We start from the raw sequence: 71,909 nt of genomic DNA, 5'->3' as shown, positions 1-71,909 counted from the left end.
TGCTTTATATCTATCTATATTCCCTTGAGAGTCAAGTTTTGTTTTGTAGACCCATTTACAGCCTACTATTTTGGCTCCTTTAGGAATTATCTCTAAATCCCAAACTTTATTGTCATTCATAGATTTCATTTCATCTTCCATGGCCTCAAGCCACTTTGATGAATGATTACTTCTCATGGCTTCTTCAAATGAGGCGGGATCATCCTCCATTTAAAATTTTTCAGTGTTGTACACTTCATAATCAGCAAGAATAACTAATTTTCTAACTCTTTGAGACCTTCTAGGGGCCTCCACATTTGGCACATCTTCTATTTGAGGCTGTTGTTGCTCCCCCTCATTTATGGCAATAGGTTCTATAGGATCCTGAAGAACAGGTTCCTCATCATCATTCATTGTTGCCACAGGCGGATTAACAATAGGTGCTGGCACCACAGTATCTTGCACTGTCGGTGCAGCGACAGCAGGTAGTGAGAAAAATGGCTTATGAATCATCGAAGTGGGCGCATACACCCGCTTCTCTTCAAGGTCAATTTCTCGAGCTACCATGCTCCCCCTCATCATTTCATCCTCTAGAAAGACAGTGTGTCTCATTTCTACAAACTTTGTATGTCTGTCTGGACGGTAGAAACGAAAACCTTTTGACTTTTCTGGGTAACCAATGAAATGGCAACTCACTATTTTGGGATCTAGCTTCCCAATGTTTGGGTTAAATACTTTAGCCTCAGCACGACTTCCCCACACATGTAAGTGGTTTAGTGAGGGTACTCTTCCTGTTCACAACTCATATTGTGTTTTGGGCACCGACTTACTTGGTACTCTATTGAGAATATGAATGACGGTTTTTAACGCCTCCATACACAGGCTCATTGGTAGGGTGGAGTAACTTATCATACTGCGCACCATATCCATTAGGGTACGATTGCGCCTTTCAGCTACTCCATTCTGCTGAGGTTTGCCCGGTGTAGAATACTAGGCTACTATGCTATTCTCCTATAAGAACCTTGCAAAAGGTCTAGGAACTTGGCCATATAGGGTATGCCGACCGTAGTACTCCCCCCACGGTCAGACCTGACTATCTTAATCTTTAAATTGTGTTGGTTTTCAACTTCTGCCTTAAATATCTTAAAAATATCCAATGCTTCTGTTCTTTCTTTGATTGGATAAATGTAGCCATAACGGGAGTAACCATCTGTGAATGTTATAAATGAATCATAACTATCCACACTCTTTATAGGAAACAGACCATAGATGTCTGTGTGAATAATCTATAGAATTCCTGTGCTTCATTTGACATCTTTCTTAATTTTCTTTACATACTTTCCTTTAATGCATTCTCTGCATTGTTCTAAATCTGAGAGCTCTAATGGAGGAAGAATATCATTCTTAACTAGTCTTTCTATTCTCCCCCTCGAAATATGGCCTAAACGACAGTGCCATAATTTTGACAATGCATCATGAGCTCTCTTTCATTTTTCTGTTTACATCCGTAGATGAGGATACATTCACATTGTCGCACGCAACATTCCCATCATTGCATACAACATTCACATCATCACATAGTGATAGCAAATAAAGCTCATTTTGTAAGATAGCAAGACCAACACATGCATTATTAAATGTTATCTTACATTTGCCATTTCCAAAATGGCAATCATATCCATCATTATCCAAATATGAAACACTAATCAAGTTCCTCTGTAACGAGGGAACATAAAGAACATCTCTAAGTATAAGTTTGAAACCATCAGCAAGCTCTAGAGAAAGATTGCCAACGGCTTCAACTTCTGCTCGGACGCCATTTGCAACTTTAATGTGTCTTTTGCTTCTTTGCGTAGTCCTCGTCGAACGGAATCCCTATAAAGAATTAGCAACATGAATAGTTGCACCTGAGTCAATCCACCAAGTAGATTTCAAATACTATACATACAGGGATTCATTTATGAACATAATAATGTTCTCACCTTTCTTTGCCATGATCATCTTTAAGTAATCGGGACAATCTTTCTTATAATGTCCCATCTTCTTGCAATAGAGACATTGATCTTTCTCTATTGTGAACTTATTTTGCTGAGGCTGATGCAGCATGGGACCCTTTCCCTTTGACTTTGAGGAGAAGTTAGCATTAGTATTCTTTTTCTTGTTATCTTTCAGATAATTGATAGAGCCACCATTGGCAGCTTTCATTCTCTCCTCCTCTTGCACACACATAGCCATGAGCCTCTTCATGTCCCATTTCTCGGGCTGTATGTTGTAGTTGACAACAAAAGTGTCAAACTCTTTTGGCAAGGAAGTAAAAATTAGATGGATAAGGAACTCTTCCTTGAGAGCCAAATCTATTGGTTTTAGCTTGGATGCCAAATTGTTCATCCTTAGTATGTGCTCTCTTATGCCACCATTACCTGAGTACCTCTCTATCACCAGCTACTTTATCAGTTGGGTAACATATGTCTTTGAAAAGCCAGTGAATTGACTCTTTATTCCTTCGAGGTACTCAGTGACGGTGTCACACTCTGGGATTGAGTCCACAATTGCAGGCTCAATCGTGTTCTTTATCACAGCCAAATATTTCTTATTGATAGTGACCCACTTCCTATGCTCAAGGTCATAGGACATTCTTTGGGATGCAAAATCCCTCTCTTTTGTTGCCCAAGTGGCATCAGTCTCGTTTGTCTCCCTCACTAGTGCCATAGGCTCTGTGGGACACGGTGAGGTGACTACCCAGTCCACCTCAGCTAAGATGAAGGCTAGGTCAATCTTTTTCTTCCACTCCGTGTAGTTATCACCTTTGAGAGTGGGGATCTCTTTGATACAACCCATCAAGTTGTATCCGCCTGAAAACACAATTCATAGTGTGAGAACATAAATAATGACAACAATTGTATGCCTTGATTCCAACGTTGGTCAAAATTAAAACATACAACTGTTTATACATTAAATCTACATCACCGTTGGACAGAAATAGAATTAATGCATGACAAAGAACTCATCATAATATTGCCATTAATCAACGTTGGTCAGAATAATAACAATACTATAATCAATTAAAACATATCTATTTTCAAAATTAAATTCTCCCGTTGGTTCAAATTTAATAATGAAAATTACATCTTTAAATACGCAGCGGAAAAATAATTCAATTTAATGAACTTTGCCCACAGGACAAATCTTTTTTCTATTTTCTTTAAGCCATTTATTCATTTTCCAGGAGATAAGACTTTTACTGGAAAAGGAAAAAATAAAAAGAAAATGACTCAAGTTCGTACTGTTCCTTCGGCCCGGCCGGCAAAATGGCCCGACCCACTGCCATCCATGTGCTCTCCCACGCGCTCCCCCATGCTCAGGCCGCAACCTAGGCCTAGGCCGGGAATTCGGCCTTGCACCCTTGCCCGCCTGGGCCGAAAGCCGGCCCGGCCGTTCACAGCCGCTCGATCAAGATAGATGGCTCAGCATCATTTTCGCGTGAACAAAACCCAGGCGACGGCGTCGACACCCCGAACCCTAGGTCATTCGCTACCTCCCTTCCTCTCTCTTTGCCTCTTTTCTCTACGCAGCATCAGCGGCAACCGAGCGAGTCGAGTGGACGAAAAGGCGACGAGAGCGAGCCCCGGTGCCGTTGCCGGCCCCCTCGCCGGCGTGCACGCTCACGGCGTGCACGCTCCCCAATGGGTGAGCGTGCCACCATCGAGCGGCCTAGCCGTGGCACCTCTTTGGCCAGAGCCCGGCGAGCAGCACCCTCGGCTCGGCATTCTTTTCCCCGTGCGCCGGCAAAGCAGTAGTGCTACGCAGCGGCGAGGTAGGCCACCCCTTCCCCTTCTTCCCCTTCGGATTTGCTTCTATGTCAGTGCTTGGATTCAACCGATTTGGGATGGGGATCGAAGTTAGGGTTAGGGTTTCACTGTTTATCTTCCCTGTGAAAGCTTTTATGGGTTTAGGGTTCGGCTCTTATGTTCTTAAAGCCGAAACCCTCTTCTTTTTCTCCTTTCCTTAACCCAGTTAGGGTTAGGGTTCAACCGAACCCTCTATTCTTGTTAGACCCACATTGGATCTAACCTTCTACTTCCTTTTCTAATCGTTTACCCGTTCTAGATCTAAAAACACTAGAAACCGATGGCTCTGGTACCATTGTTAGCGTTGTAGAATCACTAGGATCATAGATCTAGCCGGTAGAGTGATTCTATACAGGATAAAGGACACAGTTCATCCTAATAGATGTAGAACAAGAGAGACAGAGAGGGAAGGGAGAAGGTGTTGAACCTGACACCGCAGAGGGGGTGGGTTCAGTGGACGCCATCACGTTCGTTGATGTAGTTTGCGCACGGGCAGTGACGGTCGATGAAGAGGGCGATGAAGACGTCGACATCGTTGGAGTGGGTGGTGCGGCTGGTGGCTTCCCATCACTGGCTACACCCCTCTCTGATCTGATTAGGGTTTTGGTGTTAGTGGGGAGCTCGGCTTAGGTCAACCTCGTAATAAGAGCCACCGGCCCTCACCTCTTTTTATAGCGCAATGTGACAGGGGCCCTCCAGCCATGGTGGGCTGAGCTCCCCCGATTAGGGCATGAATCAAAGGCCCAACTGGGCCATTGGGTCTAGTTAGGATTAGAGATCAATCTAACAGTTTGTGCTTTGTGTGATTAGGATAGTGTGACACGTGACCACTTGGCGGCGGGCTGTGTTTACAGTCGTGAGGTTTGGTACAGGTTATTGTCACGACTCACCGGCACCTGACACTATACTAGTGGATTGGGGCCTATCTAGATGAATTCACATTCCAAGTGATTTTCAGAAGGGCTTTGACTCGCTTGTGCTTCTGGTACTTTGTTTCTGTGGAAGCAACGGTCACAACTACCACGTTTTTTGATAATGTCTGGTACTTTGGTTGATGCAAGCTACCTTAGTCTCTTGTTGGTCGAGGAAGGGAATCCCTGGATTGAGGCAGGTTTCGTGGACCTGGCTGTCTTGCTCGCGCTAGTTGCTTGAAAGCATGTAGTGTCGTCTTATAATCTGCTATGTAGTAGAACTTGTTGAGCTACTGGGTTAGCTACTTGCTTGGCGTGCCTCTCGCGCGCCTTGCTATCTAGCTGACCTCTCTTGTACTGAACAATTTCCCTCATAATGAAACACATGCTAAGCATGTTCAAGAAAAAAATCTGATAGGATAGCTTGCTGGTAAAAAAATCCTATGTATCCCTCTTTTCCTGGTTTTTTGTATTTTTATTAAGTTCTAACCAAAATGGTCATCGAGGTTAAGATACCCTGGGTATCTCAAGGCACAGAAAAGTCAGCCTCTTGGTCTCGGGTGGCCCAGCTGGCCAAGGCCCAGCAACTATGGCCCATCTAGGTCGTGCAGGCCCTGGGCTCGGTCCATCACGACCTCTCCCTTCTCCTTCCGCTGCACGCAATGCAGTCTCGCTCGACCTCTCCTCCGTCTTGACCCCTAGGAAAGGACAGGGACAGGCCAGACACCATCAAGTATACCTGCCCTAACAGAGACAGGCACGCTCCGCTCGCTCCTCCAGGACAGAGAGGACAGACATCTCTCGAGGGATGGGGTCTTGGGACAGACACCATCCCAGCGCACCCCTACGCAGACATGACAACACCAGGGAGCTATGACGACTAGTACGACACTGCACTGTCCAAAGCTAGGCCAACAAGATGGGCATATGGCCTCACCCGCTACGGGATGGGTCGCACGACCCTAGCCTTGACTCCACAAGACTGACCACTATCGCCATGATGCCACCGAGAGAACAGGAGACGATGACGAAGGCCACGGTAGGACCACGCTGCATAGGAATATTGGTGAACCACCACCATGCCCACAGTGCCATCACGACCGGCACTATAGCATTATGCCATGCCACGTCGCGGCGTGGGAAGCAAGCCAACGACGACCACGATGATGACCATGCCTGGACATACGATGACACCAAGACAAGATAGGATGGATTGCTGGCCAAGTTTACTCGCTTCTCCCTCCCCTAGGCTCTCGACCACTCGGGCCGGGAGAACCCATCTCTCTGCATGTAACCTAGCCCCAGACTCTATATAAGGGCGGCCATCGCTCCCTTCCAGTGGGGTGAATTCTCAAAACTCCATGCGAGCTTTCATTCACCTGACTCCTCCTACCTCGAATCTCTAAGCTTACACACCCCCATTGTAAGTCTTCAGAGCACTTGAACCAAGGAACATGAACTCGCCACCATCTCTGAGACTAGACGTAGGGCTCTAGCCTAAACCAGTATAATTCCTTATGTCTTTGAGTGCTACCATCGTCTTCCTAGAGCAGCGCGACACACATAAATTCACTCCTTGGTTTACAAAATATCAACATCATCCTTGTAATGTTTTTTGTGCTATGCAATTTGTTGTTCTACGGTTCCATTCCTATCAAATTATTATGTTTTGCCACTGTTAATCTTTTTTTTCATTCCAGCATACAGAGGGGCATATTATTTTTATTCATTTTGTCACAATGGCATATCCTGTTTTGGATTGTTAATCTTTTTTGTCATGTAAAACTAGCTACCACCTTAGTCCTAAATTGTATGGTAGTGAAGTTTACCATATTTAACTATAGACAAAAGTTCCTCCTTTTCCAAATTGATTTCAACAAATATTCGACGGCCACAATGACACCTCAGTCAAATAAATTATGTTCAGCTAGAATGTTGTTGGGGGTAGGGATGGTTGTGCCTACCACCTTCCATGTAAAAAGGTCCAAGGCCCAAGAGGTCCAATGACTTCCATGTAATTTATAGACCAAAGAGAATAGGAAGGAAGATTTCCTCCTCCCACCTCCCATATAAATAGATCCCAAGGGGTTCTCCCTCATTCTCCAAACCCTAACTCTAGCGTTTTCTTTCATTTACTCTTCACCCCGGTGAAGATACAAGCGAAGGTCTATAACTCAACAAGTGTGCTGGCATGTAAAATAGAAAATTATTTAAATCATCATAACAATATCTTAGGTGTCCTTTTTTACAATGTCAAGCAACTTTTGTACAGGATGGAGGAATATCATATTGCTAATTTAGCGTTGTATTGTAATCGATTTGCATCTCCATATTGGTTGAACCTATGATGATGACACAAGTTGGCATGGTTTCAACACCCTTTTTGCGCTTATGTTTGCTCAGTGTTAGTTTAGAACTTTGGATCAAACTCTACTATTTTCCTAGACATGATGTAGTTATATGTGTTAAGTAAAGTTATGTATGAAATTGTGCTTCTAACAAAACCAAGCAAGGATATTATGTAATACTCGGTGTTATTTGTATATTCTGAGAAACAACATTAGTTTTGAACAAATAGGACCATGACTGGTGTGTACAAATATGTGATACATACTAGAGACCTTTTCATTGCACGCAATGCTGAAGAAGAGATTATTCCAACGCATAGGAGAACTTAACAAATACAGAATCATTCTTTTGTTATTGCAATCTATAGTCTTATAATTGCAATTTGAGTTTGTATATAATAATTGTCCAATGTGATTGTGTGGTAGTTAATGAAATAGTAAGTAATGTTTTTTTTGCTCTCTAGGCAAAGCCAGCAACCAATTGACTCTACTCCTAGAGCAAGGTTTGTCTTGCCCAACCTTATCAAGCAACGCGCTACAGGACAAGGTTGAGCTAGGAAATCCCTATGAAGCATTTTTCTCTAACAATGACATTATTTTAGCCAACTCAAATTGACAAGCAAAAGGCGGTCACTGCTTTCATCACTTGTTCAATGTGTTGTAGGGATTTAGTATACAAATTGGCTCCTTTATTAACGTATATACTATAAACACTCTTGGTAAAAAAATTTCCAGATATAAAACAAACAAGACACCATCAACTGTCTAGCCATATAAAAGAAAATCAACCACAATTACGTCAGGTGTCTACATCCGTCAAGCCCCATCATGAAGCTTTGAACCCTTGGTTTCAAGGGACAAGCCTAGTTAGATTCTGACTACCACACCAAAGAAAAGGACCACAAATAGTTGTAGCAACTAAAAGAGAGCAAAGCAAAAGATAGTATCATCCTGTGCTAAAACCTCCACATGAGTGACCAAAACTAGCTAGGTTTTTTCAACCATAAAAGAAAAAAAAAACTTAAATAGCATTAGAGAGAATGAGGTATTTACAAGTAGAGGTGATGATCACTACTAAGCTTACCTAAGATTCTTGCGAACAATGGCATGAATGGTCATGTTGTGCCAAACACTGAAACTAACAATGAATAGATCAAGCCGAGTGCACACCATTACATCATACATTCCTGAGATGAAAGTGAGACACCAGAACTTAGTAGAACATCATCAAATAACACTAAATGAACAGTATCTTTAATAATCGAGCAAAGAGCAATGTTCATTCCACCAGCCCATTGACAAGTTCTACTTGTGTTAGAGACAACACTTGCATGTGGTCAAGAGGTGCAGTGACATATGGTGAGTTGAAAACCCTAGTTTGATTTTGAATAATTGATGAAATCTAGGTACTAACCTTTGTCATGAGTATTGTATTGAGCAAGGTTGGTACATGCCAAGTGATGGAGCAATGAGAGGTCCATGGAGATGGAGATGGACATGTGATGATGGTGATCAAGCTCCAACTTGGAAAAGAAGAAAGAGAAAAACAAAAACCAAGAAGATCAAGGCAAAGGTATCAAATAGATTTTTGTTTTGGCACTCAAGACACCATAGAGGGTGTGAGTGTGTTTAGGATCAATAGCCGTACAATAAAGAGGGGAAATCTTTGGCTAAGCGGTTATTGAGTGCCACTACGTGACATGATTCTTGCATATGCATTAGGGACCTAGTGTGCTAACAGTTGACCCTTGTAAAATGCTTTGAAAAATGCTAACACACGTGCACACAAATTCTATATTTTGTGGTTAGCAACTTGGAAGCAAGGGTGAAACGGTTGAGAAGTTAGAAAAAGAAAAGGAGGTGAAGGTCAATGACCGGACTCTAGCTCTGCCAGGACCGGACTCTGACAGGTTGTGTCCGATCAGTGATCTAGCTATTGGCTGAGAGGGCTAGGCTATGATCGGACACAGGGGCGGTGTCAGGTCACGGCACACAGAGAAGGGGAGGCTCGGCCTTAAGATCGGACGCTGGCGGCGTAGCATGACCGGACACACGGTGAACACTATTCACCACATTCGGTCTTGGCATTGATGCACGCACAGAGAGAGGAGGAGAACGACCGAACGTCGAGCGTGTCAGGTCATCACTGATTGGATGCGTCCGGTCACTCGATGAACCTCTCGGTGTGAAAAATGACCCCGACCAGACTCTGGCTCTGGTGCGTCCAGTCAGTTTTAGCAGCGTGTCCGGTCATGACTTAATCGCACGAGTGAACGTTATTTGACCATTGGAATCTGACGTGCAAGATTTGAAAGAGGGACACGTGGACAGCATCGGCCGACCAGACATAGGGCAGCGTCCAGTCAGTGTGTCCGATCACACCTATGTAGCTCAACGGCTCTTTGAGCCAAGGGGGCTCGATAAATAGGTGTTGGCCGGCTTGGGGCTCACTCACTTGGCACTTTGAAATTCTTAACATCCTTGTGACCCTAAACAAACACCTCCCACTCATCTACATCATTGATTCATCATCATAGTGAGATTAGGAGTGATTCCTAATGCATTTGCTTGAGTGATTGTGTAACACCCTTGATGTTACACCCTAAATCAATTAGTAAAACATGTCATGAGCATCATGTTTATATGTTAATGTATGTGATAGAATGTATAGATAAATTTCTTGTGACTTAAAATGATCAATAAAAATGTTGAACAAAAGTTGATTCGATAGGTCATGTATATCAAGTAGGGTTGAAAACCAATTTTTATTAAGCAAAAATACTATAGAACATGTGTGTGATACTTAAATAAAGTTTGAAGTACAAACTTTGTAGATGATAGTGAAATATTTGCTGTCAAAAAATGATATTACTAGTTATATTTCTACTAGCCTAGAAATTACAAATTGAAATCAAGTTCAGCTCAAAACTTAGAAATTTTCCAAGTTTATCAACAGCTAGACATTGCTATGTTTAGCAAATTATTTTGAGAGATTGGGTTAATGGGTGGTGTAGTGTTATAGCTCGATTTGGTAGTCTCATATGTCGTCTTGAGTATAGTGAAGACGGTTTGGTTCCTGAAGCAAGCGTTTAGTTGTTTTCGGCGCTTTAAAATTCATGCACGACACGGTTTCGGGCTGGTTGGCCACGTGAGCGTGATCACCACGCTCGGGTGTTTGGCATCGCCATGTTGTCTATCCTACGTGCACGCACGCTGCCGCGTGTGGCCAGCCACGGCTGCTCTAGCCTAGCTATGGCCTAGCTACCGCTAGCTCCTGGCGTGTGTAGCCGCTACTGCTGCCCGGGCGGTGCTGCCATCAGTCCGCCGAGCTGCCGCACTACCGCCCCATGCCGCGACGCAGCCGCTGTCGGTGCCATCGCCTCACCATCACGTTCGTGCCTCTCTCTCCATCTCTGCGCCACTATCGACCCAATGCATTGCCGCCTCTACCGCACGCACATGGTCGGGCTCACCGTCGCCTTGACATTAATGGCACTACGGCGTGAGGGCCATGCCGGTCATGAATGCGCGCGCCTATTTTTGTAGCGCCTACATGTGGGCCTCCACGATCACGTCGACCGCATCCCACCAAGGCATGGATGAGCTAAGCCCACCTATCGTGCCCTGTCTCTCTCTTTCTCCCTCTGCTGCCGCCATGAGCCGCGCCATCAAATTACCCTGCGAACGATCACCGCCATTCAATTCCTCGCATACATGACTTCACCATTATGTCCTCTCGCTGCCCGACCCCACCCAGCCTTGATGCACGCATGGCAAAGCTCCAATTTTGGAGTTTCCCCATCGCCGTGCCGATAAGGCCGCATCCGACCATGGATGTGGGCAGCCATCCTACCGTCTCTCCCGCCAATTCACTTGCACCACTAGCTTCGCCTTGACTCCCTCTTCACCCTATGCACCTTAGCCAAACTACTACCGCCTCCCCTTCATCGCTGACGTGATCGTGCCACCGCGGTGCGTCACCGCATGGCTCGACCGCACGTGGCCAACCTTCCTCTATCATCCTTCATCCCAACCGTCACCTCGGACTAGTCCATGGTAGCCTCCTGATGCTCACACGCTAACTAATTAGGTCTGTAGCTACCCTAGCTCACTAGAACAGTGACATCGCCATCGCAGATGGCCACACGCCACTGCAGCTTTCCCTAGTGAGTTTTGACACCCCTCGTCGCCGCTTTGTGTAGCCACCAAGATCAGAGATATTGATCGACCCATTATGTGGGCCTACGCAGGTCCTAGGTGGACCGCGTAGGCGCTCAGTGCCGCCGCTCGCCGTGCCACCGTGCACTAGGTCGCCGGGGGTGCGCGCGGGTTAATTAGGGAAAGTCCAAGGGGTTAAGTGAGAAGTTCTAAGAGAGGGGAAATAGCGTTAGGACTTAGTTGTAATTCGGTAGAAGTGTGTGGTCTCTTTTACAAAATCGCCAGCACGCGCGGGATTCTTTCGCCACGGGCCGTCCCACGCTGCAGGCTGGCCTCGCGTGGGCCGCACCATGGGTCGCCACACGCTGCGTCGCGTGGGCCGCGTGTGGGCCACGTGGGAGAATTCATTTTTTCTTTTCCTAAGAAATTACAAAAAGTTTTCTAATTTAATTTTTGAGCGGATCATTGGTAAATCATATAAAATCATATAGGTGTCCAAAAATTGTGAAACAAATTTTGTTAGGTTCCTAAAATTGTGCCCTATCTATTAGTGTATTTAGTTCGTATATATACATATTGATACCAAGAGCTATTAAATAATTTGAGAGTGCTCAATATTATTAAGTTAATTATTGTAGGAATGTTTGTGCTAAATTGGTGATAGCTTTAGTCCTAAAAATTGTATAGTAGCTTCATGGTATTATTATGTGCTCTCTGTAATTTTTGTAGCTTTAGAATAGATTAAACATTAGGATAGTTAAATGCTCTTTGTTTCAATATATATTAAATCATTAGTAGAAATAAAGATATATCCTCCATTTGGAAAGCTAGGTGTTTGTTAGTTGAACCCAACATTTTGCTTGGTAAAGATGATAGTTAGCTTAGTACCTCAGTCATTAGAGCAAGCGTAGTAGCTTAGTATGCGTATTCTTAGTTTAGGAGTTGCTATTCCTTAAATGCTAAGTGTTGCATCATCATCGCATGCATGTAGAGAATGAGTTGGCGGAGATCGTGACCACCGGCGATCACGAGTTCGAGGAGATCGTCGAGGAGTATGAGGAGGAGATTCTCATATAGGAGGAGTTCCTGGAGCCACCACTGACTGACTCAGCTAACACCGTGCCTGCCCAAGGTAAGTCCCGGTGCATAACCCTTATTTTAATAATCCCGGTGCATAACCCTTATCATTTACGTTATAGGAATTTTATGAAAACCACATGCATAGATATAAATGTTCTATGAGTCCAACTAGTACAGGTTCGAGTAGCTGCTATGCTTAGGTTTTCGGTAGCGTGAGTAACCTGCCATTACTCACAATAGGTGATTATTATAATTACGCTCATGATAAAATGATGAAAGGAAAAATGAAGATAGGGTAGGGATATGGTATGGGTATTGGTGGGTATAACAGGTTGTGTCCCACGGCCAACGAGGCTTAGCTTGGTTACACTGTTTTCCCTGTTCATGTCGATTAAGGACCGTCCGTTGTTGTTGATGGTAGTCAGGTTATCCTGAGCACGTACTTGCTTATGGGAGCGGGAAGGCTCGTTACAATCTTGTCATGGGTTCTGGCTCTTTCTGGACCGACTGATTGGAGACGGGGAAAGGTGGAGGTCTAAGCACCATACTGAGACTGAGTCTCAAGTGTGGGGGCTTGGATTCCAAGTTTGGACGGGGACCTAGACCCCATGACAGAAGTGAAATGGGTTAGTCTTGTTTGCGCCTAGGGTACAAATGGGACGTGTGTTTTGGGGTACCCAGCTATGATACATTGGTTCACGAATCACCGTTTCCATGAGACGGTATGACTTAGCTATGGTCTAGCACCGTATTAAGAACTAGAAGATGAAAGATAGTGAAATGGTTCTGATTGCTCAACCCTTGTTTAAAAGTAGAACATGTGCTTACCTAGAATGGTTAGCTAATGAAGTAATCATAACTGCTAATAAAACTTGACTGTAAGGTTGAACTATTAGTAATGTTTTTCACAAACAAAAAGAAAACAGCAAACCCATATTACCTATCATATCCTTGAATATCGAGCAGCTATTCCCACTAGTCGGATAAGTCTTGCGAGTACATTATGTACTCAGGGTTTATTTTACCCCTGTTGCAGGTGCAGCTTGAGGAGTAGCTCTTGTGTGGAGGATTCTTCTGGTGGGCACAGACGGATCCTTGTATCATTTCCGCTAGATACTTATTTTTATTCCGTTATTTAATTATCGCACTCTGAACTCTGGTATTGTAATAAATAATTTCTAAGAACTCTTGTTGTATGAAATAGACTAAGTATTATAAGCTCGTACTCATTATTAGATTATGAATGTAAAAACGTGGATTATTTTGAGTTCTTCCTTAGGGTGTGCTCGATGGAACTGTCCGATATAGCTCCCTTTTGAGGTGCTTAGTGTCTAGTGGAAGACGAGCGTCTCTGAAAGTGTGTTATTTTGGGCAGTTCTACCACAGATTGCATCTAGTGGCACTTGGAGATCGTTGTGACTGCGGATTTCTTGTTGCTCTTGGTGATTGCCACCAGCTAGACGGCTTGGAGCAGCGGAGGAGCATTGGCATAAGTTGGTGATTGTTCATGGCTATCTTTCGGTGATTGTGAGGGGTCTTGTATCTTCCCCGACGAAAGATAACTCTAGTGGATTGCTTGTGTCATTGAGAGCTCACTAGCTTAGAGAGTAGTGACTTAGTCTTTGTGTGAACCTAGAGATTATAGCAACTAGAATTATTGGTATAGGTGGCTTACAACACTTGTAGAGCTAGAGCAAAATTGTATTATGTCATTTAGTGTACTAACATTTTATTCTAGTGAGTTTGTAGAAATTTTTTATCGGTTATTCGTCCCCTTCTAGCCATTTAAGTACCTTTCATGAGTGCATGCTGACGGGAAACTATATGGGGTAACAAGTTGTGAATAAAGACAATAAGGATCTGATTGGTTGAATGCACAACCCCTTATTCAGGCCATGTTTGGTTATACACACAAACCCATATGCAAGCTAGCATGGTTCTCAAACAAGCCCAGCCGACATCCCACAATTCAGCCAAATCCTACGCATTGAGCTATGCACCCTCCCCCGTACCGCTCCGCATCCTAACTCTCACTCACAACACTGTACAATCTCCTACACCTAAAAAGACTAAAACTAAGACTATTTTTTTGTACGACTTTTTTTTGGGTTGCTCCTCTCTTCTGGCCATGTGATACCCCACGCGATAGAAAAAGAAACTGCTATCCCTGCGATCCCCGCCTGCTTTGAAGGAAACAAATCGATCACCTGAGGCCATATGCATGGAAGGAAATAATAATCATGCATGGAAGGAAACAATTGGCAAAGATCAAGCAAGACTCCTCCCTTCGGGCCACGCGATACCCCACGTGATAGAAAAAGAAATTGTCATCCCTGCGATCCCCGCCTGCTTTGAAGGAAACAAATCGATCACCTGAGGCCACATGGAAGGAAACAATAATCATGCATGAAATAAAATAATTGACAAAGATCAAGCAAGACGACTTAATGAGGTTGGCCCTTAATTTTAGTGTTTCTAGCATGCAGACCTGAAATTAAAAAGTGGCTACTACTTAAGAACATCAGTGGTGCCAGATAAAAGATGTGCTGGTTATACATGGTGAGACTAGTGAACCTTTTGCAATTTCCTAAACGAATATTCCACCATTCGTATATAGGTCCATTCCCCTGCTTTTCTGCGTGCTCCAATTAGCATATAATATGAAAGTATTATTGTGTTCATCACGACTTCCAGTTGACTACTCCCATTAGCATATACTTCCTCTGTCCCAAAATATAAGTCGTTATGGGATGTGTGCAGGTCAAACTTTCTTAACTTTGACTAGGTTTATAAAAAATACGTGCAATATTTAATAATCAATTGGTCAACTCCTGAGGCCACATGCATGTAAAAAATACATGTATTATAATTGGTCAAAGTTAAAAAAAAAGTTAACTTCTCGGAAAGCGAGAATGAATTCTATTTTGGAACAGAGGGAGTATATGAAAGCAGTGTTGAAAATATTTTAACAATCAAGTTCGTCTCTGTCTGATTGGTAACCTTAGACATCATAATGGCATAAAAAATTTTGACTCTCATGGTCACCCTCATGGATCAGTGCAAAGCATCCCAATCCTACAGCATACACAAATAGCAACCTTAAAGACCATCTTAGACGTTCTAGCATTAGAGTATATACGTGCAGACACATAGACATGGTGGTGCAAGTGAGTAGCCAGCAGTCGAGAGTTAGGGGTGTTTGGATCCTAGGACTAAACTTTAGTTCCTGTCACATTGAATTTTTAGATATAAATTAGGAGGACTAAACATGAGCTAATTATAAAACTAATTACATAAGTTGTGGCTAATTCGCTTGCCAAGGCCGTGTACAGGATGGTATGGAGATGTGGTGGAACTTATTCGTGGATTTGTTGGCACACAAAAGAAATGGATATCGGAAATATCTTTCTGCCGGTATAAAAATGATCTTAGCCGCATCACGGAAGATCTATACAGTAGAGTTTCTGAGCCTGCGACGTCATGCTCTCTGTGACTGTGTAAATTTCACAAACTTAGCTTTTTGGATTAAATATCACTTTAACGTCGGTCATATACTTTTACAGTATTGTTATCTTATCGTGCGATCTGTGTGTTTTTAGTACAAAAGTTTAGCTGCCCCGTAGTAACGCACAGGCACGAACCTATTTACATATATACTCGAACCTATGTGTACATGATTATAAGGAGATGCAGTGGAACTTATTCATGGATTTATTGGCGCATGAAAGAAATGGATATCGTAGAATTCTTTCTGCCGATATAAAATATTATCTTAGCCGTATCACGAAAAAATCTACACAGTAGAGTTTGTGAGTCTGCGACGCCGCGCTCTCCGTGACTGTGTTAATTTCACGAACTTTGCTTTTTGAATTAAATGTCACTTTAACGTCGGTATTTAATTTAACAGTATTGTTATCTTATCGTACGATCCGTATGTTTTTAATATAAAAAATTTAGTTATTTCGTAGCAACGTACGAGAACGCTACCTAGTTTTATAATAAGACGAATCAACAACACCTACTTACAAAAGCAAACCATTTGGAACGCTAACTGACCGCGCGCACCAGGAACACCGATGGCGACGTGAAGCCAGCTGCCACTCTCTTCCATGATCCTTTCCGCCAGCATAGCAACGTGCTCGGGTTGCCGGGGCACCCGGACTGCACTGTGCTAGTCTCCGGCACGGCCGAGGCAAGGGAGGGCTTCCTTCTCCACGGCCGCCCCGGCGACCCAGTGGACCAAGCTCAGGTTTAATTACTGTCTTGGAGCAAGGTTTCTAATCCGGTAGAGCAAGCAAAGGTCTGGCCATGGCTCATGCACTACTCAAAGCAAGACGGGGCATGCAAGATGCTCGACCCTCTACGAGGTATGGCGTACACGCTAGACGCTACGGGTCGAGGCATTCGAAACAGACGCAGAGTGCCTCACCCTCCGCTCCTCCAAAGACGGCTGGGTTGTCGTCTCAGGTGGCGCCGAAGATGACGAGGCCTTCGTCTTGAACCCGTTCACCGGGGACTTTTAGACGACCACCGATACTGGATCACGGTTACAGCTGCAACGGCATCTCATTCTCGCTGTCAACCCCGGCGTCTCAGGACTGCTTGTTCTTTGGAATCGTCAGCAGTCACAGCGGAGTGTTCGTCACCGTTCATACATGGAAGCATGGAGAGGACTCCTGGAGCGTGCAGGAGCTGGAGTACCAAGACGCACCGCCGTTCCCGGTAGCACGCAACAACCCTGTCCTGTGCCGTGGCAAGTTCTACTGCCTAGGGAGGAAGGGCAACCTTGGCGTCTTCGACCCTGCACGAAGCAAAGACGACCCTGACAGTGCGTGGCGAATCCTTGACAAGCCGAAGCCGATCCATGCCGAGATGGAGCTCTTCGACGACGACCACGAGGGTCGAGAGTTCTGCTACTTGGTTGAGCTACAGGGGGAGCTGGTGTCCGTGTTCATGCGCAACGCTGCTGATCCGCCACGGGTGTTCAGGCTCGACAAGGCGGAGATGGCGTGGATCGAGGTGGAGGACATCAATGGCGCGGCTCTCTTTCTGGACATCAGGGCGTCGTATGGCGTGGCGTCTCCGGAAGGTGGGCATGGCAACAGGATTTTCTAACCTCGGTATTCAGAGGATGAGGATGGGAGTCAGGCAGTGTTCTACGATATGGAGACCAGGATGTACCACCCATCTGTTGGAAAACACGGTATGCTACTCGCTAGCACACAAAGAATTAATCGCGTAAACATGATCACTTGCGAGTAGATGATCATAGATTATACCTTCGCTCATCGCGCGTCGCAGCGGAAGTCTTGATGAAGCGCGAGTAGTCGATCCATTCAACGTCGAGGAAGTAGTCGTATGATCTAACGAAGTGCGAAACCTAGCGACACCTCTACGGCAGTCCACACGTACGGGATGGGACGACGAACCGGAGCGTGATAGCACTCCACGGCACGTACTCGAAGATCCTCACGATCAACCTTTGATCGGGGAAAGACTGCAGGTGCAGCGGCGGCGACAGGAACCTTGGCCGGCGGCTGCACTGGCAGGAGCCCTGACGCAGCAGGATGTGCGGCAGCAGGAATCTTGCCGGCGACTGGAGCCCTGCGGCAGCAGGACGTGCGGCAGCAGCAGTGATAATCACCTAGGGTTAAGAGCTGATAAGCATTTATAGACTTGCTAATTGGGCCAGGGCTAATTGGGCCAGGGCCCTCTTGGGCATTACCAGCAGTCTCCCACTTGCATAAGAGTTAATTATGCAAGTATCCATGTGTTCCAATCCCTTAAGTGTGTGACCCCGTAGGTTCATGCAACCTATGGACATGACTCGGAAACCATTTCCGGTCAATAGTTAGCATTGGCCTCTAGCAAGGCGTACTGACTCCCGAAGGTTCACGAAGATCATATCTTGCATAACCTATAATACTTGCCATTATTATATCCTTCTGCCACACGACACCTAGCCAAGTGTAAGGCGAATGAAGTGCTACCCTTATTCTTAGCCATTTCTCGCTCAGTGAAGAACTTTTCTGATTGACTAACCTTTAGTCGAGGCATGGCCATGCGCTTTCAGTTCATCACATCGAGAGGGCCCAGAGGAGTCTCTCCCTGAAACGGGAGGGGCAGATTCCTTCTTGACTCGGTACACCCTGCGACTTGCTTCAACCACATCCAAAAGCTGCTTTTATAACTACCCAGTTACGGAATAGCGTTTAGCAACCCCAAAATGTGATGCTCCACAATCCGGGACTCTACCGATCTCAGGTCTAAGGACATAATACGTGTGTCGTTACGAGATTCACCGATAGCAGCGTATTCGCGGTGTCTCGTTGTGGGTCTATCCGGCACCGTGTTCCTAACGCATGCCTACATTGCTGGCGCAATATCCCATATTGCCATGACCTATGAAACAAGATCATCCACCCAACACATGTACCAGCTTATCTCTACGTCACAGTCCCGCATGACGGATGGAAGCTGGGAACCATTTTTAGTACAATGTCAATGTTGTATCATGGAGTTTCACTAACGAATCATGTATTCGCTAATCACATATAATGACAAAGTCATGGAACATATCACTAAAAATGCAGATTACAAACGTTGACATGATGTCATCATCTTATGACTACCTTTATGGAATACATCATCATAAGCCTCCCACTAGTGCTAGTCAGTTATGCCAGCATCTCATGCCCATTGATTTCATATGCATCTCATGCTTTGCTTGTGGGAGTGGCTTAGTCAATGGATCTGCAATGTTCAGGTCGGTGTGCACCTTGCATATCTTCACATCTCCTCGATCGATGATTTCTGGAATCAGGTGATATCGCCGTAGTATGTGTTTGGACTTCTGGTGCGACCTAGGCTCCTTTGCCTGTGCGATAGCACCACTATTGTCACAATAGAGGTCTATCAGACTGGAGCAACTAGGGACCACGCCCAACTCAGAAATAAATTTTCTGATCCATACAGCTTCCTTTGCAGCTTCCGAAGCTGCAATATACTCGGCTTCTGTTGTCGAATCTGCAACTGTCTCTTGCTTGGAACTTTTCCAGCTCACTGCTCCACCATTGAGGCAGAAGACATATCCCGATTGAGATTTGCTACCGTCCTAGTCAGTTTGGAAGCTAGCATCGGTGTAACCCTTTACAATGAGCTCCTCCGAACCTCCATAAATTAGGAACATATCCTTAGTTCTTCGGAAGTACTTTAGGATATTTTTTACTGCAACCCAGTGACCATCACCCGGGTTGGATTGGTACCTGCTTGTAACACTTAGAGCATACAAAATGTCTGGGCGCGTGCACAACATGGCATACATGATCGAGCCAATAGCCGAAGCGTATGGCACCCGACTCATCCTTTCTTGCTCATCAGGCAACGACACACACTGAGTCTTGCTCAAGGTTACACCATGTGACATAGGTATGAATCCTTTCTTGGAATCATTCATGTTGAACCTATTCAACACCTTGTCGAGGTACATGCTTTGGCTTAATCCAATTAAGCATTTAGACCTATCTCTATAGATCTTTATGCCCAGTATGTAGGCTGCTTCTCCAAGGTCCTTCATAGAGAAACTCTTTCTCAATGGGGCCTTGACATCCTCCATAAGCGGAATATCATTCCCAATCAATAGTATGTCATCCACATACAAGATTAGAAATACGAGTGCGCTCCCACTTGCCTTCTTGTAAACACATGCCTCTTCTTTATTTTGTGAGAAGCCAAACGATTTGACTACCTCGTTGAAAGGTCCTTGTTTGGTTTTGGTAATTGAGTGACAACTTAGGTGGACTAATTGTGTTTATGTGAGATACACAGGTGATTAGTCCACAAGTACATGTGTGTGAGCAACATATGCTATGAAGGTGAAAATGGCTTGGAGATGTTGCAAAGCTCACACATGTGATGATGAAGGAGCTTAAATGCACATGAGACATGACATTGAGTCATGTGATTAGGGTGGAGAAGATCAAGACAAGACTTGGCTTGATGGACTAGTTGCAAGCGTGAAGGGCAAATCGAAGGCTTTGGAGTGATGGACCGTGTGGCGGTGAAGCTTGAGCAAGACTTGGCGCCGATGGACGATGGCAACGGTGAAGAGCAAGTAAAGTCAAGATCGATGAACCAATATGATCACATGATGATATGAAGTGGATCATATCATTGTTGATCATGTTGGTGCATGTGTTGCATCAACATTGGAGGAGATGGAATAGAATGCGCAAGGCAAAGGTATAACCTAGGGCATTTCATTTTACCGGTCATAGGTGTGTAGAGAAGTTTATGACCAGGTTTAGGATAGATGGCCGTACTATCAAGAGGAGCAAACTTGTTTGCATATCGGTCATCTAGTGCCACTCGAGTGATCTAACTTTGCATCGTCGCTAGGATCGAGTGGTGTGGTAAGTTGAGTGGCTAACACCCTTGAAAATATTTGTGAAAAATATGCTAACACATGTGCACAAGGTGATACACTTGGTGGTTGGCACATTGGAGCAAGGGTGAAGAAGTTAGAAGTGAAAACGAGTTGGTCGCGAAGACGCTGGCGTCGGTCAACTGACCGGACGCTGGGTCTGAAAGCACCGGACACTGACAGCGTACGTCCGGTCGAATTGGTCGGTCGGCACAGTACCTAGGGTATTGCACCGGATGCTGGTTTGTGTCCGGTCAAGGTGGACCGGACGAGACCAGTCAAAGAAATACGCCTCGGGGAGCTTACTGGAAACGACCGGACGCTGGGGCTTCAGCATCCGGTCAGTTTTGCCAGTGCATCCGGTCAGTTGTAGCTGCTGCGTTCGGTCAGAAGATGACCATTGAGATTGGAAGAATGCCATTGAATGCAGGTGACACGTGGCTGTCATCGGGCGACCGGACGCTGAGGTCCAGCGTCCGGTCAACACGACCGGAGCGTCCGGTCGACCCGACAGTTGCCCAGTGAAGGGGTAACGGCTAGTTTAGCCCTTGGGGCTATAAATAGAAGTGGCCTTTGGCCATGGCTGGTGCTGAGCACCTTGGGGGACTTTGTGTCTATGCTTGAGAGTGCTTAGGAGCCCTCCATCTCACACATACTTGATAGCGATCATCCGATTGTGTGAGTGAGCGATTCTAGTGCGATTGCATCATGAGGTTGCATCGAGTGGCACTAGGTGATCGAGTTGCAAGCTGGTGGTGCTTGTTACTCTTGGAGGTTGCCACCTCCTAGACGGCTTGGTGGTGGTCTCCGTCGAAGCCCGCAAGAAGCTTGTGCGGAGCTCCGAAGAAGAGCTTGTGAGGGGCATTGTGCTCGCCCCGTGGGAGCCGTGAAGAGCAACTTTAGTAAAGCGTGTCATTGAGCTTCCCTCACTTCCGGGGTAGGTTCTTGCGGCGCCCGATGTGCGGGCTTAGCGGGTGATGCTAATTAGCCGTCGAACCACCAAGTGAGTGGTCGACACAACGGGGACTAGCGTGTTGGCAAACACGTGAACCTCGGGAGAAAAATCATCATGTCAACCTTGTTCTTCCCATTGGTTTGCAAACCCGTTACACAAGCTTGCAATTACCTTCATATACATTGAGCTTGTGTTGTTGCTTTAGTAATTAGTTAGGTTGTGTAGCTTGCTAATTATCTTCTTGCTTGTGTAGCATAGAAGTAGCTCCCTTGCATGGCTAATTTGGTTTGTGTAACCTTGTTAGTCACATTACTTAGTTTGTATAGCTAAGTAATTGCGCTCTCTAATTTGGCACTAGTTGCCTTGTTATTGAGCATTACTAGTGAGCTTAGTTGGCTTTGTGCTTTTGCTTACTAGCATGTGTAGGAGCTCCCTTGTAGCTTAAAGTACTAGTGGCATAGGTTTGTGTGACCTTGCTTCTAGAATTGGTTAGAAGAGCTCTAGCTAGCCCAGCACCTTTGTTGCTTGATTAGTATCTTTGAAAGGTGCTAGAGAACATAGATAGAGGGGTGTAGTCTTGGCTAGACCGATAGTTATAATTCCGCACTTGTTTCGATTAGCCGACGCAATTAATTTTAGAAAAGACTATTCACCCCCCTCTAGTCCGCCATCTCGACCCTTCAAGTGGTATCAGAGCCCGGTCTCTCATTTGTGGTCTTCACCGACCCGAGAGGGTGGCGTCTAATGGGCTAGATGTTTGTGAGGCACACATTTTTTATGGCACAAACTTTACACTTTGGAAAAATCACATGCTTGATCATTTTCGTGCAAAGGGACCTAAATTTTGGTGGGTTGTCACTAGTGGTCTCACCCATGTCTTGGATCATAGAACTCTAACCAAAGCTCAAAGAATCCTCTATGAATTTGATGCACATGCTTGTTGTTTTCTATTGTATGCTTTACATTTTGATTTGATGAAGCAAGTAAACTATAAGGGGACCGCTCGTGAGATATGGGAGTCCATCAAGGAAACCTTCGGTGATTCCTCCACATGGGATGATGGCAAATTCAAGAAGGAGGATGAGCCCAAGAAGGAGGTGCATGAGGGTGTCAAGCATGATCACAATTTGGTGATTGTGAAAGATTGCTCCACCTCATGGTCAAGTGATGATGATGATCGATCAACTACAAGTTCACTTGACAAGGTTGATGATGGTGCCACAAGTGCTGCAAGTGATGTGACCATGTCTTTAGAAAATGATAAAGTTAAAACATTGAAATTAGAAAATGAAAACTCATTTCTAAAGAACTCTTGTGAAGAACATAAGAAATTACTTGATGCATATAAATCTTCACTTGATGAGCTTAAATTGAATCATGAGACACTACTTGCATCTCATGATGAATTATTAGAACAACATGCTTCTCTCATTAAAGTATTTACAAAGAAACTTAAAAACAATGAGAGTTCATCACATGGGTCAATTGATCAATCACATACTATTGCTAACCCTTGTGATGTAGGCAAGAAGCATGTATCCACCTCTTGTGATGATTTATTAGATATGCCATACTCTTCACAAATAGATGCTTGTTCTACTTCTATGTCTTGTGAGACTAACATTTTGAAGAAGAACATTGAGCTCAAAAGTGAAGTGAAGAAATTGAGCAATAAGTTAGAGAGGTGCTACAACTCAAAAGTCACCTTTGAGCACATATTGAAGACTCAAAGAAACTATGGTGACAAGTATGGCCTTGGCTTCAAAAAGAAGATGACAAAGGGTAAAAGAAAGAGAGAAAGGAAGATGAAGAAGCTACAACAAAGAAAGCTCTCTCATACCATATGCTACCGGTGTCATGAAGTGGGACACCTTGCAAATGGTTGCCCAAAATTGAGAAGCTCAAGAATATAAAAGAAGAAGAGAGGCTAAAGTATGTCAAGTGCTTCAAGTGTCGTACTTGGGGTCATCTTACCTCAATGTGCCTAACCAAGCAATTGGTGAAGCAACAAGTGAAGCCTCAACCAAAGCCACAAGTTGAGCAAGAGAAGACACCCCAAGAGCAAATCAAGATCAACCATGAAGATGGTAGTGATTTGATGATAAAGAATAAGAAAATAAGAAGGGGTGGAAAGGCAAGGCATCCAATGCAAACTTAAGATGCCAAGATGATGAGCAAGAATGAAGATGAGAAGAAAGATTATGCTCACATCAAGTGCTTCAAGTGTGGAAGTATGGGACACTTTGCCTCTAAGTGTCCTACCAAGCTTGAGAAGAAGGCTCAAGCAATCCATGAGAGGCAAGGCAATGAGAAGCACCACATGAGCAAAGAAGAGAAGGCTCAAGCAAAGAGAAAATGCTACTCATGCCGGGAAAGGGGACACATGGCACATTCATGTCCCCTAGGTGACATTTCTAAGCCTATTTCAATTGTTGATAATAATGTGCTTAGAAAGGATGGTAATGGTACCTCTATGGTTGCAATTGCAAAACATCTCGCTATTCGTACTAAGGCTATGCCAAAGTATGTTGCTCCTAACTTGAGAGGACCCAAAGTTGTTTGGGTACCATCAAAAAGTGGATGATTGTTTGTAGGTACCATTGGCATTGGAGACTTGATTCAATTGATCTCACATTGTTCATCATATGTTGAATCAAGTTATGAAGCTTAGTGCACATCATTATCCCAATGCCATGACAAATTGAGTGAAGTCCAAATGCTATCAACATACAAGTGTCATATTCAAGGTTGTTGGTAATTTATTGGAATATATTTGATGACTTACAAATAATTGAGTTGAAGCTTGCTAGTTGGATAATCATGAGCTAACCAAGGTATATTTCTTGTTGATCATTTCACTTGGGTGCATGTGAGTTGATTGAATTGGATAAATATGCAATGTTGTTTGCTATGAGATGATTGAATGGATAATTGCTTAGTAATCAAGTTTGGATTGATTTGTGTTGGATAAATTCATAAGATGACATTTAGTAAGAGGTTTGAATGGATATATATCTTATGAAAGTATTCAAACAAGTTAGTTTCAAGTTTGATTCATACATGATGAAGTATAGCTCAATTGTTGAAATATGTCCTATAATTGAGAATCTGAGCTAGCTGTGATCTTAGCCATGTTTAAGTGATCAAAACTTATTGGATTGGCATAAAAATTGGTGTAAATGCTCTAGACTTATGGTATAAGATGCTGTAGAAATTTCATAAAAATTGGATAAGAAATGCTTTGGTTTTGGAGTGGTTCTTATCAGCTATAGTGCAGCAGTTTTCAGCATGTAGCAGTGGTGGAAGAATTGATATATGGCAGCTATCTAGAAGTCAAATGAAGCTCAAATTTTTACAGCTGATAGATAACTTAGTAAAGAACATCTCCACAAAATTTCAGGGTATTTGGATTTGTACTTTGAGAGATATGCTTATTTCTTTGTGGGGTACAAAATCTGTCAGAAAAGTGACAAATGTTGGATTGATCTAGAGTCACTTTGATTGAAAGGTCCTCAAGTTGGAAACATGTTTACAAGTGTTTGAGGTACCTAAGTTTGGTTTTGAGATGATCTAAAAGCATAACAAGCAAATAGTACAAGGCCATTTGATTGTGAAGTGTACTTTGCATATATTTGGTGCTCAAATTGGAAGATCAAGATCAAACTCAAGATGAAGTTGATGGTTAAGTTCTAGTGACTATTGTAAATCATTTGGTAGAAAGAAAAGGACTTAAAAAATGGACTTAAAGAAGGAATCAAGGTTACTCATCAAGTTAAGTCCATCACTTGGATCAATCAATCAAGTTATTTCAAGTGAGTATCAAGAATGATTCTTGGAGAGAGGTCACTTCTCCCTAGTGTAGGGGCTTGCCACCTATGTGTAGGTAAACCAAGTGTGGTACTTGGAAGGCTAACATGGAAGTGGTGATCCGAGGAACATTTGAGATGCTTAGTTGAAGCAATCAAAATGGTTGATCAAGAAAAGTAAGCAACACCCAAAAGAGAGCTAGTCATAATATTTCAAGTGATATTATCAAATTGATACTCTCATGCAAGCAAAGATCAAAAGATAAAGCAAGTCAACCACAACAAGAAAGTGTACTTGATCATAAGTGGTATTCATCTCATATGGGTGAGGAATAAAATTCAACACGGTATCAATTGGTCTTCACCAAGCTTATAATTGGACTTCATATTGCTATTGGAGTAATGAATTGGAATCTATGTGACTATCCTCTACTCCAACATAGCAAAGGTATCATTGTAATGTGCATGATCATTTCATCCCTTACTAGTATACGGTTAGTGCATATAGTACATGCTTCATAGGATCATGCATAACAAATGAAATATTTAAAATTCATAACCTACTACTATTGTTTGAATGATTATTTGATCTAGTGGTTAGTACATGAATTTGTCCATGAGCTAGTGAACCTAAGTACTTGACTCAATTTGGATTGCTAACAAGTGACAAGTACAACATTGGCAAGATAACCCTTGCAAGAGGTGTGAAGAAGCTTGTCATTGGTTCAAACCAAACTTGGAAGCTTAGGCAAATCATTTTAGTTCAAGTCAATCATAGAAGCTCATGATAGTGATAAGAGTACGAGCACAAGACAACAACGCAAATGGATATCTAGTTTGTTTCAAATGGTATCTAGACTCAAGTATTTTATCAAGAATCTACAAATAATGTCTAGATCAACTCACAAGTGATATCCTATAAGTGGTACTCATGAAGATAGCAAATGTTCAAGAAATGGTCTTTATTGATAAATCAAACAAGTGGTTCCATACTAGAAGATTCTTTCAAATAGTATTCACTTCCTACAAGTGGTATCTATACATAGTATCAACCATGAAAGACGATGGTTCCACAAGTGATCCTCAACTTTAAGTGATCATCAAATGAAGAATGCATCCCTCACCTACAAGAGCTCAAGTGTATCAAATGGATGACCCATGCTATCACATAGGGGGAGGTGTCCCACAAATTGATCACAAGATCAAAAATCTTATGTGTGGTATCTCAAGAAGCCCTACACAAGATACAAGTGGTACAAGCTACAAGTGGTATTTACAAATGGTGTCATTCCAACAATCAAGTGATGTCCATAAAAAATGCAAGATTCAAGCCTCAACCATCTACCCCAAATGCATACCTTTGCATCAATGAGAAACACACCTTTTATGGAAATTGATGACAAAGGGGGAGAGATTGTACAAAGATATGAAAGCTTGATTGAATGGGGGAGAGATTGTACAATGGGAGAGATGAGATATAAAAGAAATAGAGGTTGGACATGGACAAAGAGGGAGCAACATTGGAGAAAAGAGATGGATCAAAATTCTTGGACAAGAGAAGCACACAAGTAGGGGGAGCAAGCTCATGAACTTTGATTGATTGCATTTGATATGTGCATATTCATGTGCTTGCTTGCATTGCATAAGTTTTCAAATTAAATATGCATGCTTGTGTGGTGTATGCTAGTTGCAGAACTTGAACGATGATTTGATAACTAGCACACATAGGATGATAGCTAGACACTTGGTATGCTTTTCAAGTAATGCTAGTACCTTACTTTTAATGTTGATCTCACAAGGTATCTAGTGCTTTTATTTCCAAGTGATATCTAGCTAACCATGGTGCTAAGGATGAACTTAAAGGTGCAACTCTGATTGGTACACGCTTTAAAGGTTTATTCTATACACCTTAGCATCATTTTATAGTAATTACTCTCCCACAATTTCAATCTATGCATATGTGCAAGCTTCAAACTAAATATTCTAGCACATATGTAGGGGGAGCTAATACTACCATTTCAGGTTTGTGGTACTTGTCCAAAATCATTTTCACATGGTAAAATTGCTTGGGCAAGCAACATGAATCCAAAAGAGCTTAATTTCCATATCTTTGTAGAGTTGTCATCAATTACCAAAAAGGGGGAGATTGAAAGGTCCTTGTTTGGTTTTGGTAATTGAGTGACAACTTAGGTGGACTAATTGTGTTTATGTGAGATACACAGGTGATTAGTCCACAAGTACATGTGTGTGAGCAACATATGCCATGAAGGTGAAAATGGCTTGGAGATGTTGCAAAGCTCACACATGTGATGATGAAGGAGCTTAAATGCACATGAGACATGACATTGAGTCATGTGATCAAGGTGGAGAAGATCAAGACAAGACTTGGTTTGATGGACCGGTTGCAAGCGTGAAGGGCAAGTCGAAGGCTTTGGAGTGATGGACCGTGTGGCGGTGAAGCTTGAGCAAGACTTGGCGCCGATGGACGATGGCAACGGTGAAGAGCAAGTAAAGTCAAGATCGATGAACCAATATGATCACATGATGATATGAAGTGGATCATATCATTGTTGATCATGTTGATGCATGTGTTGCATCAACATTGGAGGAGATGGAATGGAATGCGCAAGACAAAGGTATAACCTAGGGCATTTCATTTCACCGGTCATAGGTGTGTAGAGAAGTTTATGACCGAGTTTAGGATAGATGGCCGTACTATCAAGAGGAGCAAACTTGTTTGCATATCGGTCATCTAGTGCCACTCGAGTGATCTAACTTTGCATCGTCGCTAGGATCGAATGGCGTGGCAAGTTGAGTGGCTAACCCCCTTGAAAATATTTGTGAAAATATGCTAACACATGTGCACAAGGTGATACACTTGGTGGTTGGCACATTGGAGCAAGGGTGAAGAAGTTAGAAGTGAAAACGAGTTGGTCACGAAGACGCTGGCGTCGGTCAACTGACCGGACGCTGGGTCTAAAAGCACCGGACGCTGGCAGCGTGCGTCCGGTCGAACTGGTCGGTCGGCACAGTACCTAGGGTATTGCACCGGACGCTGGTCTGTGTCTGGTCAAGGTGGACTAGACGCATCTGGTCAAAGAAATACGCCTTAGGGAGCTTACTGGAAATGATCGGACGCTGGGGCTTCAGCGTCCGGTTAGTTTTGCCGGTGCGTCCGGTCAGAAGATGACCGTTGAGATCGGAAGAATGCCGTTGAATGTAGGTGACATGTGGCTGTCATCGGGCGACCGAACGCTGAGGTCCAGCGTCCGGTCAACACGACCGGAGCATCCGGTCGACCCGACAGTTGCCCAGTGAAGGGGTAACGGCTAGTTTAGCCCTTGGGGCTATAAATAGAAGTGGCCTTCGGCCATGGCTGGTGCTGAGCACCTTGGGGGACTTTGTGTCCAATGCTTGAGAGTGCTTAGGAGCCCTCCATCTCACACATACTTGATAGCGATCATTCGATTGTGTGAGTGAGCGATTCTAGTGCGATTGCATCATGAGGTTGCATCGAGTGGCACTAGGTGATCGAGTTGCAAGCCAGTGGTGCTTGTTACTCTTGGAGATTGCCACCTCCTAGATGGCTTGGTGGTGGTCTCCGTCGAAGCCCGCAAGAAGCTTGTGCGGCGCTCCGGAGAAGAGCTTGTGAGGGGCATTGTGCTCGCCTCGCGGGAGCTGCAAAGAGCAACTTTAGTAAAGCATGTCATTGAGCTACCCTCACTTCCGGGGTAGGTTCTTGCGGCGCCCGACGTGCGGGCTTAGCGGGTGATGCTAATTAGCCGCCGAACCACCAAGTGAGCGGTCGACACAACGGGGACTAGCGTGTTGGCAAACACGTGAACCTCAGGAGAAAAATCATCGTGTCAACCTTGTTCTTCCCGTTGGTTTGCATCCCCGTTACACAAGCTTGCAATTACCTTCATATACATTGAGCTTGTGTTGTTGCTTTAGTAATTAGTTAGCTTGTGTAGCTTGCTAATTATCTTCTTACTTGTGTAGCATAGAAGTAGCTCCCTTGCATGGCTAATTTGGTTTGTGTAACCTTGTTAGTCACATTACTTAGTTTGTGTAGCTAAGTAATTGCGCTCTCTAATTTGGCATTGGTTGCCTTGTTATTGAGCATTGCTAGTGAGCTTAGTTGGCTTTGTGCTTTTGCTTACTAGCATGTATAGGAGCTCCCTTGTAGCTTAAAGTACTAGTGGCATAGGTTTGTGTGACCTTGCTTCTAGAATTGGTTAGGAAAGCTCTAGCTAGCCTAGCACCTTTGTTGCTTGATTAGTATCCTTGAAAGGTGCTAGAGAACATAGATAGAGGGGTATAGTCTTGGCTAGACCGATAGTTATAATTCCACACTTGTTTCGGTTAGCCGACACAATTAATTTTAGAAAAGACTATTCACCCTCCTCTAGTCCGCCATCTCGACCCTTCACTCGTCAAAATGAAGATTCTAGCTCCGGGATGCTTGTTTTAGCCCGTATATAGACTTCCTAAGTCTACACACTTTTCTAGAATTTTGTTGGTCGACAAAACCTTCAGGCTATGTCATGTACACATCCTCACTTAGGTTTCCATTAAGGAAAGTTGTTTTGACGTCCATTTGCCAAATCTCATAGTCATAATATGCAGCAATTGCTAGAAGGATCCGAATAGACTTCAGCATTGCAACGGGCGAAAATGTCTCGTCATAGTCAACACCTTGAATTTGACGAAAACCTTTCGCTACCAGTCGTGCCTTATAGATGTGAACCTTTCCATCAGCGTCTATCTTTTTCTTGAAAATCCATTTACACTCAATGGCTCTCACGCCATCGGGTGGATCAACCAGGTTCCAAACCTGATTCTCTCTCATGGACTCCATCTCGGATCGCATGGCATCAAGCCATCTCTCAGACTCCGGTCCCATCAATGCTTATGTGTATGTTTTAGGCTCCACATTGTCCAACAATAGGATGTCCTTCTACCCTGTAATCAGTAGCGTGTACTGATCAGGTGCGCGACGTGCCCGTATTGATCTTCGTGGTTGAGGTTTATCATGTTGGTCAGTGACCATCGCTGATTCATCATGTTGCACCTCATCAATGGGAATAGAAACATTTTCTTGTGTTTCTTGAACTTCTTCAAGTTGCACTATGCTCCCACTAATTTGTTTTGAGAGAAACTTTTTCTCAAGAAAGACAGCGTTTCGAGCAATAAACACTTTGTTCTCTTGATGATTATAAAAATAGTATCCTTTGGTTTCCCTAGGATACCCCACAAAGACACATTTATCAGATCTGGGCTCGAGTTTAGTGGGCGTCAAACGCTTCACATAGGCTTCGCAGCCCCAAATCTTCAAGAACGACAAACTAGCTAGGACGCTTCCCAGTCCATATCTCATATGGCGTCTTCTCCACATATTTAGATGGTACACGGTTTAGTGTAAACGCAGCAGTCTCTAGTGCATAGCCCCAAAAATACAATGGAAGATCAGTCTGACTCATCATAGACCTCACCATGTCCAACAAGGTTCGGTTCCTCTGCTCGGACACACCGTTCCATTGCGGTGTTCCTGGCGAAGTTAGTTGTGGAACAATTCCGCAACTCTTTAGATGATCGCTAAACTCATGGCTCAAATATTCTCCACCATGATCCGATCGTAGGAATTTAATTATCTTGCCGGTATGATTCTGTACTTCATTTTTGAATTCTTTGAACCTTTCAAAAGATTATGCCTTATTCCTCATCAAATAGATATAGCCATATCTACTCAAGTCATTAGTAAAGGTAATAAAGTATTGAAAACCACCTCTTGCGACCGAGTTCATTGGACCACATACATCAGTATGTATTAGGCCTAATAACTCGCTTGCTCTCTCGCTTTGTCCAACAAAGGGAGTCTTAGTCATTTAGTAGGCATGACTTGCATGTCTCAATCGATTCAAAATCAAAAGAATCGAGAAGACCATCTTTATGGAGCCTCTCTATGCGTTTCTCGCCTATATGGCCTAAACGACAATGCCACAAGTAAGTAGGATTTGAGTTATCTACGCGAGTTTTCTTAGTACTAATGCTATTAATTTCTGCATCTTCCAAATCAAGAATGTAAAGCCCATTTACAATAGGACATCTCCCATAGTACATGCCATTCATAAAATGGAACAACACTTGTTCTTTATTATGAATTCATAACCATCATCCTCTAAACATGAGGAGGAAATAATGTTCTTATTCAATGCAGGAACAAAATAACAATTATTGAGTTCTATCACTAATCCAGAAGGCAACGACAATGGATAAGTGCCGACAGCCAACGCAGCAACCTTTGCTCCATTCCCGACGCACAAATCCACTTCGTCTCTCGCAAAGCGTCTATTTATTTTCAGCCCCTGCAACGATTTGCAAGTGTGAATCATTGCACCAGTATCAAATACCCATGCATTATTAGAACGCGTAGCAAGATTAATTTCAATAACATTAATACCTTGAGCGGAGGTCGCACCTCATTTCTTCTTTTTATCTTCCAAGTACTTCTTGCAATTCCTCGACCAATGCCCCTTTACACCACAATGAAAGCAAGCATCGTCAGGGGAGGCACCGGCTTTCTTTTCTTTGGCCTTGGACGCCTGCCTGGAAGTCCCACTTTCGGCAGGTTTCTTAGCCTTCGCTGGGCGCTTATGCTTCTTACCCTTCTGGACTATCATCACATGACCAGGAGTCTTCCTAAGACTCGCCTCTGCCGTCTTAAGCATCCCATGCAACTCAGTCAACGATTTCTTCAAACCATTCATGTGATAGTTCAAGATGAACGGTTCAAAGCTAGCAGGCAGGGACTGCAGTATCACATCGGTGGCAAGATCATCATCGAGGGGAAAACCCAGTCTCTACAAGCTCTCAATGTACCCAATCATCTTAATCACATGAGGGCTGACTGGAGCACCTTCAGCAAGCTTGCAACCAAATAGGGCTTTTGAGGTATTAAACCTGTCGACCCTCGCCTGGTTTTCGAACATGCCACGTAACCCCACGATCATATCGTACGGGTTAGTGCTCTCAAATTGCTTCTGTAACTCAGAGTTCATGCAAGCAAGCATCAGGCACTGCACATCCACCGCATCATCAGTATGCTTCGCATAAGCACGATATGCACTAGTGGTGTGCGCGACATTCTGAGGCTCTTCTGGGTAAGGCGTATCGAGAACGTACTCCTTTTTTCTTGCCTGAGAACAATTCTTAGATTCCGATTCCAATCAACAAAGTTTGTTCCGTTTAGCTTTTCTCTATCTAGGATCGTTCGCAGATTAAAGTTTGATGCACTCGACATTTTCTACAATAGTAAGATACGCAACCGTTAGCACTTCTTTTATTAACACCTTTGATAAAAGAATTCCTGCTATGGTGTGCCAATGTCCCCCGGCGTTGCATAGCAGGACGAGATCCAACGCTCCCTGTGATACTAGTGAGCTTTGGCATCACCGCTAGCACCATAGTGAACAAGGTAGGCAACACTTGCCAAACGCATCCAATGCGACTCTCGTTTGTTGGGCGACATCATATGTCTCGGCTCCCAACACTTATTCTCCAAAGCCCAAGTCCGACTTAATAGCTCTGTCAAGTAAACCAACACTATGTTGTGGTGTCCGACACCACCCAATGAATCAAGGTAGAAGATGACACCCTACTTTGGCAGACCCATCACCTACTAACAAGATCCCAATGGTGCAGTTGTTGGAAGGGCATAAATCTTAATTTTTTGTGAGGGATTCATCATTCGCATCACAGGCAGTGCATAATATTAATCATCACAGATAATCAAATTATTGTGATAGTATGGCCTTTTCTTCGTCTAAAGAAAATCAGCACATGTCGATGACCGCTAGTCCGCAGGCCTACGCCAAGATGTCACATCTTGGGCGCCTTCTCCAAGGTACGACGGTCGCCGAGTCGCTTCGCTCGTGTCGATGAATTACATAATCTAATTCAGCTAATACACGCTAGTAGCTAAATTAAAATTATAAATTACATCACAGGAGTGGCACGCAAGCCGAAAATGAACAACCTCAACCTGACTGTAATAATTTGGGACACGCAGGCCACACAAATTTATTACACACAGATCATCATATGATTTTGAGGCCATACCATCACATCATTCTCTGTAAAAACGAGTTAGGCGTTTCTATGAACGATGCAACGCGTCCCCATTTTTTTTAATTAAAACACGATCTGGTCCCGTCAGCCGACAATGGATAGAACAGATTTTTCGCATGTTGCTAGCAAGCTAACAGGCATGGCGTTCTAGCCGACATAGCCGTTCACGCCGCGTATTGACTGTTTCGCTACACGAACTCACAACCTCATGGTCAGCCATGCGACGCTCGCGCGCCATCGTAAAGATGGCCAGTTAGCCGGTCATATAATGAGGAAGCAAGAATAGAGTAAAACAGTTCAATTCGCGCGTAACGCTATTCGCCAAAACGATCTGATCTACAACCAACCATGTAAAATATTTAATCTAGATCAAAAACAGCACAAGCACAGCTCTGGTACCACTGTTGGAAAATGCAGTATGCTACTCGCTAGCACACAAAGAATTAACCGCGTAAACAGGATCACTTGCGAGTAGATGATCATAGATTATACCTTCGCTCGTCACGCGTCACAGCGGAAGTCTTGATGAAGCGCGAGTAGTCAATCCGATCAACGTCGAGGAAGTAGTCGTACGATCTAACGAAGTGCGCAACCTAGCGACACCTCTACGGCAGTCCACACGTACGGGATGGGATGACGAGCCGGAGCGTGCTAGCACTCCACGGCACGTACTCGAAGATCCTCACGATCAACCTTTGAATCGGGGAAAGACTACAGGTGCGGCGGCGGCGGCAGCGGTAGGAACCTTGGTCGGCGGCTGCACTGGCAGGAGCCCTGACGTAGCAGGACGTGCGGCAGCAGGCCAAGCGGCGTGCGGCAGCAGGAACCTTGCCGGTGGCTGGAGCCCTATGGCAGCAGGACGTGCGGCAGCAGTGATAATCACCTAGGGTTAAGAGCTGATAAGCATTTATAGACTTGCTAATTGGGCCGACGCTAACTGGGCCAGGCCCCTCTTGGGCATTACGAGCACCATCCTTCTACGGCCATAAACAGCCGCTCAAGTGTGTGTGGGTCGTGCCTAATCTTCACGTCGACGGATAAACTAGTGCTTTAGTTTACACACGGGTGGCACATGAGCTAGTTTTGTACTCGTTTTTTTTTTTTTTTGCCCAAATCATACTGTTTTCATTGACTACAATCAGAAATATGAAATGTCGCAGGAAAATGTGCTCATGACAGCCTTGTTATAAAGTTTCCGCCCTGTTCGTTTGAACTTATCAACATAGCTTATCAGTCATGGTATAATATTTTTCTCTCACAACAAACCAGCTTCATATCAGCCATGGTACAATATTTTTCTCTCACAGCAAACCAGCCAAACAGCTTGGTTCCACAGCCTACTCTCTAAATTGCAAAAGAGATTGTGTATATGATTTCTTGAGCAACACTCCAACTCGTGTCGTTGAATGCGCTATAAATTATAAGGGTGATATGGCATGAGTATTTGAAATACATATATAAATTTCTCGAGAGATATAATCCCTAAATTACAATGTCATTAACCAAACAACTCAATCAGTACTCGAAGTTCCTCAATATAGATAACATCACGACAGTCCACAGCCCACGGTGAACATGTAGTCACGACAGTCAGGAAGAATAGGCACTACTTACTGCTACTTAGCTACAAATAAGTAACACGACATAAGTTGACAAGTTTTATACTGCCCACCCCCAAATGCAGCACAGTCAACTAAGGAGCTAAGCATAACCTTGACGACAAAAGCCTACCAACAAAAGCCTTGCCTAACCTCCTGTGGTATTTACACGATGGGGGTAGATTTTGGTCGGGCCGGAGCCATGTTATCCAGCAGACAGTTTGGATCAAATCAGCAGTTTACGCCGCACTGCCCACGGGAAATAGCCTTCTGAGTAGGGGATATGAAGGGATCGATCTTCACCCACAGCAGCGAGAATATGGAAGCAAGGAGGATGGACCAAACAATGACGATGGTCGGCGTGCGGTTCTGTTTCCCCATGAGACCCTTCAGGAAAGGGTAGAGGTGGAGGATCACCCAGATTGCGAAGAACAGCTTCCCGAATAGTGGACCCCATGATTGGTAGCCACTGTTGATAGCATACGATACTCCAGCCACTATACCAACCAGGTTAATCACAAGCACAGTGGTCGGGGGAATCAGAAGGCTTGTCCACTTGAACACATATAGCTCAGAAAAATCACCATCATCATCAGTTGCCTTTGATGTAACCGTGAAGTTTGTGTCGATCCCTGCCAGCACTTTTAAGAGACCTTGGAACACAGCAAAGAGATGCGCAGAGGTGCCACCAATGACCCAAAACTGTTCATTTCTCCACCAGTCCTCAATGCCAACACCACTCCATCGAAGCTCCAAAATACCAGTGGCGAAGATGGAAGCGAAAAGCAGAATGAAGAACGCCCCAGCATAATTGCTAATCTGCAAAATTACAGGAGAAATGAATGTAATCTAGTTGGGATGGAACTACAGGAGAAATAGATGTAATCTAGCAGGGACACTTGTCCAAGAACATATGTAAGAAGTTTCACTGCTTACCAATACTGTGAATGATACTTAGATGCCTACCCCCTCTGTCTCAAAATAAGTGTCATTCTCGCTATTCGAGGAATCAAACGCTTTTAACTTTAACCAAGTATATATAAGAAAATATTAATATTTATAGTACATAATTAGTATCATTAGATAGATCATTGAACATATTTTTATAATGAAGTTATTTGAAGATACAAATGTTGCTAATATTTTCTACAAACCTAGTCAAACTTAAGAAAGTTTGACCGACGCGAATATCATAGCGACACTTATTTTGGGACGGAGGGAGTAGACTGGAAAATTGCAACAGAAAAATTGTCTTATTAATTTACAAATTACAATGCACTGCTATATATTGATTACCGATTAGATTTTAAACTGACTATCACACAAAGAATGCAAGATAATTATGTGTGAGATGCAAGAAAACAAAAGTTTAAGCCTGTGAATACGAAGTCCTCAACCATGAAAAAAAACTGTAAATAACAGTAGCTGGAGAAAGCGGTATGCATCCCTCAATAACTCCCTCAAAATAACACCCACAAGCAAACACAACGGTATATATAATGGGGGCTTTAAATGAATCTGGGGAACTTACCTCAGGAATAATAAATTTGTTGGTGAGTAAACAGATAGCAGGAAGGACACAGTAGGCTATTAGTGGGATAGATGTAATTGGATAAACAATGGTATTGATGTATGCCAGTCTCTCCAGAAGCTTTAGCCTTCCATTGTAACCATACCAGATAGGACAGTGTCTGCTAAGTAGAATTTCAACTGAACCAAGAGCCCAGCGTAGCACTTGGTTGAGACGATCAGAAAGGTTAATTGGAGCAGAACCCTTGAAGCAAGGCCGAAGTGGCATGCAGTAGATGGATATCCAACCTCTTGCATGCATCTTGAAACCAGTTAAAATATCTTCAGTAACAGAACCATATATCCATCCGATCTGAAAGAATACAAGATCAAAGGGAAAATATCATTCATGGTCATAAAAATTTGGTACGCACTGCTATGCAAACGACATGGTTGTTCGACTCTTTATATTCTATCAATCATATTCACATGAATCAATATCCGCAACTAATGACCTGTACAGCTTCCTCAGTTGGACATAGGTCGGATGTGTGGGCCAAATGTATAGCCATTCTCATTAGTGTTTTAGTTAATAGATCAACTGGAAAAAACCTAAGAACTATTTGAAGGGCAGTAAAGGAACTCTGCTTTACTCACTGACCTCTTTTCCCCATTCTGTCTTGTCCTCATATCCACAACTAATGACATGTATAGCTTCCTTTAGCAGGGAAGCTGGGTTTGTTGAAGGGGGTATGCCACCTTGAGTCATAAAGGTGGATGCAATAAAAATTGGGGACTGGCCAAAGCGTTTCTCCAAGCTCTTCTGGGACATAAGCAGTGACCTTTCATCCTCGTAACCTGGTGGGATTTCACAATTCACATTAGTACAAGCTAACATATTTTAGCACCACAATAACTTCAGTATCAGAACTAGATTTGCATTTAATAAGCAAGATTAAATGTCTAGCAGCATGAACAGACCTTCAAATCCCTCTTCTATATCTTCCATGTTGAAGATGGGAGCCGAAGATTCTGTTCTCTTCATATCACGGTTTTTGGAATCAATATAGCTCTTGTCCTTCTTTTTTCTGCCGCCACAGCAACTTTTAATGATAATGTTAGGCTCCAAATCAGCTTCTGTCAATACAGGATCATAACCATACAAGGCCTGTCTATTGAAACAGCATCCTGTTCCCACATAAACAGGTCCTTGAATGCCATCTAAACCCTTCATATTAATCTGCACAGAGAAAACCATGTAAGAAACATGAAATACTTGCAAATTTGGTCAACAAAAGAGCTACAATACTTACATCAAAGAAGACAATGTTCCGGTTTGCATAACGATCATGCGAGTCTATACCATCAAATCTTTGTGGAAACTGAACATAGCAAGTTTTCCTTCCTAGTGCTGGATCCATCATGAAACACATAGCCTCTCTAAGAGCTTTGCTGCTATTGAAGTAGTGATCACAATCCACATTAAGAAGATAAGCACCATTTGTCAGGACAGCTGATACGCGTATCTGTTCATTAGTAAAGAGACAGATCATAAAGCAATGAACAAACCAAATTGACATTAGTAGAGCTGAAAACATTATGTGAAAATATACCAAAGCATTCATGGCACCAGCCTTCTTGTGGTGCTGGAAGCCTGGCCTCTTTTCACGAGAAACATAAACAAGCCGTGGCAACTCATTTCCATCAGTGTCAAGCCCACCACTGTGGCCCAAGAATACCTAAGATAAAAAAAAGAAGAGTGGAATACATGAGGAGAAGATCTATAACAAACTAAACATCTGACCGAATGTCCATTTTAGAGATATTAAGAAAAATATACTTGGATCATTCCTGGATGATCTCTTGGGTTATTCCCAGGCCAAGGAGTACCATCAGCCATGGTCCAGCCCTCCTCAGGTATTTTTTGCGCTTTTGCTACAAGGGCATTGATCCGTACTTTGAACTCTTCATACTCCCTCTGTCAGAAAACACCTCATGTGATCAAAGTCACCCATTTGTAGAATAAGTAATCTGACTATTTGCTACCTTATCTTACCTTCATAGCCCGCCTTTCTTTCACAAAAGAAGGTTGTATTTTGTCCTTTAGGTAATCTATCTTTTGAGCAAAGTAAAACTCTGGAGCCCTAGGTTCAATGTTGTGTTTCTTGCAAAAGGGAACCCATTTCCTTGCAAACTCTGCAGTTTCAGATAGCGCTTCAAAAGTCAACATAGCTGAACCGTCATCAGAAACATAGCATGATACTTTGTCAACAGGGTAATCCACAGCAAGAATGGACAGGACAGTGTTGGCAGTAATTAGAGGAGGTTCCTTGAGTGGATCCACTGTACTGACAAAGACATCAATTGGAGCCAACTGAGATGGCTCACCCTCCCTATCGTACCTGCAAAGTCGAACCAAAAATCTCAGCATGAAACGTAAGAACACTAGAATACTAGATAACAAGTGATGCATTGGCGACATCCTGTAGTAAAACATCAAGAAGTGCAACTTGCCTCAATGCAAGTCTATCGAGGTAAGTTTCCCGGTTGATAGGATACCACTTTGGGAACTGATCTAGAAGCCAAGACAAGGCAAACCAAACTTCACAAATAACAGATACAAGCCACAATCCATAAGCATCGTTCACTGGATGAGTTATACGATACTGAAAGAAGAAACATAGGATGATAAGCCGGAGAACAATCACAATTCGATAAAGGTTAAGCTCGTTTGGAGATATAGGCACTATGCGACTTAGAGGTAGCCGTGCATCATCAGCCCTGCAGAAGAGCAATAAATGTAAGCAAATCAACAGCATTAGCTGAAACAGGACAACAGTAAGCATTCCACTATTAAAAAACAGAAGTGGCAAGAATATCATCATATTTCTAGTCAGCTCTCAAAGCTACAGCTAAATAGGCATAAGTTATTAATGCATAGAAAAACTAGGCGTATAGCAAAACTATCCGCTAGTAGTTAAGTCTAAGGACCATACATTTGTAGATCTTCACCATTTGAGCCAGTCCCTTCAATATCCCCTTTCCCTTCCGCTGGATATTTATGAGTCACCTGTATCATATTTTTATCCTCTCTAACTTTCCAGCTCTCGACCCTTTCTTTCCAGTCAACACTTCCAACTCCATAAGAATTCAAATCCTTTGAGGGGTCCACAATCCTCACAGGTACTGACATCATGGAAACAAATGAGTGTATTCTAGTAAATCTGCAGGGGAACTGATTACCAACACAACTATATATAGCACGGTAGCACACCTGGAATGCTTGGATCAACATAACTTGGTGTTGGGCTGCGAATAGAATGGCGATCAGGAGATGCATCAGGTATATCTCCGGACATCTGAAAACAGTTGACAATGTTTAAGGGCAGAACAAAGCAAAATATTCTTATAGAAGCAGTATTCGTCGAGCGTAATTATTGTTATGCACTGGATGTTTGAGTGCAAAACACTTGCAGAGGCTGGAATAAAATTGCTTTATCTAAAAAAATTATTGTCATACAATTATCTGGCAACAGGTAAGGGCACCCAGCCACCCATTTCTTGTATATGGACTTAATCATCTAAAATCAGGAAGCAACCAAGAACACTGGACTACAACTCCACCAGTGAGCCAGTGACTCAGTTGGCTTTCAAGCTTCACACTACAGGGCTAAAGTGGAAGAACAGTGTTCGACAGTGCAAATTAATTGCTAATAAGGTTAAGGATCTGTCTGTCATCATATAGTGGCCTTATGTATGTTATACCTGCTGCCCAGTTGTCAGACGTGGAATTCTGTGATGGGGTTCATGTCGAGAAGACGAAGAGAGATCAACATCTTCCCCTTGTCCCCGCAGCTGCCACTGAGGACCTTGGACATTGCCTTGTGTATAGTTGAATTCGTTGTCCAAATCATCAACTCCATCCTCCTCCTCATCTCCGCGAACTCGAGGGCTTCCTAAATTTGAACATGAAGATGTTAAAGACCACAGGGTGATGATGTGCATAATTCATTTTCCTTTAGAAAGTTAAAACAGATGTGTTTGCAATATCAAGTAACAGATTTCATCAAGCAGTTTGAACTAGTGAAGCAATGAGTAAGCTCAGTGTGTCCCATAAGGAACAGACCTTTGTGCCTCTTGTATCTAGTCTTGCATTGAGGGCAGCACTGATTCCCCTCCTTACGCTCATACTCATAGCACGGCCGACACACTGGGAAGGCACATTCGTTGCATGCAACAAAGACATCGCCTGTTGCTGAGAGCCCGACAGTGTCACCGCAGATTTGACATATTTGTTCATTCACATTCTTCAACTGCTTAGCCTGCACCAACAACGTTGATGTAGGTGAGATTGTGACAGTAACACCCCCCAATCAGAGGTATTATATAAAAATATTATAAAATCGAACAAGACGCAACAAATTTCCCTCGTGGCCAGCCGAGTTAAGAGATATGGATACATTAATTAAGACCAAGGCTTGACGCATTAGCAGGTGAATAGATTATTAGTATCAACAGACTGGAGGATTCGAACTGTTCCTACAAAGTTCAGACGATAAGCCCAGACGAGTTGGACAATCCATCTCAACCAAATCCCCTCTGCATTTCTCAACACCACCGTCGCGAACAGGTGGCGAGGGGAACAGTGAAACCAATCGACTCGCCACTCGACCAGCACGCCGCACCCGAACCCACCCAAACAAACAACACCGCCCCCCACCCCCCCCCCCCCCCCCCCCCCCCCCCCCCACCCCCCCGACGCCGACGCAACCAAAACCTAGGCATCCCACACAACGACCGCACGGGCCGCCAATCGGACGCGGAGCCGACGCAATCCGTCCGGCGGCGCACGGCCGCCCGGCAGATCGACGGGGTCCCCCGCGCAAATCGAAACGCGACGGGACAAAGCGGAGTCAGAGCGCGAGGAGAGCACGGAAGAGCGGGGGGAAGGAACGCACCGCGGCGCCGTCGCCGTCGTGCCGGATAGTGACGACTCCACCGCGGGAGCCAGCCACCATCCCCCGGTTCGCCTCCATCTTCGACGCCAATGGCGCGCCGCCGCCGCTATCCGCCTCCTCGCCCCCGCAGCCCGCTCGCGTCTCTTACGCAGCACGCGTCCCGACGCGAGTGCGCATTAGCCGGTGGTGAGTGTCCCGACTGTTAGTGCTCTCGCTATCGTGTGGCGTCCCCCGCACGAGTCGCCTTCTGCCGCGTCCCGTGGGCTAGCGCGGTGAGCTGTGACGCGCTCTGCGCCGTCGGATGGGAGGTGGGGTGGGTGTGGCCGCCGTCAGCCCGTCACCGTGCCATAGACTGTTGCTCCTCGCCGTGTGCAACGGCCTGTAGCCAAGCCAGTGGAGCTGTGGAGGCACAGGCAGTCGCAGCACCGTTACGGCAGGTTGAGCTGTCGCCGCCTCGGCTCGTGGACCGTTACTTGTTGGTGGACCGAAATACCCTCCGCGCGCCTCTGGTTTCTCGCAGGGAGGGATTTCAAGGTTACGCATAGAAATAAAAGTTTAGGGGTAAATTTACTTGTCTCATGGTAGCAAAACTACACATTTATAGCAAATGGTACAATATGAGATTCAAATCATCAGTAATTGCACTAAACCACCTGCGTGGCGTGCTAGAGTTGATGACATCGTCCTGACACGTGACATCGATGAGTAAATTTCATTAGGGCAGTCCCAATGCTAGAAACTACGTATAGTTTCTATACCTATTAATTTTTATAGACACTATGTATAGAAACCATGGTTCCAATGGATAGTTTCTACAGAACAACTTTTTATCCAATCACATACACTCTCTCTCCATTCACTACCAATCACATCCCTTCGTGTCTTGGTTCTCGTGTAGACATGGTTTCTAACTTAGACCCGGTTTCTATGATTTTTGTTCTCTCTCTTCAATAACTACCTTGCCACATCAGCAAAATGCTTAGATGGCAGTACAATTAATGCCCATAGAAACTATAGTGGTTTCTGCATTGGGAGTGCCCTTAGTGATCAAGAACTTGTAGCAGAGCTGTGGGAGCACCACATCGCTGGCTCCTCCGCCTCCCTTCACTCGCCCAGTTGTTTTTTTTGGCAGAGTCGGAGCTAGCCGGCTGCATGCTAATGAGCCGGAGTCGGCTGGAGTGGTGCCAAACAGCCCTTTAGGTAGCTAAATTTTAGACATCGAATCAAATAGATATGTATGTTATCGATATAATATTATCAAAATATCAAATAAATTATAAGTCTCGTATCATATGGACATATTTATTAGTAAGCAACAGAAGGATAAAGATCCAAATCAACGCTGACCGCTTTGTGCTCCAAACACCGGGAGTCTGGGACGCAGACGTCTTGCCTTCCGCCACATGCTAGTCCGGCCTGCGCTACACCACTGTCCTTGCCTGCCGTCCATCGAGACAAAAGAACGCCCTTTGCCATTTGCCAATGCAATGAGTTCGTGCCATGACTGTAGGGGTCCCGGAAATCCTGTCGTCGTGCGGTTCATGTTGATTGTCGTGTTGTCGACTGCCGACGCCCTTGACTCCTTGAGGTTCGATCTTCTATTATTTTCTTATACGTATTATCTTGATAAGCCTAGAATTTCATTGCTTCGTATCTGATTGTACTATTTAATATTATCTCTGTTTTAAATCATAAGTTATTTTGTTTTTTTCCAGGTGATATGTAATTTTATTACATCTCTAGATATAATATAGTATCTAGTTATATAACTTATTTAGAAAAATCAAAACGACATAATTTAGAAGAGAGAAAGTATCTAATATGTTCCAATAGAATATGTTCGAGTTGTATAGTTAAACGTAAGTGTGTTTTGGTTATATTATATGTATTAGTTTCAAATTCGGCCCATTTTGTATTTTGCACTGGGCCTAAATTCCTAGATGCGTGCTTGAGTCGGATCATGTCATTGGACAGTCAACACCCACGTAGTTGGTTTAGTACAAGTTCTAAAGATTCGGACCGAAAGCTGAGAATGGAAAATTAACATTTTGAGTGTACGGGACATGGATGTCCATTTGGAACAAGTCCAAGAATCACTCATGAAATGTAGTCTTTTCCATTCTTTACTTCATTCTTTAGAAACAAACTTATCCTTTTTGGCTTTTGGTGGACTATTTTGCCACTCAATGGCCTTTCATTGATATTTTGTCTAAATCATGAGTATCAGCTGGGATTTGGATTGTTTTTTATATTCAAGTAGTAGTATATGTAAGAAAAAAATAGAGTAAAATGCACCCTGGGTATTGGGGCATTACCATCTAGGTATTCGAACTGAAAAAGCTACCACCGGGTACTTGAACTATGGAGGCATTACCATCTGGGTACTCGAACTAAAAAACCTCCCACTTGGGTACTTAAACTATTGGGCCATTACCATCTGGGTACGCGAGTGGGCCGTCAGGAGCGAGGGAAAATGAATTTTGATTCTTTTTCTTTTTTCTGAAAATGGACGAATAGTGCTGGAACTTGTTATTTTTGTAAAAAAATAATTAGAGCTCCAAATATTCTAAAAATTTTGTGTAGCCTCTATATGATGTACTCTACCTAGGAAAAATATGAAACTTGGAAAATGAATAGTTTTTGTATGTTTAAAAATTACCTCTTTTAATTAATAAATGAACTTCCATAAATTTTATAATTAAAATAAATAAATGTCCAAAAAGAGGCGGCCTAACTGTGTGCGAGCGAGCAGGCGAGCACAGGTAGGCCGTCTCTTTTTGGACATTTATTTATTTTAATTATAAAATTTATGGAAGTTCATTTATTAATTAAAAGATATAATTTTTAAACATACAAAAACTATTCATTTTCTAAGTTTCATAGTTTTCCTAGGTAGAGTACATCATATAGAGGCTACACAAAAATTTTTAGAATGTTTGGAGCTCTAATTATTTTTTTACAAAAATAACAAATTCTAGCACTATTCATCCATTTTCAGAAAAAGAAAAAAAATCAAAATTCATTTTCCCGCGCTCCTGACGGCCCACTCGCGTACCCAGATGGTAATGGCACAATAGTTTAAGTACCCAAGTGGGAGGTTTTTTAGTTCGAGTACCCAGATGGTAATGCCCCATAGTTTAAGTACCCAGGTGGTAGCTTTTTCAGTTCGAGTACCTAAATGGTAATGCCCCAATAGTTTAAGTACCCAAGGTGCATTTTACTCAAAAAAAATAAACTTAGTGCAAGTGATCATGGGCAAAACAGTTAAATATCAAAATACATTTGTAGATGCAACATCTATATTCTAAATTACTCCCTCTATCCAAAGATATTTTATTTGTAACAATTCTAAGGTAGATTATTATTGCTTCCTTCCCTTGAAATAAAGGATAGAAAAGCGTTAAAATATTTATCCAAAGCATTTTGGTTATTGCTGCCTCGTTGTTAATTGCCTGTCTTTCCTAAAAATGTTGATAATTATTATTAGTATTGATTAATTAGGGATTAATTCTTGAAAGATGTCCTTTCACTTTCTTGGTGAAAAGTAATTGCCCACTCGGTGGTAGTAGTATGACTATAAAATGGAACAGGGGAGCTGGGGAGTTTTTTTTTATTGCAACCTTGGGAGTACTAGTATACTCCACACATTGCTACGTTACTTTCTTAGAAATAAAATTGTTGCATATATGAGTTAACTTACATGTTCTTACATCCATTCATATCAAAACTGGGCAAGTCAATGACATAATCCAATAAAAAGACTAACATAATTAGATTGAATTATAAGTGGTGAACCAACACAAACAAATAACAATATATGGATGCCTTCTATTTTTTATATACTAAAAGTAGTAATTGCGCTTAAGGAAGATGATGTGGATAGCTTGCATTAAGAGGTTGGAAGTTAGTGAGGTGATATGATTATCAGTGAGAGATAATATAGATGATTTGTATGTTGAGATAAAACTTATAGTAGGAATTACCTTTATAAGACATAGCTTGCATTAAGATGTTAAAAGTTAGTGTGATGACATAGCTATTAATTAATGGGAGGTAATGTAGATAGTTACTGAGAGATGATGTAAATAGCTTGTGTATTGAGATAGAACTTATAGTGAAAATTAGCGTTATAAGAGATATAGATTAATATTGTAGGCTAGCGACAAGGGCTGAAACTTGAAAAGAGAGACTACAGATAAATACAGTGATATAAAGATAATAGTAACGTAACCACTTGGGAGCTGGATAAGGACAGTTCATTCGGCCTTTATGTATGCGATCATGGGACGGAAAATATAGGCGAATGAACCAAAAGAAAAAAAAGGGTAAACCGGCATACATAACCATCGTCGATACACAGGACCATTTTCCTTGACAAAAATTGATAAAGTGCACGTGCACAGTGCCAGATGAAAGAAGATTCAATCGCTAGTCCTCGTTTGGACTTCATCAACAGATGAACTTATGGAGACCAAGGCGACATATGCACATGGTCGGATTTGGGCCTAGGGCCACTAGGGCCATGGCCCTAGGCGTGGCCCAAGGAACTCCTTATACCGCTCTTATTTTTTCTGGCCCAATCCGTTCCAGAAAGGAGAGGCCCTAGTATGTTGGCCCAGCGACAGCAAACGCGCTCGCAATCATTCGTCACAGGCTCGCAGCGCTCGCCTAGCCCAGTTTCTGCCCTCTCATAGTCTCGTCGCACCCCCTTGCCTGTTGCCCCTTGCTCTGCGGCTCGGCCATTCGCCTAAGTCCAAACCCTAGCCGCACGGCTTGCAGCTCCAGCGAAGCGGCGTGCAGCCCTCCTGGAATTCAGAGCGGCGCATCCTTGGATTGGAGGTGAGCTGGTGCAATGCTTGGATTTTAGGCGAACAAATGGCGACTAAATTTCTCTGATCCCTGTGTCGTGCGCCGTGCAATTGGGTGTCCTGGTGGCCGGCAATCGGTGTTGACTCGTTCGTGTGGCTGGATGGGAGAAGCAAGCAAGCATGTTAGTGTTTAGGCCTGATACTCCATGCTCCTAATTTTTCCAATCTCCTTTTTAAGGCATGACCCATTGTAGTTTTCTTGATTACTCGTTAGTAGACGGTGATTGCTCCATTGATCATTGGAAGATAATCCTTTTTTTAAAATGTTCCTATTGTTATTCATTGATCTACGCCTGTTTAAGGTGTACTAAAATACGGTGTCTGAATAAGTTCATCTTTCTGTATGCTAGAACAGGATATTTTTGCAATTTGCTCAAGTTATTTGATGCGGCAAAATAGGCTTGCCTGAATGCGACTTTACAAATAAAATAGGCTGGCCAGAATAAGTTATTATTTTATTTGTTGCCTATGTTAATTATCAGTAGGGCCTATTATAAATTACTTAGGCGGCTTGGTGGCCCCAGGCGTTGATTTTCACCAGCTCCGCCACTGCATATGCATGCGCTACATGGAGCCGAGAGTGCCATGATGCCATTTTTCTTCTTCTTTCCGAATAAAGTACTGCCATTTTTCCACCGGTTCCTTGACGCCCAATTCTCTTTGCCGTCGCTGTCGAGTCGGCTAGTGGCAAAAATAAGCGAAGGCACACCCACGCAGTAAGGAGTAAGCACTAAAGCTAGCTAGCTAGGCATGTTCGTTGGGCTCTTAGTTAATTATTGTTGGGTTGTTCATTGTAGGACTTGTTAGTCCTCGACTTAGAACGAGTGTTCGGGCTTTTTCAAAACTAATTTGAATAAATAGTGTTATTCTTTCGTCTTTGTTGGGTTTTTTTCGTAGGACTTGTCTTTCTAGTTTAGTTATCATGTGTTTGAGTTTTCCTAACTTTATTTCAAAGCTAACAGTGATATTTTTTTGTGGTAGGCGATGTGTTCTTTAATTCATTAATTGTTAGGTTGTTCATTGTAGGGCTTGTTAGTCATCGACTTAGAATGAGTGTTCAGGCTTTTTAAAATTTATTTTAGGATTAATAGTGCTATTATTTCTTCTTTGTTAGTATTTTCATAAGACTTGTCTTTCTGGATTAGTCATCGACCTTGTAAGGGTGTTTGGATTTTTTTTCTAAAATTATTTTAAGAATAACAGTGATATACTCTTTGTGGTGACTTCGCTAATTTTAAGATCTCCTAGCTTAGTTTCTCAAATGTGCTTAGAGAAATATAGTTGGCCGTTAAATACGGATAGAATCTTGTTCCCCTACTAAATTTAACTATGACCTTCAAAGATTTGGTCTAATTTCATTTATACTTGCCCCAATCATGCAAAGAGAGGGAGAAAATCAATAATCTCAAATTAATCATGTAATCTACCACTAAACCTGCAAAACGATGTTAGGGTTAACATGTACATAAAAATAAACCTGCAACTAGAACTTTTTGTAGGCGAAGAACAACTTAAATACAACCTATTTCACTTACAAAGAATTAATTAAAAATTATAATTGCTAATACAGAAGTGTGCAAAGAATCAGAATCGATCACATGAAACCAACTAACAACTGTTTCTCTAGATATAATTAAAAATAAGAAACATTTCTAGTGATTCTCGAGCGAAACGCTTCTCATTTAACCCGTTTGGCAGTGATTTTACTGATTTTTTTAAGAATCAGAAACATCTGAGCTTGCCAAACGGGGCCTAAATAGCTTGACTTGGTTCATTTGTATTTGAGATCAAACTGTCCCCAAACTTCTCGCCAGTCACCAGTACTAGTCAAGATCGACGTCAATCGCCATTCGCCAAATAATCGATCGCAATTCGCAAGAAGACCGACGGCCAACAGACTTTGTCGTTGACTCCGTGGTGGTTCGATAGTCACCGGTTTAATCTGCTAACAAATTACTTCCTCCAATCCATTTTATTTGGCGCACACGCATATCAAGATTTAAACTTTAAAAACTTTGACTAATAATTAGGCTAATAATTTTTAACTGTTATAATACAAACTTTATATGATTAGATTTATAAGAAATTATGCTATCCAATGATTATAAGTTTATAAGCAAAAGTAATATAATTTAAAGCAAATAAATAGTCAAAGTATAATCTAGGATACCGTATCATTCTAACTTGCACCAGATAAAATAACAGAAGAGAGTAATACTGTATGTACATAATTAATTTCATTCAGCAGTATGTTGCGTTTGACGTTTCCTATGCGCGCGATCCACGTGATCGTACTAGGTCGCATCGCCAACAGAAGCAAAAGACACATCTGCTAACCTTGTTGTGTGGGCTTAAATTATTAATTCCCCGTTTACTTTACTTTGTGTGGGCTTAAGCTAATCATCTCGTGCGCCAACTATATATATGCATCTGTTCATTCGTTTAGTTAATTTTTCGTACCTGTCGTCATCTGGAACTAAAACAATTTCATCACTATCTGAGGCAAAGGGCATACTTGGAACTTTCGCCACGTTACGTCGCCTGCCTCGCCTCACCCAAATGGCGTAGGCGCCGAGATCCTTGCTAACCCAGGAGATCCGATTTGGCTCTCTCATGGCAGCAAAGGAAATCTCGCTAGCGCGGGAATTGAGATAGGCTTGCCAAAGTTCCAAACGTGCTGCCAGTTTTGATTTCTAGCTCGACGAGGATATACAATACTCGGCAAGGGATCCAAACACGCCTAAAAGTGTACAGTAGCACTACTAGCACATAGTATGATACGTTTTTATATAGTATATCATAGGTGTATGTACGAGGAATCCGTCAGCATGCCCGTGAGTGCTTGCGTCTTCGCGGCCGGAGGTTCCGTTATGGTACCAAGGTATAAGTGGGCCTAGCTGACACTAAACGGAGCAAAACGATGCCACATTAACCATCATCGATCGTGAGCAATAGCATTCGTCGACAATCTTTGCCGCTATCGTCGATCGCCTCAAAACACGTACGACAGAGACGAGAGACAAGCCTTGTCCAAAGAATCAAGTAGTCACAGGTCAACTAGACTCTTGCTCGAACTCCACCGTGCGCGGAGGTCTAGTGGTAGATCGACTAGATGTCACGGAGGCTAAGGTCCTATTTAGTTCCATGATTCTGGCCAGATCTGGCCCGTAGTGTCGGAGTGTTGCGTTTGGCTTCCTGACCTGGCTTCTAGAAAAAAGATTTTGATTCCGTTTCTTGTGAGCCTGGCTCGTGAGCGTGTGCACGTTTTGTCTTTGCTGAGTAAAAGCGAGCACAACGAGTGGTTAACTAAACAGCTGTTCTTTAAATCCTAGCGCAACAGAGCAAAGCAACCAAACAAGTATGACTTGTATGGCCACAGCCCGGCTAGCGCCGGTCTGGCTTTCTAAACTCCAGATGCAGTGCATGCTACTACTAGCTAAGAAGCAAATCAAACATGTCCTTACAGAAGATGCGCTGGCTTATGCCATGTTCGTTTGGCTGATAAGCTATGGCTGAAAGTACTGTTAGCTAATTTGTTGTGAGAAAAAAAAATATTATTCGTTGCCTGAAAAAAATACAATTTATAAGCCAAGCGAACAGGACGTTCATTAGGGAGAGTATCAAAAAGCATTCCGTTGTAGGGAGTGAATGGAGAGGGAAAAAATAATCATGCACTACATGCAGGCACACTCAATTGAACACGAGGCGGCAAATCTTAAGATCGTTTTATATGTGTCGGGGAAACGTAGATCTAATTAAGTACTCTAGCAGCATGTTTGTTTGGCTGTGGCTTATCGTAAACGATCGTAAATTTTCAGCCGAAATAGTATTTTTCTCTCACACAAACTAACCAACAGTACTTCTTCATGAATCAGCAATGATACGAACCAGCCAACCGCTGGATTCACGGTTAAAAAAAAATCTACAGAGGCCAACTACATTTCATATTGCATATATTATCCTACCTCTACCTAGGGATGAAAATGGTATGGATATTTTCCAACCGTATTCGAAACCGAATCCGTTTGGAGGGGTTGAGATCTGTCCGTATCCGAGTCCGGATATCCAACATCCGATACCGTATCCGAATCCGAATACTCAAATCGCATATTTATGATGTCGATATCCCATCGTATCCTATCCGACATAGTTGACACTATCCGTATTCGAATCCGAATCCGAACAAAAATATGAAAACAAATATAATATCAGTGGTATCCGTCCGTATCCAATCCGTTTTCATCCCTTCTACCTTAGCCATCATTGAAACATGCACGCACGCACCACATTCCACATACGGAGTAGCTTGGAATCCAGACATCCAGAGCATGCAAAAGGCTCTAACGGTGGCATAAAAGGTGTACTTTCTCTCAACGATGCGCCGGCCGTTTTATATTCGGCCTGTTTAATAAATGTCGCTAGCCATTCCCATTTTGAATCACCTCGTCACGACGAATCTGATTCCGTTTTCACGCAAAAAAAAAATACATAATCCTACAGATTACGTACTCATAGGGTAGGAACTAGCGGGCTGTTTGGTTCTATCGACAGTAACGCAAACGCAAGCAATTTAAAGCTGCAGACCTTACCGGCGTGAAATGCATATGGACTAATTTTATTTACGTTTACGTAACAACCAAACACTGTGTAGGATTTTAAGTGAGTACTCTATAGGTTTCAAACAAAGCTAAACCGGCCAATAGACAAAGTATAGTATCAGGTAATCGCCACTGCTAGTTAAAAAATCCAAATTAAAATCCTTAATGACGAAAGTGAGCGAGACCTATAGCCTCACCGGTGACCCTAGATATTGCGCCAGAAAGCTAGGCATCTACTATCTTGGGCCCAAAGGATATCTGTCCAAGTTTTAAATAGTATCAATATACATAACTTTGTTACTATAAAAATTAGTATATTTTCTTATGACTAATGTAATAATGGTATATATTATAGTAAATAAATATTAGTATTTTATATAAATCTGGTTGAATTTAAGATCAATTGACTTAGAACTAGTTTGGATACCATTGACTAACTTTAGCCACTTAATTTTAATACTCCCTCCAGGTTGCTAAAAGAAGTCGTTTTGGACAGCGACATGGTCTCCAAAGCATAACTTTGACTTCTTATTTTTATAAAAATATTTATTGAAAACTGATATATGTATATTTTTATGAAAGGACTTTTTAAGACAAATCTGTTCATATGGTTTTCACATTTCCAAACTCAACAACTTAAAAGTTACCAATGATTTATATTCCTAATGTTTGACCCAAACCTTGTCCAAAACAACATGAATTATCAGTATGGAGGGAGTACTAGATATCCAAACAGGTTGACTAAAAGTGAACTAATCTTTTTTTTTTGTGCCTAACTAGCAATTACTTCATTAGTTGGCTAATGCAGACTATATAAATCTTTGTTAAAAAAAACTACTTTCTTTTAGTCATGTATCTAAACAACACTGAACTAAATTTTAGCAACCTAAATTCTATAGTCAAAACTAAATTTTTGTCTACCTAAACTTTAGTTCTAAATATTAAATAGGCCCTTAACAAATTGTACCTTTTTCAGAGTATCTCTCAATCCTTAGATTTTTTTCTGATCTTCAGAGCCCCGCTGCATCGGCTTTCGGCAGCCAGCCGATCCAGAGGAAATGCAAGGCACCTATACGGAATCCTAAAAGATGATGATTTTTGGACCGAAAAGCGTAAACCGAGCCCTCCACTACTACTGCGTACTCAAAACTAGCCAGAGAAAGAAAATGCTGACACGGAGGGCGCTACCGCTCAAAATTAGCCATAGAAGCAAAGTTGCAATACATGGGACCATTCTGAATATAGCTTTGCTATTGGCCTTGCCTCTTTTTTTTTTAATTCAAGTCAGTTTCGCCAGCGACTGGTTTTATCTTTTGACGTGTGCAGCATTATCCCAATTTTCAAGGTGAGATCTTCGATCGTCATCAGAGTTTTGAAGCTCCCGTAATCCCGTATGCATATATTCTGCCATCTATATATTACTTGTCCCGTCATGCACTAATCTCAACACGCTTCTCCGATTTCATCATTAAAGCAAAGTTACCAAAATGATGGTAACTCGTGTCTTGGTGAACAGTGCCTTAATATTGAATAATGTTGGTATGCTAATTGTGTGTTAACCTATGAATTCGGTACTAGGTGACACTATTTTTGCGTAAGTTCAAAGATTGAAGGGCAGTACTACACTATGTATGTGCATGCCTCTTTCTTTCCGCCCGCACGCCTCCTCACCTTATCTTCTTTCTCGCCTCGCATGCATCTTCTTCTTCTTCTTCCTCCTGTGCTTCCCCGCCGCCTCCTCATCCTCACCTTGCTTAGCTCCGGCGACGCCGCCCTCAACCCCCTCCAGAGCCGGCGTGAGGCCCCCCGCCTCCACCGCCCAGGCGACCACCGCCCTGTCGTGGGCGGTAGAGTCTCATCGGAGCTCCGACGAGACCCTACCGCTCGCGGCGACCTCCTTCTTCCCCTCTCCCCCGCCCTCTCGCATGCGGCCATGGCGACCTCTGATGAACTCCGACGAACTCCGGCCATAGCGCCCCCGCCCCTGACCTGGATCGTCATCAAAATTCGAGAGTTAGAGATTCAGGTGACACCATAGTACAAGTTGATTAACTTGGATACTCATTTGAGACGGACATGTAAATTATTGCAACAATGTCACTATGCTGGTTTTACTGTACATCCATTCGCATGAGCTCTGATCTATTCACTTGGGAACGACCGACCGAAATTCATTATTCATCCAAAGTCACGTTACAGTGTTTCTCCGATTTTGCTTGAGGAATCCACGGCGGCCAATGCGCTCTCCTTTATTTTTGGAGAAGCGCGCAAAAGATCTCTCCGCCCAGCAGCGACAAATCCGCGAGCCCTCGAGAATAACCACCTTCCCATCCTGGAGTAATTATCTTCTTCTAAACAAACAAAACGCATCGTCCTGCGTCATTAGGAAATCAGAACCGAGAGATCCCGTAATCCTTTCTTACCGCACTCCTTTAACCCTTCTCTCCGCCGTAAAAAATAGCTAGCAGTCCAACCGGGCCACGTCGCCACGCCGTAAAAAGTTACTCCTACTGCCCACCGCCGTCGCGGTCCGGCAGCGAGACACGGCACGCGCGCCGTTCGATTCTTCCCCACGGGTGGGGTGTGGGTGCGGGGGGACTGGTGAGGGAGGGGGACGGTTCCTTGGACTCCAAGGAGCCCAGAGGCGCGCGCGGCAGCCGTCTTTGACCGCCACCGCGGGGCGTCGCCGTGAGGAGGCCTCGGGGCCGTTGACGCCCGCGGCGACGTCTCGCCTATATAAACCCACTCCCGCCCTCCGCCTCACTCATCCCACCCACTCGTCGCCAGATGCCAGTGTCCACGGCAGCGCTGCCTTACGCGGCGCCCGCGATGGCGGCGACGCCGGCGGGCGAGGGCCCACTCCTCTACTTCTTCTTCTCCCTGGAGCCGCTCGTCCTCCACGGCGTGGACGCCGCGGTCCACGTCCTCCTCGCGCTCGCAGTTGCGGGGCGGTTTCTGTTCCGCCGCTGCGGCCTCTCCGTCGCCAAGGACGGGGAGGCGCGTGGAGGCGGACCCCGCGGCGGAGGCCGGTTCCGGTGCCACGGGGTCGCGGCCTGCGCCACGTGGGCCCTGGCGGCGGCCGAGGTCCTTCTCGCGGCCTACTCGTGCTACCTGGGCGCCACCTCCGGCTCCGGGTGGTCGCGTGACGCGGTGGTGGGCCTCGTGGACGCGGCCGCGCGCGCGGTGGCGTGGCTGCTGCTCGCCGCGTACCTGCAGTTCGACTTCGGGCGGCGGCGCGAGGAGCGGTTCCCGGCGCCGCTCAGGCTCTGGTGGGCGTTCTTCCTGCTGCTGTCCATCCTGGCCGTCGCCGACCACGTGGCGACGAGCCTCGACGGGCTCCTGGTGCCGGCGCTCGCGTGGGTGTTCGACGCCGTCTCGGTTGCTGCTGCCGTGGTCCTGCTCTGCGCTGGGTTCGTAGGCAGGAGGGAGGGAGGCGGCTCTGCTGCCGAGGAGCCTCTGCTCAACGGCGCGCATGAGACGGCGGACGGTAACAGCCGCAGCGACGCCGAGGCGTCCAGGTTCACCGGCGCCGGTTTCTTCAGCGTGCTCACCTTCTCGTGGATGGGCCCCCTCCTCGCCGTCGGCCACAAGAAGACCCTCGGCCTGGACGACGTCCCGGGGCTCGACCCCGGTGACAGCGTCTCCAGCCTGCTCCCGACGTTCAAGGCCAACCTCGAGGAGCTGGCGGGCGGCGTCTCCGGCTCCGGCCGGAAGGCCGTCACGGCGTTCAAGCTCACTAAGGCCCTGTTGCGCACCGTGTGGTGGCACGTCGCGGTGACCGCGTTCTACGCGCTGGTCTATAACGTCGCCACCTACGTTGGCCCGTACCTCATCGACTCCCTGGTGCAGTACCTCAACGGCGACGAGAGGTACGCGAGCAAGGGGCAGCTCCTTGTCCTCGCGTTCATTGTCGCCAAGGTATTCGAGTGCCTGTCGCAGCGCCACTGGTTCTTCCGGCTGCAGCAGGCGGGGATACGCGCGCGTTCCACGCTTGTTGCCGTCGTGTACCAGAAGGGCCTCGCGCTGTCAAGCCAGTCGAGGCAGAGCCGCACGAGCGGCGAGATGATCAACATCATCAGTGTCGACGCCGACCGCGTCGGGATCTTCTCATGGTACATGCACGACCTCTGGCTGGTGCCGTTGCAAGTGGGCATGGCGCTGTTCATCCTGTACTCTACCCTCGGGCTCGCTTCCCTCGCCGCACTTGGAGCCACCGTGGTCGTCATGCTTGCCAATGTGCCTCCTGGGCGAATGCAGGAGAAGTTCCAGCAGAAGCTCATGGACTGCAAGGATGTCAGGATGAAGGCAACGTCTGAGATCCTGCGCAACATGCGGATTCTGAAGCTGCAGGGGTGGGAGATGAAGTTCTTGTCCAAGATCATTGAGTTGAGGAAGACAGAGACAAATTGGCTGAAGAAATACCTCTACACATCGACTTTGGTTACCTTTGTGTTCTGGGGGGCCCCGACTTTCGTTGCTGTGGTGACCTTTGGGGCGTGCATGCTCATGGGGATTCCATTGGAGTCAGGGAAAGTGCTTTCTGCTTTGGCCACGTTCCGCGTGCTGCAGGAGCCAATATACAACCTTCCTGACACGATCTCAATGGTGATCCAGACCAAGGTGTCTCTGGACAGGATAGCATCATTCCTATGTCTTGAGGAATTGCCGACTGATGCTGTGCAGAGGTTGCCAAATGGTAGTTCAGATGTTGCAATTGAGGTCACCAACGGGTGCTTCTCCTGGGATGCCTCACCGGAATTGCCAACGCTGAAGGACCTGAACTTCCAAGCTCAGCAAGGCATGCATGTTGCAGTTTGTGGGACAGTGGGCTCTGGTAAATCGAGCTTGCTATCTTGCATTCTTGGTGAGATCCCAAAGTTGTCAGGAGAGGTTAAGATTTGCGGGATGACGGCTTATGTCAGCCAGTCAGCATGGATACAGAGTGGCAAAATTCAGGACAACATATTGTTTGGCAAGGAGATGGACATGGACAAATATGAAAGAGTCCTTGAGTCGTGTTCACTGAAGAAAGACTTGGAGATCTTGCCATTCGGTGACCAAACTGTCATCGGAGAGCGAGGGATCAACCTGAGTGGTGGGCAGAAGCAAAGGATTCAGATAGCCCGCGCTTTGTATCAGGAAGCAGACATCTATTTGTTCGATGACCCATTCAGTGCTGTTGATGCTCATACAGGGTCCCACCTTTTCAAGGTACACAATTTGTTATGCTTAAGCTTAACCTTTTATGTTCAGTAGAAGTTTCAAACACTGGTGCCTGCTTATTTTTGCAGGAATGCTTGCTCGGGGCTCTGTCTTCAAAAACAGTAGTTTATGTTACTCATCAGATTGAATTCCTACCGGCAGCTGACCTTATTTTGGTGAGAATTTCATTGGTAAAACTTCCATCCATTATTCATTGCAATAAAACGGATGCCTCTCCTTACTAGGACTGTGTTATAGGTGATGAAAGATGGCAAAATAGCACAAGCAGGAAAATACAATGAAATACTTGGTTCAGGAAAAGAGTTCATGGAGCTAGTTGGTGCACACAAGGATGCACTCGCAGAATTGGACACAATCGATGCTGCAAACGTAAGCAACGAGGGATCCCCTTCCAGAGGTACAGCAAAACTGACCAGAGCTCTATCGTCAGCTGAGAAGAAAGATAAACAGGACGAAGGGAACAATCAGAGTGGACAGCTGGTGCAGGAAGAAGAAAGAGAGAAAGGCAAGGTTGGGTTTTGGGTCTACTGGAAGTACCTCACCTTAGCTTATAAGGGTGCACTTGTACCGTTAGTGTTGCTTGGACAGCTACTTTTCCAAGTCTTACAAATTGGGAGCAATTACTGGATGGCTTGGGCTGCTCCCGTCTCAAAGGACGTTGAGCCTCCAGTGAGCATGTCAACACTGATATATGTCTATATCGCATTGGCTGTTGGAAGCTCGTTGTGCGTCCTCCTAAGAGCGTTGTTTCTTGTAACAGCCTCATACAAGACAGCGACTCTATTATTCGACAAGATGCACATGTCCATATTTAGAGCTCCTATGTCTTTCTTTGATTCCACTCCGAGTGGGCGCATCTTGAACAGAGTAAGTCATCTTCATGTGAACAATTTCGCAAGTTCTACTTATTTTCTTGGACTATGCTAACAGATGCTTCAAACTTTTCAGGCTTCCACTGATCAGAGCGAAGTGGACACCAGCATTGCATACCAGATGGGTTCTGTTGCATTTGCTGTCATACAACTTGTTGGAATCATTGCTGTGATGTCTCAGGTTGCATGGCAGGTGTTTGTTGTTTTCATTCCTGTAGTTGCTACCTGTTTCTGGTATCAGGTACGATTGGCCACCTTTATCCCCTTCATCATAGATCTAGTCATAGGTATCTAATTGACCTGCCTTTTTTTGCAGCGATACTACATTGATACAGCCAGGGAGCTGCAAAGGCTAGTAGGTGTTTGCAAAGCTCCTATCATACAGCATTTTGCAGAATCAATAACAGGATCAACCACCATCAGAAGTTTTGGCAAGGAAAATCAGTTTGTATCGGCAAATAGCCATCTAATGGATGCCTACTCCAGACCGAAATTCTACAATGCTGGAGCAATGGAATGGCTTTGCTTTCGCCTGGATGTGCTGTCATCTCTTACATTTGCATTCTCTTTAATATTCTTGATCAATCTACCCACGGGTTTCATCGATCCAGGTATCACGTCAGTTTTGAACAGTTTTTGTTGTTCCACTCAATTGTTTGTTAATAAAAATGGTCTGAGTTGAAGAGAGCTTGTAACTAACATTACATCCTACTTTCAGGAATTGCTGGTCTTGCAGTCACATATGGGCTTAACCTGAACATGCTGCAAGCATGGGTTGTCTGGAGCATGTGCACTTTGGAGAACAAGATTATATCAGTAGAGAGAATTCTGCAATATATAAGCATTCCTGCAGAGCCACCTCTTTCCATGTCAGAAGATAAGCTGGCTCATAACTGGCCATCCGAAGGAGAAATTCAGCTCCACGACCTCCATGTAAATCCTCTTTTTTTTCTGCATGGCAATGTTGTTCTGAAGAAGCTGCATGATTCCTCATTGTTATTGAACTGACATAAATCAAGTCTGGTAAAAAGACAGCGAAAGAACTATTTTAGGTGCAATGTGCCCTTAACTTCTAGTTTGATGCAGGTGAAATATGCCCCGCAGCTCCCATTTGTTCTGAAGGGACTTACAGTCACCTTCCCTGGAGGCCTGAAGACCGGTATTGTTGGAAGAACAGGAAGCGGCAAATCCACCCTTATACAGGCTCTTTTCCGTATCGTGGACCCAACTATTGGCCAGATACTAATAGACAGCGTCGACATTTGCACCATTGGTCTGCACGATCTGAGATCTAGACTGAGCATCATTCCACAAGAGCCAACCATGTTCGAGGGGACTGTGAGAAGTAACCTTGACCCCCTTGGGGAGTACACTGACAGTCAAATCTGGGAGGTAATTTCACCTTTCATATGCTCAAGGCTTGTCATTTGTTACATTACACTCTCACATAACAATTTTAGCTAAGTTGCAGCATCCATCTGTTACTCTTGATTCCAGGCCTTGGATTGCTGTCAGTTAGGTGATGAGGTGAGGAGGAAGGAACACAAGCTTGACTCACCAGGTCCAACACTACAGTAGTTCTTTTCTTCCACACTTTTCACATCCCACACTATTCACATTCCTAGCCTAGTACTAGGTTCCAAAAAATGCAGAAGGTGCGCATGTTCCCGTTGATAATATTCTGAAGTCCTCTCAATCTGTTGGGTTGCAGTGATAGAGAACGGCGAGAACTGGAGCGTGGGTCAGCGTCAGCTTGTATGCCTTGGTAGGGTAATCCTGAAGCGGAGCAAGATCCTCGTCCTGGACGAAGCCACCGCTTCAGTGGACACCGCAACAGACAACCTGATCCAGAAGACGCTTCGGCAGCAATTCTCGGAGTCGACGGTCATCACCATCGCGCACAGGATCACGTCGGTCCTCGACAGCGACATGGTCCTCCTCCTCGACAACGGTTAGCGCCCCCCGCAAACCACCCGCCTAATTTCATTTTTTTTTAAACTTTGTTGTTGCTTGTTCTGACGCCGTGATGCTGCTTTGCAGGTGTGGCCGTGGAACGCGACACGCCGGCCAAGCTGCTGGAGGACAAGTCGTCGCTCTTCTCCAAGCTCGTCGCGGAATACACGATGAGGTCGACGCACACGTAGCCAGCAACCGAAAAAGTTCTTCGTCGTGCTGCTTTCTTTGCTCCAACGCCGTTTGAGGCCGGCACCTGGGGCAGGCTGGCTCGTTGACCACGCCGGCAGATTTTTATGGGTCGCCGGTGAGGCAGGCTTACTCGTCGATGATGCCGAAAAAAATTAATACTGATCGCGCGCGTTATCTCTAATATAGAGAGCTAGCGCTAATCTGATTGTCGTAACGTTGGGGAGCTGAGGTTCAGAAATGAGTTAAGGACTTCAGGTGATTAGAAAGTTGATGGTTAGTAGTGTTCACTCTGAGCATACTTAGCGCCCATCAAGAATATCATGTGCTTTGGCCACGTACCAGGAATGTTTGAAAGGTTTTTGTAATTATTTGTAACTCCTACGCTACGCCTGAATAAAATAGTTAAGTGTTTGCACGTTAGCGAACAAACAAAACGGAGCAGCATTCGACAGACAAAGCTGCTGATCTCATGCTGATTTTACTCTTCTTTTTTATTTACGATGAGAGCCTGTGAATGAAGAGAGCAAGTCGTGCAGAGTGCGGAGAGGTTTTTACACCGCCGCGTTGCTTTCGACTAGTCCCGATCCCTTAGAAACAATTGAGATGCAAAATGGTGTCCCCTTCGGCAGATTCTTCAGCCAACCACCGTATGGGCGCATGGCAAGTGCATCCATGCCCAAAAAGCTTGCCCAAAGGTGTTTTGTATCTCATGTTGCAAGCCACGCCGGACACGTAGAGACCACAAACTTTATGCTCAAAGGAACGCTGAATTCACACAAGTAATCAAGGATGCATGCTGTTTGCATCGGCCTGAAGAAGAGCACCCAAGATTCCAAATGCAGATTCCAGCACCAGTTGCAGAGTTCTCTCACAAGTATGTATGACGTGTGTGATTGTTACCACGTTTTCCCTGCGCAACAGTTTATGGACTCTTTGGTGACCCTTTTTCTCCAAGAAGTGAAAGCATCAGGCTCTGGCACGGTGGTAATCTTGAATTGAATTGCCAAACCGCAAGGCTGAATTATAGTACAGTACAATGAGAAAATTACACTGACACCCTACCAAGAAACTACCAGTAGTGATGAGTAGCCCTACCAACAGTCGGAGAGACGGGATTGCTACGTAACAGTTAAAACAGTGCATCAGCGAGGCAGACGAACACAAGTACAGTAGAAAAGAAGAAAAAGAGAAGAAGACGTCATCAGCAACAGCAACACGCCAACAATGGTCAGATCAGGCGAGCGCGAGCACGGACCAGGTCCCTCTCCCATTCTCGTCAGCTCTTGGTGAAGTGGTGCTTCTTGGCGCCGTCTCCGCCCTTGCCGCCACCGCCGCCGCCGCCACTGCTCCTCTTGCTCGCGTGCGCCGTCGTGTTCTTCAGAATCTGCGCGGCGGGAGCAACAGGGGGTCGGTCACTCAGAACGAGAGGAAAGCTTCGGAGCTCAGATCGAACCGCGGAAACGAATGGGGGGATGGACGGAGGTAGGCGAGGCAGCACCTGGCGGAGCGTGTTGTTCTCGTTCTGGAGCGTGGACACCCGCTGCTCGAGCTCGGCATTGCGGAGCTCCAGGTCCTTGGCCTTGGCCTCCAGCTCCGTCAGGTACGCCTTCTTCCGCTCCCGCGCCTGCTGCGCGGACACGCGGTTCCGAAGCAGGCGCTTCAGCCGGTTCTGCTCCTTGTCCCCCGCGGTGCGGCCGCGCTTCTTCCCGGCCGCCGGAGGCTGCGCCCCCGTGGCCGCCGCCAGCTGCCCCCCCTGCTTGCCGTCCTCCTTGGGGCGCTCGTCCGCGCCCGCGCCCGACGAGGCCGACGCCGACGCGCCGCCCATCTCCGGCACCCGCCGTATCTCCTCGTCGCTCTCCACCCCTGCAGTGGCATGCGCGCAGCGGCAACTTCAGCTGCGGAGTTTAGCAGACGAAACAAAAAAAAACAATAAAACAGGAAATCTGAGAGGGTGGTGCATGGGTTGGGCGCGGCACCTACCTCCTTCCCTGAGGTTGTTGGGGGCGGAGCTGGAGGAGCGCTCGCTGCTGGAGGAGGGGAGCGAGCTCGTGGTGCTCGTCTTCGCCTGCTGCTTCTCGTGCTCCTGCTCCTGCGCCGCCATCTTCCTCCTCCTCTCCTTCCCACTCCAAGAACAGATCAGGATCTCCTTCCTCCCGCGCACCACTCCTGCTCGGACTCCGCCTCCTCCCCGAGAAAAATCAAATCTTTGCGCACGCCAGAAGGGACAGGAGACAAGGGGGGAGGGGAAGAAAATCAGATGCAGATCAGACGAGAGAGAGAGGACGAGAAGAGAGGAGAGAGAAAGAGTCTGTGTGCGTGACGGGAACGGGAGGACGGGAGAGGTGGGCGGGGAGAGAAATGGAGGTCGGTGGGGTTGGGGGGGTTTGGATGAGACGCCATCCCCGCCGTGCACGGCACCAACATCCTACGGCCGGGGCCGGGGAAGCGTGGCACGGCGCCGCACCATACACGCCTCCACCGCATCTGACGGCGACCTCTTGAACGCGTAGCTGCGTGTCCATCCCTCTGATCAAGCCCACTTGTCACTTCCAAATCACGCGCCTCGTCTATTGGCTGCCACAAAACTTTCCTATAATCGTGTTAAAGCAACTTGCGAAGTGAAACATAAAACTCATTCTATGCATTGAGTCTGGCACAGTAAAAAGATCATCCACCCAAATCTTTTCTTCTCCAACAGACAACCCAAAGGGTCCCTGCATGCGCCGCTGCCGCCGCCCTGCTACGTAGCTCTGCCCATCTTTGCTCCACCTCCATTCTCCTCTCTCCCCATCTCTGCTCTGCTCCACACCGCCGTCGCCGCCCTGCTCTGCAGCTCCGCCCCAGGCCGAGCACCGCGCTTGCCTCTACCTGATGGAGCCGCGAGCAAGAGAGAGAAAAAAGGGAAAGGCGAGCAAGAAAGAGAAGGCAGGCGAGCAAGAACCCCAATGAGGCCAAAACGCGGACGGCAGCAGGCTCAAGCTCCGACTCGCCGTCGTCCTCGCCCTCCCGCCCCCGCCAGCGGGGGTCGTCGCCGGAGCCGTCCAGCTCCGACTCCCGCGCCGACGGTGGCGCCACCGGCTCCTCGGCCTCCGACCGGCGCCAGCGCAAGCTCAAGCTCGTAGTCAAGCTCTCCCAGCTGCCCCCGGACCAGCACCACCGCCGGGCCCCACCTCCCCCGTCGTACTCTGACGGCTCCGACGGGGCGAAGGACCTGGCCGGGGACAGAAGCGGCGACGAGGAGCAGGTCAAGCCGCCCAAGAAGCGCCGGATCGAGCCGCGCACCGACAGATCTCGCCATCGCGAGGTGGTCCGCGTGTGCTTCTTGCCGGTGATCCTCCTCGGAGCAAGAGCCGCGTCCGACGAGCTTCTCCTCCTGTCGTCGATTTGGGTCGAGGAGAGAGACATATGCATTTTTGAGTTCCCTCTCACCTCCGACGCAAACTAGGTCTTCCCTTTGCCTACTCTGTTGGAGGCCGTTTCTTTCATGTGAACTAGGCATTTTAGGTATAGATCGCGTGATGCGTTGCCTACTGGAGACAGTCTCAATCGAGAAACATAGCTCCACGGTATAGATCGCGTGATGCGTTGCCTACTGGAGACAGTCTCAATCGAGAAACATAGCTCCACAACAAACAACTGTTGGTACCGTAACTTACTCAGTCTCCGGCGGCGCTGCCGACAGAGTTCACAACTCCTCGAGATTTCTACGCGGTATCAATGGAGACTACGTACATTCCCAAAATTTTTGCCAAGGCGAAGCCCTATCTAAGCATTCCACCGTCAGCATGTGGATCCGAGGTCCTCAGGGAAGGAGGAGGAGTACGAGGAGGATGTGACCAAGCTTAGAGGAGAGATACTTCGTTGGCTTAGAAATTCAGGGCGCTCCTCACAAGAAAGTTATCTAGCGTCGCACTTTGGCCAGAAGTCTGAGATGCTCTGTCACATTTTGTGCAGCAAGCTAGGCAATGATGACCAAGTTATGGGTTGTTCTTTAGTTGTTGTGCCCAAATGATTTTGGTTGTTTCCATATACAATCATTGTTGTTTTCGTGAGCAAGTTTTGGTGTTGGGTTGTTCAGTTTCTCTTGGTAGGTTTGTCCTGTTCAAATTGCTTTTTCACAGAGCAGTGCCAATGAAGTTTTTTTTCCCTAGTTTCCTTCCATAAAAAGCGGTGTTAGTCGTGTTTCTTGTTCTGTCAAAGTTGTCGAGAGAAATGTGACACATCCTTCCAAGTTGTATGATTTTGGGTCTAGTTTTTCTCATAAATTGAACCAATTTTATTTTAGTAATAATAGTAGGCAAAACAAAAGCTTCCATCATCATTTCACTCTGTAGATAAAATATACTAAATAGTATATTTTCCTCATAAAAGAGTAAAAAACAGAATAATCTGTTAACACCGTTGTGACCACGTCTAGCAGTTACTAACGTCAAACGTTTTCTACTTGTAAGGGGGTACCAAGCATGTGGAAGTTGAACCCCAGCACCACTCACATGTATTGTATCAACTTGAGCGAAGAGTTACATACTAAAGTCAGTTCGTTGGAGGATCCTTGTCATAATTATGTGAAAGCAACACTTATTCTCGACAAGTTTGTGGACCCTTCTTACTTTTCCGATTATGCGCCCGGTGCAAATCAAGGTCAGAGTACAGTGCCATCGTGGCCATAACTCAGTTTATGCCCAACTTCTCAATGCCATTTCAGCATTCCATCCAATGAAAATATATTTTAGCACATATCTATAAGTTGCAATACTGCAGCAAACATGCACAATGAAAAGAAATATGTAAATGGGACACTTCATCATTGTAACCAAAAAGGAACATTAGAAGTGCTTCAAAACAAAACTATATTCAAAGAAAAAGAACAGATGGATATGTGTATATCCAGCTGGGCCTTTCAAGCAATTAGCTCACTGAGAGTGACCACATTAAGTAGCAGAAGTTGCTCAAAAAAAAATTTAAGTAGCAGAAAACTCGAGAATATGCAGGAAGAACAATCTGGCTGCATAATCTGATAATCCGAAACAGGATAGTGAGATCAGGGACCTTACAAAATGAAGTCAATATAATAATTGTATGTAATCTAATACTAGTAATAACCTTATTTGGTCAACATGCAAAAATATTGCTCTTAAATAAAGTGGAGCACGAACTTAAATACTATTTGAGGAATTAGGTGACCAAAAGAATGTGTGTAGGTCAAACCGGGTCACTAGGTTTTTCTTGAATCAACTTCAGACCAAAAGGCTGTCCCAAGGCTACTCAAACTTGAACCCAGCATCCGGCATCCCCTTACTTCCAGGCAGTATTACTCTCAAAGATTACAGTTTAGGTCATATTTGGATCTCATGTATGAAAAATGAGAAAGAGGTGGGAAAATAAGGAGGAGATCCAAAACTTCAGATTGTAGCTAGAATGAGATTTTAGCATCCAACAGTATACCAAAATATACTATTAAAAGATTTTTACTATGCAAAGGCAATAATCACTGTGAGAATATATAAGAACTAAACACCCCCTCATATTTTGATCCAGAATTTTTTTTGAAACGAAATTTTGATCCAGAATTCAGATTCTATATTCAGTTCTTCACTATTATCTAGATTCTCTATTCACCATCTAGAATCTAGATTCTCAAATGAGACCCAAACATGCCTTCACATATCACTAGTACTATGGAAAACCTCATGAAATATTTTTTTTGAGGGAAAAAACCTCATGAAATATTTACTGCCAGCCATCTAATTTTGCTCTGGGATAGGTCATTATTAAGTACTTAGTTTCTGAATTTTCCAAAAGGAGATCAGAAACAAACTCGTTTGGTCATCGGGAAAAGAAAGGCCACAAAAATTGCATACCGCCCGGCCCGTCGCTCCGGCAACCATGCCAACTCCAACAAGTGGAAACCACTAACGAATAGCTTTATTACTAGGGGAAATTCCATTCTTCCTCCTCTGACGTGTGCCCATACTCTTCTAATAGTTCATCTCAAGTGTCTGCTGTTGAAAATACGTGCCTAAAATGCATTCCAGATTTTATTTAGAGAAAAAACTCATAGATAAAAAATGATGCAAGCATATAAAATATGTAAACATACAACATACTGATTAGAATAGGATTACGCAAGAAAATTACTCAATGATCCCGCGTAGAATGTAGTCGAACGTGTTGAAGTAGATGTTGCAGATCACCAGGCAGTCGCGTGTAGACGCTGCCCAAAAACCTGATTGCTGTCCCGTGCAGAAGTCTCGCGGCAGTGGTTTCGGAGATCCTGCTATCTTTAAGTCCGGTGCACGCCGAACTCAAAGGTCGACGAGGCGCAGTAGCGAGAAGCTCAACACAACGAGTGGGGAGGTGAGCGTGTGACTGCGTACCCTTCAACCAGGACGTCTCATGGTTTTATAGGCCTTCATAGTGCATCAATTCTCCTCATCAAGCAGTAAAAATTGCCCATTTGAATGACAGAAACTGCTGCAATCAAATAGCAGAAACTGACACACCTTATTACTGTTTAAAGTAGCAGTTTCAATCACATTGAAGCGCTATTATGCTCAGCATTAAAAAAATAGAAACTGCACAAATAATAGCCTGTTGTACATGTACGCGTCGCAAGTCACGCGATTTTTCACATGAAAAAATACGCGCGAGCTACGCATGCGTATAGCAATAGTCTCTTTCTCTCTCATCTGCACCTATTTTGCATAGAGAGAAGACTTCTATATTTAAGCAAGGCAACATCTCCTTGAATTAGCAATATGGGACTAAAGGTTGTGCATGCTTTGGAATTTTTCAGATTGGACAAACATGGACCTAAATCCAACAATCCCCCATCAATTCCAACGCTATTGTACTGAACATTCTTTATATATACTAGATTTTCAGTATAAGTTCCGTACGGGTTGAACTTGCACCTAGATCAATAAGGTCCATCTTTCGGTAGCTTATGAATGGACTAAGCCATGAATTCATAGCTTTTTGCTATCAGATTTCTCTTGAAGATCCAACTGGTACTAAGCTGCAAGAACGTCAAGTCCAAACGGAGCTTTTAAAGGTCTTGCTCCCCGATCTTCTCATGAGCTTTCCAAAGAGTACCCCACTCTCATGAACTGTGACATAACAATTTAGCTCACATATGTGTATTCATTTTAGGTATTCTATAGGACGATATATTTTCCCTCGGTGGACACTAGAATACATTAAGGCATAATAGCCACCCTTCTATATAGAAGAGAGTATATTTTATGGGCGTACCCAGTGCAGAGAGCTTCTGCTCTGTGCGGGGTCTAGGGAAGGGTGTCAGTGGCAAGCCTTACCCTCGTCTGTGCAATGTGAGGAGATCACGACTCGAACCCAGGACCTTCTGGTCATAGACGGTAAGACTCTACCGCTTGCACCAGGCCCGCCCTTTAGAGTACATTTTATGGAACATGGATAATTTTTAAACAGATTGTACTCCCTGTTACAACAGTAACTTGTTTTTCTCATTTTCCAAATCAGGGATCTATCAAAGAAAATGAGTTGCTATTACTTTGGAACTAAATAGGTCTCATCCCCATGTCCATGTTTGCAATAGAAATCGTTGTCTGTGCAAGCCCTTTTGTAAAGGGATATGCTAGATTTTTCTCACTACGGATATAATTCACAGCAATTACTCCGGAGTTTTTTTAGTTTTCTAACAGATTTAAGCCTCCTTTTCACATGTCTTGAGGACTTCGAATTATCCTTAGTACTCATAACTTCGATCAATACCGTTTGGTTGTCACAATACATAAGGATTGCCGGAACTGATTTCTCTACCAGTGGCAAGTCCATGAGTAGCTTCTTAGCCGCTCGGCCTCAACAGTAGCCATGTAAAGTGCTATAAGCTCAGCTTCCATGGTCGACCGTGTCAAAATGGTCTGTTTACATGACCTCTGTAACACCCTTGGTATTACACCGTAAATCATTTACTAAAACATGTCATGAGCATCATGTTTATGTGTTAATGCATGTGATAAAGTGTGTAGATCAATTTCTATAACTCGAAACGATTAACTAAAATGAGAAACAAAAGTTGATTCAATAGTCACGTTATATCACTTAGGGTTTAAAACCAATTTTTATTAAGCAAAAATGCTATAGAACATGTATGTGGTACTTAAATAAAGTTTGAAGTACAAACTTTGTAGATGACAATAAAATACTTACGGTTGAAAAATGTTATTACTAGCTAATATTTCCACTAGCTTAGAAATCGTAAATGGAAATCAAATTCAGCTCAAACTTAGAAATTTGCAAGTCTACCAACTGCTAGACATTGATATGTTTAGCAATTTATTATGAGAGATTGGATTAAAGGGTGGTGTAGTGTTATAGCTCAATTTGGTAGTGTCATGTGCCATCTTGAGCATGGTGAAGATGGTTTAGGTCCTAAAGCAATCGTTTGGTCGTGTTGAACGCTTTAAAATTCATGTGTGTCATTGTTTTGGTTGGTTGGCGCTGGGTGCGCGGTCACCACGTGGTCTTCTCATGCCGCGCACATGGTCGCGTACCGCATGGTCAGCTATGCCGCCACGCTTGGCCGGTCGAGCCGCTTGGGCTTGGCCGAGGCCGACCACAGCGAACCATTGGCCTCGCGCCCTGCTGCCTAGCCTCTCGCTGTCGCCATGGGTGCCGCCGTGGCCGCGTTGCGCTGCCATCACGTTCGCACTGCCGATGCTTCTCATGCCATGACACTACCGCTGCCATCGCCACGTCCGCACCGGTCCACTGCACCTCTGCACTGTTGATGGCCCTGTGTTTGTCGCCTCTACCGCGTGCACGTGGGTGAGCCGCCATCGCCATGCCATTTATGGCAATGCGGCCGTGCGGGCCACGCTAGTCGGGCGCATACGCCCGTTGGTTAGAGCCGGCGCGTGGGCCTCCTGGTCTCGCCGCTCGCGTCCCACCAAGGTGTGGACGAGCCAAGCCCACTGTCGTGTCGTCTCTCTCTTTCCCTCTTCTCCCTCTATTTTCTGCCACCGTCACGTCGCGGCGAGCCAGAGAGCGAGCACCTCTCATCAATTCCTCATGCTCGCGTCTCTGCCTTCATGCCCCCTCTCCCTCCGTCGTGCCATTAAGGCCGGACTTGGTCGTGGACGAGGACAGTCACCCACCACACCATTCCACGCCAATCCACCTGCCTCACGAGCTTCGCCTCCACCTCCACTTCACCCTGCGTGCCTCGCTTGCACCTCTACCGCCTCGCCGTAGCTACTGACATGGCTATGCCATCTTAGAGCGCCGCCGCACCCCTTCGGTCGCGCATGGCCAGCCCTTATCCGCTGATCGTTCCCTCAACCATCACCACAGCTATGATCGAGTTAAGCTAGGGTTGCTCATGTGCTAGCCAATAGCTACGCGGTGGTTTGGGGTGGCCGGTACATCTGCGCCACCATCGCATGCGGCCACTAGCCGTGGCCACCGCTCCCGCAAGCTCTTGTAACTTTATCTAGTGTAGGCGCTAGACTATAGATGCAGGTCGGCCCGCTAGCGGGGTCGCTACGTGCCTTACTTGGCCGGTGTGACCGTCCATTGCTGTGCCCGCCGCGCCGGTGCGCGCGGGCATGGCCAAGGACCTGTCGATACGGGACCCACAGGATACCCTACAAGGGAGAGAGAAGATCCAGTCTAACTAGGATTCTTCCCTTATAATCCTAGTAGTAGTACTATTCAGTAATCCTACTAGAAACTCTCATTGTAAACCGACCAGGACTCTGGCCTCCTAACTATATAAAGGAGGACAGGGCTCCTAGACAGAAGACAGAGAACTACAATTGTACAACACTTTACAATCAATCCAACGCAAAGGCTAAACGCCGACTGGACGTAGGGTTATTACTCGATCCATGATCGAGGGCCTGAATCAGGATAAATCGACTGTCTCTTGCGTTCACCATCGAGTTCCACATACGCTAAAGCCCGAATATACTGCCTCGGGTATCCCCGTGGCAGGCTATCGGTGGTAAAACATCGACAGCTGGCGCGCCAGGTACGGGCTTTCGGCGAATTTGCATCCGAGAGCTCGACGGACCTCAACAACATGATCTTCTCAATGGGATCCACTTTCATCTTCAGCTCATGGATCTGCGAGGTGGACAATAATGGCAAGCTCCAAAGTCATCTCCTCAATGATTTGAAACACCATGAAGATGATTCTATTCCGACAACCACGATAGATCAAATCTCTAGAGGATTCGCGTAGCTCATAGTGTCTGATTCAACTCAGGTTCCATAGCTTTGTGCATCCGACTCGAATTCGAGCTCCGCATTCGAGTTGGAGTCTTATCTGAGTCCTTTCAGGAAACCGAGTTCTTTTCTGATGGGACTTAAGAACATGGCCTTGACCTATCAAGAATACAACTCGGAGTACGCGCAGAATCCCTTCAAGAAGTCAGATCTTCCTCCACTTGGACTCCTAAACATGGCAACATCTTATCAGGGACAGTTCGAAAGATCTTTCAATCCAATGCTTGGGATACCACTGACAGGAGCCTAGGAGGGCCTCGTGCTAATGATAACATCGCAAGACTGTATCATCCACTGGCCAGGTTCTGTTCTTGAAGATAGCGGAACCCAACTAGTCGGCACAACAACAACTATTCTACCTTACCAAGGAGACTCGATCTGCGACATCGAGGCATCTACTGAAGTCATCAGCAACTCTGATAGTATGAAAACTAACACCAACAACAGAATGACTCACGCACGGGAAGTACTCATGGTTCGACGTCCTCGGTCACCATTAAATCCCCTAGAAGCACCCGATGTCAGGTCATCAGATGAATCAGAATCCAACATATCACCCTTTGCCCAGGGCTACGATGGAGAAACCGAGAGTCAAAAACAAGCTAGAGAAAGGAAAAACAAGTTGAAGCAAGGGCGCCAACACTATGCTAGGCAGCGCAGGGAAGCCTGGATCAGATACGAGTCAGATTTGGTTGAATACGATAGAAGAAAATCACAACGAGAAGTCGAAGAAAGACGCACGACAAATACGCCTTACGATAAGATTTGAGAAGCATTAGAAGAACTTAGGGCAACTTCACATCCCGGAGAGAAGTATGAACAGCTCCAGGACTTGCTTCGGTCGACGATCCCAAGAACGCATGAAGAGAGAGCCCAATCAAGACTACTCGCCAGATCAACAACCCACAGACAAGAAGATCAAAATCAAAGGAAGTCTGCTTTCGAAAGACTTAGGCCAGGTGGAAGCCATAACGGAGAAAGTAGGAAGGAACATAATCAAGGCCACCAATTTGAACAACCAAGAAAGACCAGAAGTAGGGTGCCTATTCAGACAGCCTCGCAGAATTATTCCCATCAAAACAACAGTTGGCTAGAAGGAGGTGCCGAATCCGAATTCAAAGAAGCCGAAACGCACGACAGATTCCCCTGTTTCGCGAACAGGCTCGCATCAGTACGATTACCTCACAAGTTCAAACCGTCTAACCACTTCAAGTATGATGGCAAAACTGAACCAAGGCAATGGCTCAGAATATATTCACAATCAATTGAACTAGCCAGAGGAGACGACGATATCAAAACCCTATTCTTTCCCATGGCACTAGAAACTATGCTCCTCCAATGGTTCGATAAATTAAATCCAGAATCCATCAGAAATTGGGAGGACTTGCAAAGAGCTTTTTATGAAAATTTCGTAGGAATCATTACACACCCAATCACTCATGCAGAACTAAAAGGACTCAAGCAAAAGGGAGGCGAAAGTCTCAGAAATTACTATCGACAATTTGGCGAACTACGAGCTCAAGTGCATGACATCACCGAACAAGAAGTAATTGAAGCTTTCTCTCACAGAATCATGGCTAGGTGGTAATTTCAAGACTTCTACAAAGAAAATCCGAGAAACAATGAAGAATTCAGATGAACAGTAGAAAAGATGATTACTACAGAAGAAAAAACACGAGAGAGGTTCCTAGATAGAAGCAACCAGGACAACCCGGACAAGCAAAATCATCGAAATAGCAGACATCAAGAAAGAAAACGTAGACTAGATAATACTGTGGCAATGACCGACAAATCAAAGAAGTTTTCCAAACCCAGAAGATATGATGACATTGAAAACACGCGTTGCCCATTGCACCCCAATGGGAGACACACCATCGGAAATTGCTACACTTTCAATGATCGATACACAAGAAAGGATAGTAAGGAGAACACCAAAGAGGACAAATAGAAAAAAGACAAAGACAACCACGAGGACAAAGGATTCCAAAAACCTAGGGGAACGGTAGCAGTAATCTTCTCAGGGGCTCTAGATTGCAGAAGCAAACATCAAGAAAAACTAGCACTACGAACTATCATGACAGTAGAACCGGCTACACCAAGATATCTCAATTGGTCACAATATCCAATCCAATTTTTAAGAGAAGACCAATGGACTAGCGTGGGAAATGCAGGCCATTATCCACTGGTTCTAGATCCAACTATTACTGGTATGACTATCACCAAAGTATTAAT

General features: G+C 44.8%; 3 protein-coding genes and 1 pseudogene across 4 annotated transcripts; 2 read left to right on the top strand and 2 right to left on the bottom strand.

Moving 5' to 3' along the window:
- Positions 1-16,400: 16,400 nt before the first annotated feature.
- LOC136460220 (F-box/kelch-repeat protein At1g57790-like) lies at positions 16,401-17,961 on the top strand (annotated as a pseudogene).
- Positions 17,962-35,069: 17,108 nt separating this feature from the next.
- Positions 35,070-42,030, bottom strand: LOC136461664 (probable cellulose synthase A catalytic subunit 1 [UDP-forming]). Its single transcript, XM_066460952.1, has 14 exons — positions 41,703-42,030; positions 40,871-41,066; positions 40,510-40,700; positions 40,019-40,103; positions 39,741-39,930; positions 39,259-39,525; positions 38,801-39,146; positions 38,585-38,722; positions 38,358-38,483; positions 38,058-38,270; positions 37,726-37,984; positions 37,406-37,602; positions 36,767-37,117; positions 35,070-36,054 (listed from the first exon to the last, which is right to left on the bottom strand). The coding sequence occupies exons 1-14, from the start codon at positions 41,778-41,780 to the stop codon at positions 35,467-35,469; spliced, it is 3,225 nt and encodes a 1,074-aa protein (XP_066317049.1). The 5' UTR covers positions 41,781-42,030; the 3' UTR covers positions 35,070-35,466.
- An 11,725-nt stretch (positions 42,031-53,755) lies between these two features.
- On the top strand, positions 53,756-59,925 carry LOC136461660 (ABC transporter C family member 3-like). Its single transcript, XM_066460949.1, has 10 exons — positions 53,756-56,379; positions 56,460-56,546; positions 56,629-57,258; positions 57,340-57,504; positions 57,580-57,874; positions 57,982-58,196; positions 58,350-58,655; positions 58,761-58,824; positions 58,975-59,214; positions 59,304-59,925. Exons 1-10 carry the CDS (start codon positions 53,956-53,958, stop codon positions 59,405-59,407), a joined length of 4,530 nt encoding a protein of 1,509 aa, XP_066317046.1. The 5' UTR covers positions 53,756-53,955; the 3' UTR covers positions 59,408-59,925.
- A 452-nt stretch (positions 59,926-60,377) lies between these two features.
- On the bottom strand, positions 60,378-62,038 carry LOC136461663 (transcription factor HY5-like). Of its 2 annotated transcripts, XM_066460951.1 has the most exons (3): positions 61,389-62,033; positions 60,907-61,271; positions 60,378-60,792 (listed from the first exon to the last, which is right to left on the bottom strand). In XM_066460951.1, exons 1-3 carry the CDS (start codon positions 61,507-61,509, stop codon positions 60,685-60,687), a joined length of 594 nt encoding a protein of 197 aa, XP_066317048.1. In that variant the 5' UTR covers positions 61,510-62,033; the 3' UTR covers positions 60,378-60,684. The 2 variants fall into 2 exon arrangements, with proteins under 2 accessions (XP_066317048.1, XP_066317047.1); XM_066460950.1 differs by having other exon boundaries at positions 60,378-61,271; positions 61,389-62,038.
- Between the last annotated feature and the right edge of the window lie 9,871 nt (positions 62,039-71,909).

This window comes from Miscanthus floridulus, chromosome 6 (assembly GCF_019320115.1).
Source record: "Miscanthus floridulus cultivar M001 chromosome 6, ASM1932011v1, whole genome shotgun sequence".
NCBI lineage: Eukaryota > Viridiplantae > Streptophyta > Magnoliopsida > Poales > Poaceae > Miscanthus > Miscanthus floridulus.
The sequence above is the reverse complement of the archived record's forward strand: the minus strand, read 5'-3'. Positions and strand labels throughout refer to the sequence as shown.

Excerpts from the sequence above, each read along its gene's own strand:
- LOC136461664 (XM_066460952.1), bottom strand. The coding sequence starts at position 41,780 with ATGGAGGCGAACCGGGGGATGGTGGCTGGCTCCCGCGGTGGAGTCGTC. Across the intron at positions 39,147-39,258 it reads CTCGATAGACTTGCATTGAG|GTACGATAGGGAGGGTGAGC; the intron begins GCAAGTTGCACT and ends TCGACTTTGCAG. Across the intron at positions 37,603-37,725 it reads TATAGAAGAGGGATTTGAAG|GTTACGAGGATGAAAGGTCA; the intron begins GTCTGTTCATGC and ends AAATCCCACCAG.
- LOC136461660 (XM_066460949.1), top strand. The coding sequence starts at position 53,956 with ATGCCAGTGTCCACGGCAGCGCTGCCTTACGCGGCGCCCGCGATGGCG. Across the intron at positions 56,547-56,628 it reads CGGCAGCTGACCTTATTTTG|GTGATGAAAGATGGCAAAAT; the intron begins GTGAGAATTTCA and ends ACTGTGTTATAG. Across the intron at positions 57,259-57,339 it reads GTGGGCGCATCTTGAACAGA|GCTTCCACTGATCAGAGCGA; the intron begins GTAAGTCATCTT and ends CAAACTTTTCAG.
- LOC136461663 (XM_066460950.1), bottom strand. The coding sequence starts at position 61,509 with ATGGCGGCGCAGGAGCAGGAGCACGAGAAGCAGCAGGCGAAGACGAGC. Across the intron at positions 61,272-61,388 it reads CAACAACCTCAGGGAAGGAG|GGGTGGAGAGCGACGAGGAG; the intron begins GTAGGTGCCGCG and ends ATGCCACTGCAG.